The sequence below is a fragment of the Eptatretus burgeri genome, chromosome 15 (assembly GCF_056783735.1).
Source record: "Eptatretus burgeri isolate ZD-2024b chromosome 15, Ebu_testis_v1, whole genome shotgun sequence".
Lineage (NCBI taxonomy): Eukaryota > Metazoa > Chordata > Myxini > Myxiniformes > Myxinidae > Eptatretus > Eptatretus burgeri.
This window is the reverse complement of record NC_140975.1, coordinates 55,371,068-55,443,156: the sequence shown is the minus strand read 5'-3', so window position 1 is coordinate 55,443,156 and position 72,089 is coordinate 55,371,068. Positions and strand designations below refer to the sequence as shown.

The following is a 72,089-nucleotide window of genomic DNA, read 5'->3' as shown; positions in this document are numbered from 1 at the left end:
TGGAATTCAAGAGGCTCAAAATCGAGTAAACTATTCATATTTATAAAGTAAAACTTTACCTAAACTGAAATTCATCTTCGATATCATCTTCGATACTTTCAGAATCATCTATACTTTCATAACTATCATTTGAATGCAAACTCTCGGTATCATAATCACTCTCATAATCTTCAAAATCTTCAGTTGAATATTGGCTCATTTAATTAGTAGAAAAAACATTACCATCGATATCGATATACATTTTTTCATTAACAGATTCAACTGCTACATTTTTTATATTAAAGGTAATTTTAAAATGATCCTTAACTACAATTGAACGAAATGTCATTTCACCTGATATATTAACATCCTTTATTTCATCAGGATTTATATCTTTAGGGTTGTTGAAAAAAATACAAATTTCTCCTTGCATATTACAGATGGTCTTATCTTTTCTTTCTAAAGCTTCATCCATAAGGTTTTTATTTTTTGATACCTTTTCTTGTTTCATTGCTTTTTCTAGTTTTGAATATATTGCCAGAAGGAGAGGAGAAACTTTTGTTAGAGATACCTTAATTGATGTTCTTCCAGGTATACGAAAAGCCCTTCCACTGAAGTAAATTGAAGAACTCATCATATCCACCATAATTGTTTTTATCCAATAGTTGTTATATTTATCTTTGTTCAATTTTACATCCTTGACATATTTCTCAGCATCTTTAACAAATGAAGAGATTGATTGAAACTTGTCTTTTGTGTCTTGAAACATTGTATTTATTAAGTGAAAAAGTTGGAGGATAAAATGGTTTTAAGCACAGATTCACCTGTAAAATAAACGAAATTTTCATCAAGAAAATTTTAGTTTAAGCACAGATTCACCTGTAAAATAAACGAAATTTTCATCAAGAAAATTTTAGTTTAAGCACAGATTCACCTGTAAAATAAACGAAATTTTCACCAAGAAAATTTTAGTTTAAGCACAGATTCACCTGTAAAATAAACGAAATTTTCATCAAGAAAATTTTAGTTTAAGCAGAGATTCACCTGTAAAATAAACGAAATTTTCATCAAGAAAATTTTAGTTTTAGCAAAGTTTTATTATATAAATATGGTGAATACAACATACTGCGATGTTTGTAATCATGAATATAAACATTATAGAAAACACCTCCGAACCAACAAACACACATTCAATCTATTTCACAAAATATCCCCTCTTGAGTTGGAAAGAAAACATTGTGATACCTGCTCAAAGGATGTTTTGAAGAGTAGTTATAATAGGCATCTTCAATCACAAAAACACAAGAAAAATGAGTTTAAAGTAAAGGGAGACTATTATATTGAAAACACTGATGGGGCATTTAAAGGGCATATAAAAATAAGGATTTTTCAATTTGGAGAACCCGGTCCATCATCAATAGTTGAATCAATTGAAATAGTGAAACCTGATGTTGAAAAATTTATTAAAAAGACATTAAAAGAAATGAAAACTTTAAAGTTTTATATGGGAGTGAAAATGAATATGAAAAGACAAGATGAAGAACAAACTCCTTATATGAGGACAGATCTTCATTTTATAACATCATTTCAAGATTTTTTGAATAGTGGGGTTTATGAAGAACTATCAAGACAAGAGGAGGATGTTGATAATACAGTGGTAGGAAGTGGATTCAATATTAAAAAAATCATCTTTTTAGATATACACATTCTAAAATCAAACCCTCTTAAAGCTTCTTCTTATATTGAATTACCAAAAGAAATAAAACGAAAGAAGGCAGTTGTTAATATTAAGAATAATGATAATAAATGTTTTCTCTGGTCTGTTCTTGCTCACTTACATCCACCAAAATGTAATTCAGAAAGAGTAAAACAATATATGAAATATGAGAATACCTTGGACATTAAAGATTTTAATTTCCCAATGCCACTAACAGATATTCCTAAATTTGAGAAAAAGAATAATCTTTCTATTAATGTATATGGATTAACGGATACAAACAAAGTTCAAATATTAAAAATTTCAAACAACTATAAAAATGAAGAAACACACATTGATCTTTTATATTTTAGTGTTGGAAAGAATTCACATTACACATACATCAATAATTTATCAAGATTAATCTCTTCTCAGGTATTCAGAACAGCAAACAAAATATATCCTTGTAAGCGATGTCTTAATTCATTTCATACAAAAGAACGATTAGAACAACATTCAAAATATTGTAGTAATCATAAATCAGCTGTAATTACAATGCCTAAACCTGGTGAAAAGATTTCTTTTGAAGATTATAATAAATCTATCATGCACCCATTTGTGATATACGCTGATTTTGAATGTATCCTTAAAAAGATAAATACTGCTTCTCCTAATCCAAAAGAACCATATACAAATAAATATCAAAAACATATTCCTTGTGGTTTCTGTTATTACCGGTATATCAAATCATCTGTTGGAGAAAAGTATAATAAACTTGAACAGTATAGTGGAAAAAATGCTTCACAAGAGTTTGTAAAACGATTAGAAAAGGATTGTATAAGACTAACTAAATTAATGAAAGAAACAAATGAACCGATGAAATTAACCATAGAAGAAAAATTAGAATTTAGAAAGAACAATATCTGTCATATTTGTGAGGAGGAAATTGAGGAGTCTAAAGTTAGGGATCATTGTCATCTTACTGGTAAATATAGAGGTCCCGCTCATTCCTGTTGTAATCTTAATTATAAATTACCTTCTTTTATTCCAGTCTTTCTTCACAACAGCGCCAACTATGATACACATCTATTTATAAATGAACTTTCAAAAACACCAGGGAATATTTCTGCCATAACAAACACAAGTCAAAAGTATATTTCATTTACAAAAATGATATTCACAAAACCTATAACTCGTATAAGGTTTCTTGATTCTTACAAGTTTATGGGAACGCCACTAGCCAACCTCGCATCAAATCTAAGCTCCACTGGCTCTTTTCCAAATCTTAATTCATTCTTTCCAAAAGAGGAAATTCTAACTAAAGAGGAAATTCAGATTAAAGAGAGAATTCAAAGTAAAGAGGAAATTCTAATTAATGAGGAAATGAATGAAGAAATTCTTACTGAAGATGAAATTCTAATTATACAGAAAATTCGAACAAAGAATGAAATTCTAACTAAAGAGGAAATTCTGATTATAGATAAAATTCTGATTAAAGCGGGAATTCTAACTAGAGAGGAAATTGGAACAAGGAATGAAATTCAAAGTAAAGAGAAAATTCTTACAAGTAAGGGAATTTATCCTTATGGTTATATGGATTCATTTATGAGATTTAAAGAAACACAACTTCCTTCAAAAGAAAGTTTCTATAATAACCTTTATGAAGAAGAGATAAGTGATAAGGAATATAAACACGCACAAGAAATTTGGAAAATATTTAAGATAAAGAACCTTGGAGAATATCATGATTTGTATCTAAAAACAGATGTTTTATTGTTAGCTGATGTGTTTGAAGCTTTTAGATCACTCTGTCATAATAAAAATTGTTATGGATTAGATCCTGCCCACTATTTCACAGCTCCTGGTTTAGCTTGGAGTGCAATGTTGAAAATGACAAAACAAGATATAGATTTTATCAGTGATGTAGATATGCTTTTGATGATTGAGAAGTCTAAGAGAGGTGGAATATCACAAGTATGTTCAAAAAGATATGCTAAAGCAAATAATAAATATCTTCCAAATTATGAGAGTGAAAAAGATAGTAATTATTTGATGTACTTTGATGCTAATAATTTGTATGGATGGGCAATGTCTCAATCTCTGCCTTATGGTAAATTAGAGTGGGTGGAAGAAAAGGATTATGAAAAGGCTTTGATGATTATTGTTATTTCTTCTCAAGAGAAATTGAATGACAAAGAAGAAGGTTATTATTTTGAAGTTGATTTGAAGTACCCGAGTGATCTTCATAATAAGCATAAAGACCTTCCTTTTGCATGTGAGAAAGAAACCCCAAAGAAAGAATGGTTCAGTGATTATCATAAAAGTTTTAATATTAAAGGCAAATCAACAGAAAAGTTATTACCAACATTCTATGATAAAGAGGGATATGTTTTGCATCAAAGGAACTTGAGACAATATTTATCTGCTGGGTTGAGAGTAGCTAAAATTCATAGAGTTTTAAAATTTAAACAAAGTCCTTGGATGAAAAAGTATATTAAATTCAATACAGATATGAGAACAAATACAAAAGTTAAATTTGAAGGGGAATTCTATAAATTGATGAATAATGCTGTCTTTGGAAAGACAATGGAGAATGTTAGAAACAGGCAAAACATTAGATTTGCAACATCTTGGAAAGAAGCTTCTAGATTGATAAATAAACCAAGTTTTGAGAGAGAAGAGGTTTTTTCAGAGAACTTTTCTGCTATTCATATGAAAAAGGAAAGTATTGTCATGGATAAACCAATTTATATTGGAACAGCAGTTCTTGATTTATCAAAGATATTGATGTATGATTATTTGTATAATGATTTAAAGAAAGAGTATGGTGAAAATGTTTCATTGTTGTATATGGACACTGATAGTTTTATTCTAGATATAAAAACTGATGATGTTTATAAAGATATGAAGAAAAACATTGGAGTATATGATACAAGTAATTTTAGTAAGAAGAGTGAGTTATTTTCAAAAAGAATGAAAAGGTTATTGGTAAGTTTAAGGATGAGTTGGGTGGAAAAGTAATGAGTGAGTTTATTGGATTGAGAGCAAAGGCATATGCTTATAAGTATGGTGATCAGATTGATAAAAGGTTAAAGGGAATAAAGAAATATGTAATAAAGAAATCAATAACTTTTAGAAATTATTATAATTGTTTGATGAATAAGAAAGAAGAATATAGGAAAATGAATACAATAAGAAGTTATAAACATAAGATATATAGTGAAGAAGTAAATAAAAAGGCATTAGGGGCCTTTGATGATAAGAGATTTATTTTAGATAATGGAATAGATTGTGTTCCATATGGATATTGTATGATAGAGTGTATAAAATAGATTGTGTTCCATATGGGTATTGTATGATAGAGTGAATAGAATAGATTGTGTTCCATATGGACACAAGTTTTAACGATGGGAAGATGGGTTAGGGTTTTTAAGGGCTACCGCCGCGTTTTTCACAATATATAAATGGCCGAACCAAGTATTAGTCAAACTAAAGAGTGGAGAAAATCTCAGTCTTGGTATATAAATGGAAAACATAATGAATGTGAAAAATATCAAATAAGTCTTATTGAAAAATATCTAAAACAAAGGTAAATAAAACAAATATGCGAATCAATTTAAAAACCAATAAGTTAGAGGATGTAAAGAAAATAATAAATATGTTTGAATGGACTGAAAAATTTGATGGTTATCAATTGAACAATGGAAAAATAATTTACTACAATATCAAAATGATATGCAACTCAGGAGGTGGCCAGATGAGATCATTAAGAGACGTTTATCATTTCGTAATGGCACAAAAGGGGTATCTTAAAAAAATATAAAGATTCAAATGTTTTGTTTTTCAATATTTTAGATGGGGATTATTGTGCAAAGAAAATTAAACTATTGAAGGAATTTGAGAATGAACAAATGTTTATAGGTTCAATGAGTGAGCTAAACAATATGCATTGGTTATTTGATAAAGAGTGCCCCGAGGCTTAGACGTTTCAGATATTTCTCTAGAATCACCTTTAACAAATCTTTATCTTGTTGTATGGGTTATTTGATAAAGAGTGTCCCGGGGCTTAGACATTTCAGATATTTCTTTAGAATCACCTTTAACAAATCTTTATCTTGTTGTATGGGTTATTTGAATAAAGAGTGTCCCGGGGCTTAGGTGTTTCAGATATTTCTTTAGAATCACCTTTAACAAATCTTTATCTTGTTGTATGGGCTATTTGAATAGAGAGCCCCTAGGTTAAAAGGGGAAATTAAAAAAATGACCGTTTTTACAGCCATTTTTCCCTGCTGTGCAGGGGTTTGGCTTTTTCTTGAGGCAATGTTTTATGGCCGGATGCACTTCCTGACGCCAACCCTGGTCGCCTCTTATGACACACAGGGATATGGTACACCTATTCTAACCGGGGCATACACCGGGACCAGTACACTGGCACTCATTTCGCCGACCTCGGAAGGATGGCAGGCTGAGTCAACCCCCTGGTGTTAATTCAGCAGCCAACGGGGCTTGAACTCAGGACCCTGGGATCCCAAGCCGCCACCCTAACCACTAAGCCAACACCAGGCTCCAGGTTAAAAGGGGAGACAAATAAATATACCTTGGGCTAAAAAGGGGATTTATTTTTTTAGGGGAAAAAAAAGAAAAATTTCATGGCTGAAAATCCCCCATTCATTTACATGGGGAAAAGTGAGCCAGAACCAGTATTCTTACCCTACTCACCATTGATGTGTTTCAGCCTAAGTTCATATCTATCTATCGATCTATATATATATATATATATATATATATATATATATATATATATATATATATATATATATATATATATATATATATATATATATATATATATATATATCTGTATCTGTTTATCTATCTATTTATCTTTCTATCTATCTATCTATCAGTCTATCTATCTGTATTTCTATATATCTGTATACCTATCTATCTATCTATCTGTATATACAGTATATATATATATATATCTATATATATATCTATATATATATATATATATCTGTATCTGTTTATCTATCTATTTATCTTTCTATCTATCTATCTATCTATCAGTCTATCTATCTGTATTTCTATATATCTGTATATCTATCTATCTATCTGTATATATATATATATATATATATATATATATATATATATATATATATATATATATATATATATATATATATATATATATATATATATATATATATATATATATATATATATTGTGTTGCGGTTGAGGAAATTCGCAAACCACCATTCAGGTCCTGTAGGTGAGATATCTCTGTAAGTACATGTGTAGTTATCCCCAAACCCGTTGTTTCGAGGGAATAAATGTGATTCATTCGGGCTGCGACCCTTTGAGATAGCCGTTTTTCTGTTCTATCTTTATTTTGAACCAATCACGTCTCAACCGCCATCACACAACAACCACCAACCACAACGCCGCTTTACAACAACAACAACGCCAACAGCCACAATATTTACCTTCACAACTCGCTCCGGCAAACATCGCATCACCGCCATTCCAAACGGCACCATGGCCATAAACCACCACCATAAACCCTCCACCACCTTCACCTCTCTCCTTCTGCGGCCATTCCCGCACCACCTGGGAGCACCGAGCGTCAGGCTGTCCTGGGCTCGTACGGGACGCGCGCCGAGCTGCGAGTGCAAAATGCGGCCTTTCCGAGGAGAATTCGGATCAGGAATGCTACACGCCCACTTCTGATCCGTCCAATCAGCAAGCGTGGGGCGGTTTGGCCCCGCCTCCAGGCGCATCGGTGTAGAATCGAGATATGCAAATTCGAGGATCAGGGGAGACTCACGCCCCTTTTTCTCCGTCCAATGGGCGAGCGTGGCTCCACCCCCGAGCTCGTTCTGATCCAGAAATTTGCATATGGGTTCTCCTGCCGGCCTATAAAGCGCCGAGCGCGGGGCGAATTTGAGTCGAGTCAGTTTTGGAGAGCAGAGTGTGGCAGCGGCAGCGGCAGCGTGTGGCAGCGGCAGCGGCAGAGTGTGGCAGCGGCAGCGGCAGCGGCAGAGTCGGTCTCGGTCGAGTCGGTTTGGGTCGAGTCGGCCTCGGCAGAGTCGGTTTGGGCAGAGTCGGCCTCAGAAGAGGGGAGAGTGTTTTGGGCAGAGTCGGGTTGGAGCGCGGAGTGGAGTCTGGAGGCGAGGGCTTACAGGTGGTTTGCTGCAGTCGGCTGAAGAGAATTGGGGAAGAGTCCGAGTAGCTCGGGTCCGAGGCAAGGAAGACGGCGGTCGGCGACGAGGTCGCGGTGGAATCGCTCGTCACGGGACCCAAGCAAGCCAGCTATACTCTTTCCCCAGAGCATCAACAATTCCCCCCCTTTTTTCCCCCCGCGCTGAGATAGTGCGAAAAGGGGGCCCCGTTCCCACCTCACTCCAAGCAGTGCCAACGAAACCCGCGAAGGAGCACGAAGTCGGGGCACCGCCGCGCTGCCACATTTGAGGCTCATCACAAAGACACGGGTAGGATCCACCCGGTCTCGCGGACCTGACCGCTCTTTCAGGTCCCGCGCAAATATTGGCCCACAGGCCCCGTCTGCCCCTTTGTCTTTGAGGGTGGCCCTTTTCTATTGTTTCTGTGTAAACGTGTGTGTGTGGCGCCAGTCTGGTGAAGTAAAACTGTGTAAGTGTTGCCGTGTGTACGCGTAGTCGGTTGTAGATCTGCATTGTTGTGTTTCTTTTGTTGCAATTGCTTTATGTGCATTCTGTTTAATTGTATATGTGTGCTCTCCGTGTGCCGCGGAATAAATGTGCAACATGTTGAACTGTTTTCCCGTTTCACTTCGTTTTTTCTTTAATTGAATCTCCATCTTGCTTCACGTAAAGGGTTGGTCGTGGGCTTAATACGCCCGATAATTAATCGGAACCGTCAAGGCCGACGATAACACCGCTCGGTTATCCCGATAGTACGGAACGGATCGCTTAAGTGGCCCGTGTCCGGAGTCGACCTGCGGCGAGGTGCGATTGCCCGGCCTACTCTCCGCGTGGGTACTTTGGTAGGTCGAGTTTGGCGAACAACCCTATCCCACGCGGGGGGCCGATTGGCTCGATCGTGGTGAGGCGGAAAGGCCCACCCGTGACTAGCTCCCGGCGTTGGTCCGAGAGGGTCACGACAGAATTGTCCGTCCGGTGGGCGACATGCCGCGATTCGAATTTCGTGGCCGTTCGCACGCTGGCGGGCGCGAATTCGCAACAATATATATATATATATATATATATATATATATATATATATATATATATATATATATATATATATATATATATATATATATATATACATATATATATATACATATACATATATATATATATACATATATACATATATATATACATATACATATATATATATATATATATATATATATATATATATACATATACACATATATACATATACACATATATACATATTGTTGTGGTTACCAGATTCGCAAACCACCATTCAGGTCCCTTAGGTGAGGTCTCTCGGTAAGTGCATGTGTAGTTAGGCCCAAACCCGTTGTCTCGTGGGAATACATGTCATTTATACGTGCTGCGACTCTTCAGGATAGCCGTTTTTCTTTTACTATCTTTATTTTGGACCAACCGCCATGATTACCACCACAACCACAACATCAACCACCAACCACAACACCGCTTCACCACAACCGCCACAACCTTCACGTCACACCTCGCAACCGTAGCATCGCCACCGTTCTTGCCCCGCTGTGGGTACCGGTGTTGGACTCGTGCAGGGCGCACGTTGAACAGCGTGTACAAAATCACGGATTTTGTGCTTCAAAAACGGATCAAAAACGACACACGCCCACTTTTTGCCGTCCAATCGGTGAGCGAGGGGCGATTTGGCCCCGCCTCCAGAACGATCGATATATGCAAATTTGTGGATCAAAAAGCCTTCACGCCCACTTTTTCTCAGGCCAATGGGGAGCGAGGTGAAAGGTCAAAGGGAGGGGGTGCGATCGCCCGGTCTACCCTCCGCGTGGGTTCTTAGGTAGGTCGAATTTGGCGAGCAACCCTATCCCACGCGGGGGCTGATTGGCTCGATCGCGGTGAGACCGAAAGGTCCACCCGTGACTGGTTCCCGGCGTTAGTCCGAGAGGGTCACGACTGGATTGTCCGTCCGGTGGGCGACGTGCCGCGATTCGAGTTACGTGGCCGTCAGCACGCCGGCGGGCGCGAAGACCGCAACACTGGTGTCAGGTCGTGCGATACAAATTCATCGCCCTCCTCGCGGCTCTGGTATCGGAGAACAGGAAAACAGGCTCTCCTGTCTCCGGCTAAATTCACGGGAATCGGTCCAGGGGTGAGAGAAGCGACCCCCGATTCCCTCCAAATTACGAGCGAGCAAATTAACCCTTCACGAGAAGCAAGATGGCGTCTCAAGGCGAGCGGGAGCCGGGGGTATTAGAAATGTATATGTGTAGTAATGTAGAGTCCATGGTCCAGGATGGAATCCCCGTGCAGGAAATGTTGATTGTGCAGGAACACGGACTCGCCCAACTGAACCCAGAACCTGAAATGGGTGCGGCAGCGGCCGCAGTGTATGACACCTCCCCCCCCCCTCTCCACCAAAACCCGCCGACCCTTGCCGAAACGGCTCACCCAAGCGCATCCGACATGGCCCAGCTATGCGCCATGCTGGCGGCAATGAACGAAAAGATGAATGCGAAAATGATCGAAAAAATGGATGCGAATATGAATGAAGTGAAAACGACGATGGATGCGAATACACAGCAAATGAATGAAGTGAAAACGACGATGGATGCGAATACACAGCAAATGAGGGAAGAGATGAAAAAGCTGCGGGGTGAGACGCGGAACATGGGCCGAAGCCTGCAGGCGGGCATGAAGGCCGTGACAACGGAAATAATAATAGTGGAGACAAGGGAGGTAAAGGGTGAAGAGTTGGCAGTGACGGTAGCCGGGAAGGGAACGATAGAGGAGAGACTACACGAGAAAGACGGGGTAAGTGACGCACACACACACACAGAGGTAGTGGAGGATAATGGGGGTGAGCTGGCGGACTGGGTAGAGACCCGGTGCGAGCAGCTGGATAGCCTCCTCCAGGAACGAGGGGAGAGAGTATTCCCCCTTGAGGCGAGTCACGACCAGGTGAGTTCGGTCGTGCTTTGCGAGGTCGAGGGGAGGAGTGCTGTGGACAGGTGCACGGAGAGCTTGGGGGGTATAGAGGCCCCGGAGACCCTTGTGGGGACACAAATCCCCGGTGTGGTTGTCCCTGTGTGTGTGGTGCAAGGTGTGAGTGCGTCCCCGTGTGTGGAAGCGACCCCGTGTGTGAGTGGTGTGGTGGCGATGGTGCCAGAGTGCGTGCTTCCCAGCACGCCGGGTGTGGATGGGGCACCGTGTGTGAGTGAGGCCGTGTGTGTGAGTGAAACGGCCAGTGTGAGTGGTGTGGTGGCGATGGTGCCGGAGTACGTGCTTCCCAGCACGCCGTGTGTGGATGAGGCACGGAGTGTGAGTGAGGCACCGCGGGTTAGTGCCCCCGCGTGTGTGGGTGAGGCACCGTGTGTGGAAGAGACCGCGTGTGTGAGTGTCGCCGTGTGTATGAGTGAGGCACCGCGGGTGTGTGCCCCCGTATGTGTGAGTGAGGCACGGAGTATGGATGAGACACCGCGGTTGAGTGCCCCCGCGTGTGTGGATGAGGCACCGTGTATGAGTGGCGCCGTGTGTGTGAGTGAGGCACCGCGTGTGAGTGCCCCCGCACGCGTGAGTGAACGGCCGTATGCAAGGGAGACCGTGTGTGTGAGAGAGCGGTATGTGAGGGAGATGTCGGTTGGCATGCGGGAGCACGCAGCCGCATCTCCCGGTGTGAATATAATGGAGTGGACTGTGTGCGTCGTAACACACAGATGTGCGTGGGTTGAATGGCGACGACGACGGCGACATGGGAGAAAAGAAAGCCGAGAAGCGGCTGTGGTCGTTTCGGGGACCGTGCCGGGTTCACCCAGCAGTGAGCACGAGGTTCGTGCTGTGCAACGCACGAGACCACCACGTGCTCGCTTTCGAGAGTGAAGTCCCGGTCCGGAAACGCACGCGGTGGATTTGCCGATCCCGCGGACGGACAAAGTTTAGGCAGGTAAATGGATTTGGACCGGACGGGTTCTCCACGCGATCGTGTGTGTTAAGCTCCAACGGGCAAAGCACATGTGTTCGCGTGGGGAACCCCTCGAGACGTGGGGCTTGTGTTTTTTTTTGCGCACGGTGACGTCATGGCTGCACGTGTGGTTGGAATCCGGCAGGAGGGGTATCCCGGCCGGATGGTACCGTCCAAGGAGGGACGAGGTACACGTGCAGCTGCATGACGTCACGGGCAGGTGCAAAGTGCGCGAGCTCTGAGTTGCCGCGCAGGTGCTGCGCATGAAAAAAAAAAAAAAAAAGCAAGCCTCACTTTCGGGTGTACAGGATTCCTGGGCAAGGGGTGAAAGACCCCCTTGACCTGGGCACAGGATGGAAACTAGTTAGGGGGAAGGGTTAGCTTAGTTAGACCGACTTCATGGGGCAGGGGTAAGTCCTCATGGAGTCCGTGGAATGGATTAGTTAGAGGGATTGTAGTCAGATTTAGGTTGGGAAATAAAATGATTTATTTGAGACAGCGACAGACTTTGAATGTATAGAGGGGACGTAGCTTAGCTACGTAGTGTTAAAAGGAACGTGCTGTAGTATAAGGGACGACGTGGGAGCACGAGTTAGTTAGGGGATGTAGTTAGAAGGATGGCAGAGTTCAGCGGTGAGTGTGTTGAAGAGTTGTTGGTGAGTTGTGAGGTGAGTACTTGGTGAGTGAGTGAGGCCAGCGGGTCTGTGTGTATGGAGCGAATGGGGAATGCATGGTGCGATGAGTGATTGGGGGGAGGAGTGACTCCCGCCCAAGGGACCCCGGGGTCAGAGTAAAGTGAGTTAGCTGGGTTAGTCAAATTGAAAAATGGAGGTCGTTTTGTTGTTGGTGGGAGTGTAGGCTCGAAACCCATTTGGAGGGGTGCAGGAGCCCTGTTGACGGGCTTGGGAGCGTGGCTGCGAAAGGTGAGTATCGCTGAGTGGGTACCCCGGGCACTAGGCTAGTCGGCCGCGGTAGGCCATGGGCCCATGGGGGGCCGGGATAGAGTAGTGGGCACGGGTGCGCCTGCTTGGTGCGGGGGCCCGGGGCGCCATTAGCCGCGTGGGCAGTGTTGTGGGCACGGGTGACCCTCGGAAAGGGGCCCGGGAGGCCGGCCTGCCACGTGTGCGTTTCAGGGGAGGTGCCATGGGGGCACTCCCGGGGTTAGGGAGCTGGTAGGCTCGGAGGCAGTCTAGTGCCCGGGGGTGCCATAGCGGGAGATTCGGCAGAGGGTCGTGCCTGCCAAAGGGAGCCACGTGTCCCAGCCAGGAGACCGTGTGAGGGCACGGAGAGAAAATTGGGGGGCGAGGCCCGAAATTGTGAGGACACCAACACAGGCGACGGGAATCTGGGTTGTTAGAACCAATAGTTTAAGCGAGAGGCGCTTGTTGAAAGCCCCGGGGTAGTTTAACAGTTAAATGGTTAGGGTAGATTAGGAGATGTACCCCTCCGCACCATCCATCCCCTCGCTGTCGTTGTGGGCCGCTGGACCCACTTTGGTTAAAGATCGCCGAACTCTGGGGAGGCCATTCTGAGGCTTCGTTGGGCCTTGACACAGGACGTTAGCTCTCCCTTGTTCCCCTCTGGGAAGGGAACGTAGGGGTTGGGAGTAGGCTAGGTGACAGGATAGGTTAGCCGAACAAGGACGATAAAGGGGGTTAGGGGACGATTTATAGTGGGGAAGTAAAAATAAAAACAACAAAAAAAATAAGTGGGGGCTAAATTGGTTTTTCACAAATTAAGGGAGTGGGTATGTACAGTGACAGGCAAAGGCGATAGGTTGGGAGGGAGACAGGTAGGTAGGTCCGAGCCCGCCTTCCAAGTGGCCAGCACCACCGCACTCCCTCCACCAACTTCCACTGACGGCAAAAGCTGGCCAGCTTCATCTGCTGGCTGTGTGCTGCAAGGCCTGTGCCGGCCGGATCATCTGCAGCTGTGGTACTTCAAGGCCTGTGCCGGCCAGTTCATCTGCCGGCTGTGTTTGCCTGCAGCGGCCTTCTTCTGCGGGCTGTGTTTGCCTGATCACCTTTGCCATGCCATGCCCACTGCCCACGTTCACCAGCCCCGTTCAATTTTGCTTTGCCCCCCCCTGTTCATTTCCATGTGCGCCAGGATCAAGGCAACAGTTTGCAAGCTGCGAGAACTGCCCTGTTGGCAGCTACAACACGGGCCTGCAGTGGCAGCCCGTGCACCGTGTTTTGCGTCCATCCATTCATCCATTCATTCGTTGTGCTCATTGCGTGTGCCACTTGAGCTGGCACGGAGACTGCGTTTGTGCAGCCCAAGCACCGTTGTGGTTCACTGCGTTCAGTTCAAAAGGGAAGGCCTTGGACTGCGTGTGAGCAGCCAGCCACGTTCCCTGTCACCTGCATTGATTGAGCCAGAGACTGCATGCGGGCAGCCTGGCTCCCTGCTAACTGCTTTTCTTTTGCAGAGTTCAGTGATCCTGGGCCATGGTTTAGTGTAAAATTTGTAAGTTAAGGTTAAGATGTACTGTAAATATGAGTGTGCCCCCGGCATGTATGTCTTAGCGCCGGCAATTTTATTTAAGTCGTCCGTGTGAGTGAGTTTGTTTAGATAGTTACGCAGCCCTCAGGTTATTTATTTTGGGACACGAATACCATGAATGTCGCACTCAGGGATCCGTAGGTAAAATGTACTAGGGGAAAACTACACATGATGGCACACGAAAATTTGACGACTCGGGACGAGTCTGTAAAAAGGGGAGGGGGTAGTGTTGTGGTTACCAGATTCGCAAACCACCATTCAGGTCCCTTAGGTGAGGTATCTCGGTAAGTGCATGTGTGGTTAGGCCCAAACCCGTTGTCTAGTGGGAATACATGTCATTTATACGTGCTGCGACTCTTCAGGATAGCCGTTTTTCTTTTACTATCTTTATTTTGGACCAACCGCCATGATTACCACCACAACCACAACATCAACCACCAACCACAACACCGCTTCACCACAACCGCCACGACCTTCACGTCACACCTCGCAACCGTAGCATCGCCACCGTTCTTGCCCCGCTGTGGGTACCGGTGTTGGACTCGTGCAGGGCGCACGTTGAACAGCGTGTACAAAATCACGGATTTTGTGCTTCAAAAACGGATCAAAAACGACACACGCCCACTTTTTGCCGTCCAATCGGTGAGCGAGGGCGATTTGGCCCCGCCTCCAGAACGATCGATATATGCAAATTTGTGGATCAAAAGCCTTCACGCCCACTTTTTCTCGGGCCAATGGGGAGCGAGGTGAAAGGTCAAAGGGAGGGGTCAAAGGCGAAGCTACGGGGGGATAAAAGGACGGTGTTCGTCAGTCAGCGGAACGAGAAGGAGTCGGAGGGTGGAGAGTCGGAGTGTGGAAGTCTGGAGCCCGAAGCCTGCAGTAGCTGGAGAAGCTGAAGAGAGTCGAACGAGGAGAGCCCAAAGAAGAGTCCAGGGTGGAGAGTCCAGAGGCGGAGAGGCGGCAGCGGCGAAGGCAGACGAGGGGGTGCTCGCGACGGTGCCGGGAGCTGCACGCCCGAGGAAGGCCGGCAGCGCAACCTGGCCGAGGTGGAGACGCACACCAGGGATAATAAAGATCCTCTATACCCCGAGCATCAGCAACCCCCTCCTGTTTCCCCCCGCGCTGAGATAGTGCGACCAAGGGGGCCCCTTTTCCCACCCCCTGCCTGACACTGTCCGCGAGGCCCGCGGAGTGAGGCGCCATCGCCGCTCCGCGTCTCATCACCAGAAGGGTAGGCGCGACCCGGTCTCGGCCTCAGGCCCGCCTCATCCTTGAGGGTGTTTCTTTTCCTTGGTTTTGGGTATGTGTTGTCGGCGCCGTCTGTGAAGTAGAATTGTATAAGTGTTGCCGTGTGCTCGGTAGTCGGTATTAGCTCTGCACTGTGTTTTCACTTTTATATTTGCTTTTTGTGTAAATGGAAGTGTTTTCTTTTTTTTGTGTGCTTTTGGTGGAATTGTATTTGTGTGCTTCCCGTGTGCCGCGAATAAATGTGCTTTATTGTTGAACTGTTCTCCCGCTTCGCTTCGTCTTTTCCCCCATTGAACCCTCATCTTGCTTCACGTAAAGGGTTGGTAGTGGGCTGAGTACGCCCGATAATTAATCGAACCGTCGAGGTCGACGATAACACCGCTCGGTTATTCTGATAGTACGGAACGGGTCGCTTAAGTGGCCCGTGTCCGAAGTCGACCTGCGGCGAGGTGCGATCGCCCGGTCTACCCTCCGCGTGGGTACTTAGGTAGGTCGAATTTGGCGAGCAACCCTATCCCACGCGGGGGCTGATTGGCTCGATCGCGGTGAGACCGAAAGGTCCACCCGTGACTGGTTCCCGGCGTTAGTCCGAGAGGGTCACGACTGGATTGTCCGTCCGGTGGGCGACGTGCCGCGATTCGAGTTACGTGGCCGTCAGCACGCCGGCGGGCGCGAAGACCGCAACAATATATATTATCTGAATATCTATCTATCTGAATATCTATCTGTATATCTGTATATATATATATATATATATATATATATATATATATATATATATATATATATATATATATATATATATATATATATATATATAATGTCGAGATCAGGGTTTGCAATCAAGCAATGACTACACCAATCGTCGTAGAGAAGAGCGTTTAATGCGCATCAAAAGTGTACATGAGAGTAGAAAGGCACAGAATACCTACAGTACACCAGCTCAGTCAAACTCTGGCCCGCAAGCAGTTTTGTTTACTTTATATATACTTTTCCTGCTCATCTGGTTTCTTTGAAAGTAACAACACCCCAGCAAATATTCTCTCCTGGCCTGACAAAGCATTTATCTTTTCACAAGCAAGAAGATCTGTTATTGATCAGGCAGATCTTTATCACAATATATATTATCGTCTCATTCTGCTACAAGATGTTCCCTTTTGAACTATACCAAAACAGTGCTGATTTATGATTGGGCTTCTCTGAGCCCAAGGCTCAAAGAATGTTGTTACAAGGGCCAACAAGAAAGCCAGATGTTCAGCTGCACGACAAAGAGACAGAGACAGAGACAGAGACAGAGACAGAGACAGAGACAGAGACAGAGACAGAGACAGAGACAGAGACAGAGAGAGAGAGAGAGAGAGAGAGAGAGAGAGAGAGAGAGAGAGAGAGAGAGAGACAGAGACAGAGACAGAGAGACAGAGAGACAGAGAGACAGAGAGACAGAGAGACAGAGACAGAGACAGAGACAGAGACACAGACACACAGAGACACAGAGACACAGAGAGACAGAGAGACAGAGAGAGATATAGCCGACTTGCTTTGATTACCAACAGTCAAAAATGGTAGCTTACTGAGAGCATCTTAAATGCTTTGGCTTCCTCAATTAAATGCTACATTCAATTTTAAGAAAAGGTAATCCTATTAAAATGGCTGCTTTCATCTTGGGAGCTGTTCAACAGCTCCACATTTGCCCCTCTGTTACTTAGAAACATAGTGGAAAAGGAACACCACAATTATAATATTTTTTAGAGATGGGATCTTGATGGAGCGGCAAGGTGGTAAAAGGGAGTCTCGTCCAGAAGTGGCCCACTCTTATGAGTAGCTCCAAGTGGGTCATTACGTCACGAAAGCTCCGCCTGCACTTTCTTGCTTCATAGAAAAGCCCCCCTCCACCATTCCGACCAGCCCACCAATACCCCACCCCTCTATAGAATAGTGGATACATTTCAACAATTATAACTTGAATATAGGTCATGAGGAAGTAAAAAATTACCTTTCAAAAACAACTCACACAAAAATTATTTCACACACACAAAAAGATACATATATTTTCAACTAACTATGGTTCTTTATGAACAAGAATATAATTTTTTATAAACAATTAAGAATCAGCAGACAAGAATATAATTTTTATAAACAACCAGTAAGAATATATTTTTTTGCTCTTTATCGTGTTCTTTATGAACCAACAAAAAGAATATCAGCAAACAAGAATATAATTTTTATAAACAACAAGTAAGAATCTATATATCGTGTTCTTTATGAACTAACAAAAAGAATATCAGCAAACAAGAATATAATTTTTATAAACAACAAGTAAGAATCTATATATTGTGTTCTTTATGAACCAACAAAAAGAATATAATTTTATAAACTGCAGGCCAGAGTGAAAGAAAATTTTAAAGAAAAGTCCCAACATTTTCCAACAAGGCAATGTTTAGATAACATTTCTTTCCATCTTCGTCATGGGTACAAGAAATTCGAGACACTCATCCAATTTGAGTGTAAGCAGAGTGTTTACTCCCGAAAGCACTTGTGTCTGTACTTTCATATTTCCCAAAAAAAATAATACCACCATCACGGTGTCTCGACTAATTTTAAACTAGGTTCTTCATTTTCTGCGTTTTCTGGGTTTTCAGAGATGGTTGGTCCAGGGGAACTTCATGCACCACCATTGTGTCACTGTGGTAAATTTTCTCACACACACACACACACACACACACACACACACACACACACACACACACACACACACACACACACACACACACACACACACACACACACCATTACTTTTATGCCATGATGACAATAACACTGAATATCATAAGGCCAACGATCAATATGTGGAATATCCATGTTCCCCCTTCACCAAACACTTCCATTACCCATGATCTGAACCCTTCTTCCTTAAAATAGTCATGGTACTCTGCAGTTACCTTCCTTAGGTGTTCCGCTAGGTCACAGAAATATACGATTAATGATTTCTGGGATTCTGCAAGATTATTTATTCGTATTCTTATCTCTATCCTTGTCCCAGTTATCCCTTCATGTAACAATATGCCTTGTTCCAGGCGTACAATGCCTTTTGTCCCCTTCATCCCGTGGCACACGAGATGCATAATTGTATATCAGGGCCTGATAAGTGTTTTCCCATTTACGCCTTCCGAATGCAATTGATCCCAATGTTTGCCTTTTTTCTTCCCTGTGCACCCTGTCACAACCCATTCCTTGTTTCCCCTAACATTGACCTACCAAACATTCTGATCTCTATGACATTCCCAAAATGTCACGATCTGTTATTGTCCATATTATCACGATTATACACATGCTAATCAAACACTGCCACATCTGTCATAAACCTCCAGTAACATTTCTTTCTCTTTTCGATTTCCTGTATCCTTTTGCAATGAGATGCGTGAAACAATGATTGGCTTACCTTTTCTTGACAGCTCCATGGGTAACCAATAATACCTGAAAAAGTCCAGTCCACTGCATCTTTAGGACGTTCCTCCATTCGAACACCCTGTTGTCAAACTCTTTCACAATATTTATTCGCATCACAAGAGTTAATATTCATTTATACATGTCCATATATTTTACAGACATTCTACCAATAATTATATGTACTGTTTGGCCGTGCCCTTAAATTGGTGACCAGGATCCCAGAGCCCTGAGCTAAACTTTCATTTACCACTAAACGAACCCCAGAGGGCTAACTCAGCCTGTCACTCCTTTAAGACTGGCAAAAAAAAAAAATGAACATCAGTACACTGGTAATAGGGACACCGCATCAGCAGCACAGTCATGCTCCAACCAGTGATGCAACCAACAGCCCAAAGGCAGCACACACCACAAACATTTGATAACACATAGCTGCTTCCAAAACTTTCGATTTTACAAATTTTCGATTTTCTCCCACCTCTGCAAGTTCTTAAATGTACCATATTCTCAGCACCTCCTTCTACATCATCCCCCTTTTGTTTGTGCAGCTCATTTTTATGAGCCAAAACGAGCAAAACACCTTTTGGGTAACCACTTTGTTGTGGGGGCTGGGTATCAGCAGCAAGCACGACCGCTAGAGGGAGCAGTAGAGTCAGTTCCACCAACTGCACCCTTCTTTCCCATTCATAAGTTGGTCGTCATCAGAGAGCGTACATAGCCCCACTGTCTACCATTATGACAATACAATGCACAGAGAACCTTCCCAGGTACGGTGGCAGCTATGATATGAAAAACGCGTTTTTAAAATACCAACCGATGCTGACGTCAGAAGACAACAAATTCAGATCTCAACGTAAACAAAGATGTTGTGAATTCTGCCTGCCCGAACCGACCCATGGGTTCACACCACTACCTTCACCACACATGCATGTGCTCACCTGCACCCACCACTTGCTCACCCACTGACCCAGACGATCCTGATGGTGTAATTATCCCAATCGCCCCTTGGCGTCCTGGTGTTGCAGACTCCCCTTGCAGACCCCTGTCTCCAGCATTGCCCTGAGGGCCAATCATGCCATCATGACCACTCGGGCCTGGAGGTCCGATAGGACCTGAACCACCAACAGTTCCACTGCCTCCCGCTTCTCCAGGCGGTCCAGACAACCCAGTGGCTCCCTGGGCACCATCATGAAGCCCATAAGGAGCACATAAGGGCAGAGTCATTAGACTATAAAATAAATGGAAATTTATACACAAGCACCCATACAGGTGCTGCTTAAGGACTGGCCCCCACCAGACACACACCCCCCCCCAAAAAGGGACCCCGTTGGGTCTTCATTGATACTCCCCCCTCGGAGGGAAGGTGAGCTGGAGGTGAGAAGCTTCCTTGGACCTTCCTGCCTCGTGCAATCCTTGACAATCCGGCTCGATGGTACTCGCACCTGCAACTCGATACCGCTGCAAGCACCAGGTAGTTAGGTAGCGTTGATTGCCAAATAACTCCCCCACAGGCGCTCGGCACGTATGCTCATCGAAAAGGCCGATGGTGGAAGGTAGCCAGGGAGGATGTCGTTGTTGTAGTTTTTTTTCTTCTTCATATGTGCTCAATATATTATTATTGATTTAACTATTCTTGACTAGCACACTTTGCGACATTAAATATCCTCTTATTTCCACAGTTCCCCTACATTGTATCATCTGTACAGTATACACATATCAGGAATATGCTTTCACCCTCGGCTAGATTGCATACCGCAATTAGCACAGAATCACTTTCCAAGATGTTATTCTCAGTGTACACTCCATACCCTGACAGTTATGTCCAGTATAGGACATCTTTCGATTACCACATTTTACTCTAGCAGTGAGTCAACCAACACTGCCTAATCAGATATCATCCATTCATCCATTTGGACCACACTTCTGCAAAGCATTCGGTTCTGCCCAAAATAAAATAAAATAAAATATTTTCCTCTGTTCCCGGCTGAGTTGTGTATGTTATTATGTCCACAGCCACAGTTGCGATTTTAACTCATTCTTCATTCAAACATGTCATGGTAATTGTTTTTAAAATCTGCGAAATTCTCAATTATCTTTTACATGAGCCTAAAGTAAATCCCAACACACACTCCGCACCTCACTTGGACGATTCGCATTTCCTCTTTCAAACCGTCAGAGCACACTGTCTATTGTTTGTGGCTCTTGGCGACTCCTGACTCTCAGTATCCCTGGTTCCTGAGGTTGACTCAGCCTGTCATTCCACCCAGGTCGGTGAGATTATTTATTCCAATGTGTGTATTAGTGGAGGGACACTGCATCATTTGCACGAACACGTCCTTGTGACAATTGATACTAATCTGTCGCCACGTGCTGCACACAACTGACGACTCGAGTCCCGACCCATGCCCATCCTGACAGCAGCTGTGCCCCTGTACGTTCGAGCAGCAGTTTTGTAGCTTAATGTTCAGAGTGCCTGCAATAACTTGCCAACTCTTCGCAAAAAGCATCGTGGGATCTTTAATGTCCACGAACCGATGTTAGCAAACTTTGCAGTGCATGTGAAACACCAGGATGGCAGTTTAGAGCTGCGTTGAGATTTGAACCGAGGCTGCACAGCTCAAAGGGCAGCGTCCATACCTCCACTCTTCGGAGGTGCAGGTGGCTGTAGGGGGTTGGCACATTGTGGAATTTACTCAGGGTCCAGCACACAATGGTCTTGTCCATTTGCACATGTGTACTTGCAAACTTACAAGGCCAGGATGAACTGCTTCGAAAATTTACACAGCACCCTCGGCACGGCCGATTTCAATGCGGCCCAGATGTTGACCACACTCGTGCTTCGTACTCCATCTCGCACACCGGACAGCCCTCCCTCCTTCGAGGGCTCCACACACGGCTTACTTTGTACATTCAACCACAGATGCCAACCACAATTGATTGTAAAACTGAGCTCCTCACAATAATGATGCAACCAACCGTGTTGATAATTTTCCGTGCCTCACTCGGTTAAAAAAATATATTTCTTTTCCAAAGCTTCTCCCCGTATTCAGGCAAACTTCACGTAGCCCGACTCTCCCAAGCAAAAATCGCGCACAGCCCGCACTTCACAGCAGGGCACCAACACATTTAGCACGATAACCGCTTTTATGGTCAATTTTAATCCAAATAATTTATCCTGACAGATAGAGGCTCATATAAGGACAACAAACATGCTCCTCTGTCCACTTTCATACAAAAAAACTTGATCGCGCCAGGCAGAGGATTAATGCTCCGTGACAAGGTCCGCAATGGCCGCGTGTCAAAGACCACGAGTCATCTCCCCCAAAAAGCATTTCTGCAGCTTGCCTAATGTCTTTGTCCTGGTTCTTGGATGTCATTGTTTCATTCACCGACGAGTGAAGACACAGCACGCCTCTGGGCACAGCATGTGCACTTCGACACAGCTCGCCCCCACCTTTTATCCTACCCCTCCTTCCTTCGCACCTTGGTCCCGCGTCTCTCCCCATCTCCACATCCACAACAAACTGTGTACATACGTTCGACCCACACATCAAAACGTATACAAATCAATTTAAACATATTTCAGAACTATTTGACTCTATATTAAATTACCTTTTATTTATTTCCAACCGCGATTAAATAATTCCCAATTTAATTCGTGTTGTATGGACTCCTGGACTTGGAGATCACAATCAAGGCTTTATTCGGCACATCTGCCACAAATTTTCCCGTTGACTCGTTTTGGAGTCGTTAAAAAACTCTCAAAGAGGAACACGACCCCCACCTTTACCCTTCAGGCAATGCGCACACATTCCTCCACTTCACCATGGGGCATCCTTCCCTATGTGGGTTATCATTCCCTCCCACCTTCCATTTCCACACATCGTTTTCACGAGCAGCCGAGCTTCGTCTGCTGTTCTTTCAGCACCTCGCTTTAAATTTCCAATTATTATCACATCAGAACTAATCTCAATTCCTGTTCTTTTAATGGATATTTTACCGATTTTGAGTTTGCTGCACTGTAACCTTCCCTTCCGCCTGCGTTTTCCCGCCACCTCCTCACCGGGAAGGCAAAAGTCGTGGCCAGCGACCTCGTACCTTCCAGGTTTGGACACAACCTCGACGGATTAAGGTAACCATCAGATGGGTTACCTGGTATTCTCTCTTGATTTCCCCGCTCTGTGCACTGCAGTTGCACGGGTGGGGCAAGGTGTTTTCTCAACTTATTCTTTTAATCTTAACACTTACAACTTTTCTTTTTTCTTTTTCCAACATTATTTGTTTGTCATGCTTCTTCCCTACACATCTTACAAGCTTCAAGTTTGGTTCGGGCTTATTCACATATGCATATCTTAACGAATCTTATTCTCGGAATGCATATGGGTACTTTTATATTCATTCATAACATTATTCTAATTGATCACAATACCTTGGTCCATAATTTCTGTTACAGCTTTATTTTCCCACTTTCCCTGAATCATTTCTAGAGTATTCTTGGACTGGTCAGTGTTTTGCCTGGGGTGGTCTCGGGTTGGGTTGAGTGTCTTTCACACCTTTCCACGAACCCTCACACTCCCTTGCACACCTTCCACGTCCTCAATCTCCCACAGAAATACCTTGTCTCTTGGAGATTTCTCAGATTACCCTCCCAGGGTTTGTACCTTGCAATCTCCCCTTTAGACATTGTTCTCCAGGGATTTCTTAGATGAGCCTGTAAGCATCACCTGCAACCCCCCCTGCGAACACTTAACCCCCCCGGGGGTATCCTTTTTGATGCGCACAAAGCTCCCTCTTTTCTCGTTCTTTTAAGATAAGTACAGATCACAAAGAGCAGCGAACCTGTATGTCCCGGTGCGAGAAAAAGAGGCAGTTCTTACCTTATCTTTAAGCCGGCCGGCTGCTGTCCTCTTTTTGTCTCACCAAGCAAGAAGTTCCCCTCTTCTGCTCTGTTTTTACCCCCTTGCCAACTACGCCAAAATGACGAGATCAGGGTCTGCAATCAAGCAATGACTACACCAATCGTCGTAGAGAAGAGCGTTTAATGCGCATCAAAAGTCTACACGAGAGTAGAAAGGCACAGAATACCTTCAGTATACCAGCTCAGTCAAACTCTGGCCCGCAAGCAGTTTGGTTTACTTTATATATACTTTTCCTGCTCATCTGGTTTCTTTGAAAGTAACAACACCCCAGCAAATATTCTCTCCTGGCCTGACAAAGCATTTATCTTTTCACAAGCAAGAAGATCTGTAATTGATCAGGCAGATCTTTATCACAATATATATTATCGTCTCATTCTGCTACAAGATGTTCCCTTTTGAACTATACCAAAACAGTGCTGATTTATGATTGGGCTTCTCTGAGCCCAAGGCTCAAAGAATGTTGTTACAAGGGCCAACAAGAAAGCCAGATGTTCAGCTGCATGACAAAGAGACAGGAGACAGGGAGACAGGGAGACAGAGAGACAGAGAGACAGAGAGACAGAGAGACAGAGAGACAGAGAGACAGAGAGACAGAGAGACAGAGAGACAGAGAGACAGAGAGACAGAGAGACAGAGAGACAGAGAGACAGAGAGAGAGAGAGAGAGAGAGAGAGAGAGAGAGAGAGAGAGAGAGAGAGAGAGAGAGAGAGAGAGAGAGAGAGAGAGAGAGAGAGAGAGAGAGAGAGAGAGAGAGAGAGAGAGAGCGAGCCGACTTGCTTTGATTACCAACAGTCAAAAATGGTAGCTTACTGAGAGCATCTTAAATGCTTTGGCTTCCTCAATTAAATGCTACATTCAATTTTAAGAAAAGGTAATCCTATTAAAATGGCTGCTTTCATCTTGGTAGCTGTTCAACAGCTCCATATATATATATATATATATATATATATATATATATATATATATATATATATATATATATATATATATATATATATATATATATATATATATATATATATATATATATATATATATATATATGTCTGTCTGTCTGTCTTCGAGTTGCCACGTATTTTCGCTGCTCCTCGAGTTGTTTCGACTATTCTTCATAATAGTCAAACTACTCCAGTTCTATTAATATTTTTGTTTTATTTTGGTTATCTGAACCGAGTTGGTTCATTTGTTTATTTTATTTTTGTGTTTTGATTGTTTAATTAGACCTTATGTGTTGAGGCCTAGCTGTACGGCCTAGCCCGTGTAGGGCTAGTTTTCCACGCTCGACCTGTGGCGTTATTGATAAAACATCGTTTTGAATTCCTTTTGTTTATTGCTTAATGACCCTTTACTGTACTAAATATCACAAGATTGTGAATGAGCTGAGTAGTGTTTGCTTCAACGGAGTTTCTTAAAAAACCGCGTTTTTTAAACGTTTGGTTTGCTTTCTTAAAATCGTGTTCTTTTTTTCAACGTTTGTTTTCCTTCAGGTTAATTACACAGTCCTTTATTTCGTGAGCAGTTTTGTTTACAAAAGATATATCAAAGTACTGTAAACATGCCTATGAATCGTGAATGGGCTGGAGTTGCTGCGACTTTAAAATCGAACCACGACATTGCGAGCTCCCTCAGCCACCACCCGCATACAACATGGGTTGGCCCCATGGCACAGCTGAAATGTCATTCTGTGGGATATCGAGGAAGAACATAGTGTTATATACCTGCTGGTCATGCACTCGCTCCACTACATGGCTCTAGAAACCCGACAGGATACTCCCTGGCATGAGATTCTTCCACTTACTTTTCAAAGTCATCCACGTTGGGGTTCACTCTATCTTCACCCAATGGCGGACTTGATTTGGAGATTGCTGCATGGTGCCTTAAGCTCTGGAGCCATGATGTGGCATTTCACAAACGTTCCAGAGGAATGCTGCTTTTGTGGTGAAAGAGAAACGGTATTTCACATGTCCCTACAATGTCACCATCTTCAGCCAATTTACTTACTGATGATAAACTTACTTTTGTGCTTCTGGCTTCACTTCTCACCAACACTCTTAATCATCAGACACCCGGTTAAGAAGCAGAGCAAGTCATGAGATCTCCTTGTCAACTTTATTTTAACTTGTGCAAAGATGGCAATATATAAAACGAGGAAGGCAAAAATTGAAAGGAATGTGGTGGAACACAGTGCTGTGAGCCTGAAAGGCTTGATAAGCTCACGCATCGTCTCAGAATATAAGGCGGCAGAATATGGTAACACTTCAAAATTTTAAGGAAACTTGGGCCACAAATGAAGCACTTTGTCATTTCTCTCTACAAGGCACTTTGTTCTTATTCATATAAATGTGTTATTTTGGTAATTTGTTCTTTCTCCCCCCCCCCCTCTCTCTCTTGGTGCTGCTTTCTCTTAAAATGATCCACCTTACCTCCTGCAGTCCTGACCTGACTCGCAGGGGTGAGGAGAGCAAGCAACATTAAAGAGAATTGTGGCAATTATAACAAAAGCACGACTACAACTACTCGTACTACTACTACTGTCTCAATTATTCCCATCTTCATGTGGGATCAGCCAACATTTTTATGAACAACTCGACTGGCTTGGCCTGACAATCGATTGAGGGTGTGAATAATTTTGAATTTGTTCAGCGTGCCAGTGGTAACTCGCCCACTCAACGAAAGACAGTGGGAACTTTAACATCCACCAACAATTTCTGTTATATGGGTCCTCCGGATTAATGTCCTTCCTAAGAAAAGCACACACATTGATGTATTGCCCTGCAGGCAAAACACCAGGGTGACAGTTTAATTAGCTCGATCAAGATTCAAACCCAGACGAGACTGCCTAAAAGCAAGTGTGTACACCTTGAGACTATGCTGCATTGTGAATGCATATACATACACACATGAGGGAATCAAAATTCTGATCATCACTAAACACATTTCAACATCCGTTGAATGAAATTTTACAGGTAACATCATCATTTTAAACATATACAATATATTGACTTACGATGTACACAATGCTTTCACCAGGAAGATATCAGGTATGACTGTGTGGTATATATAAAATTATCATCATCAATAATATTTACCCAAAGTAATCTCCCCCAAATAATCATGTGCATGGCTTATATTGTACATCCTGAATGGAGAATATTTCAAATGATCACTTCCACCTCGATCCCACAAAGGATCATATGGTCAACCCGGTTCGGAATTTTAAGTTTTATATAGCGGTTCAAAATGTGTTTTTTACAATTGAAGGTGCTGTTTTTTCCAGGTGGTATAAAGATGGTTTTACTGCACCTAAGGAGAAATGAGGAAGAAGTGGAAAATAAATGTAATAAATAATGAAATTGTTGAGTAATTTATTGTGAAGCAAGTAAATAATTGTTGAGAAAGTTTGATTTTGATCTCAAGCTTTTTTCAAAGGTTCACATGAAGTTTTTTATTTTTTATTTTTTATTTTTTAACTATGTGGAATAGCAAAGCAAATAAGAAGATGGCATTTGGAGAGAGATCAAGCAATCTTTATCATTACTTCCACTTACTATATACTTTTCCATTTCCTAAATTGCGATTCAACATTGTCTTATTACAGTGTATAAGGGTAGTTTGGTATAAGACTGCTTCAGTCGCTCTAAACTTCCGGATTTTTTTAAAAGCTCTTTAAAATCATTATTTTATTGAAATTGAAGTGCAGGAGGGCCATGCCATTTGTGGGTTTTCCCTTCGTAGATATGCTCCATCACAATGAATGTACTGAGGCAGTGGTTGTGGTCAATGCACACAAATAATTATGTGTTGGTGAAGTATTTTCCACATTTATTTGCCTAATTAAAATGGGCCATCAACACAATAACCCCCTCAAAACCTTCCACCATCATCATTTCCACCATCTTCATCAACTCATCTTTATCATAACCATTATCAACATCATTATTGCATTATTGGATGAAGTTTATCATCATTATTAATAAAGGTAAGTTTTATGATCTTAGTAATGCCAAGAAAATAAACTTTATTTTAGGTTCTGAATACAGGAAAATAATACTCTATTTCATGTTCTTAATTACTCTTTTATTCATGAAAATAAATAGCACAAAAACAATGCATAAACACGTTAATTGAGGGTACAGTTTGGACAAATTTTAAGCTGAAGTCCCTAACCCTATTTCCCCATTATCCCTTAAATTCGTGGATTTGCAGTTCACAGGGATTTTCAAGAATGTAACCCTCACAAACAGCAAGGCCCTCCTGTATATACTTGAACACAGTGAGGGGTATTGTGTTCTATTACGTCTCGAGTTTGTTTGTGAGTTTTACAGTTGCACTATAGTAAACACGTACTCCAAGTCCTTCTTCCTTTTCCTCCCACCCATAAGGACGATCTCTTTGCTAGTACTGCATGATAAACATAAAACAATTATGAAAAAAAATTACAGGAAAAGTCAGGAATGAAGTATGTATAGAGTAATTCAGTCATTGTGATACCCACATCGAGCCTTCGTGGATATCGTAAAATGGACTGACGAACAGATTCACATTAAAGAATCGCATTCCTTGAAGACCATTGTTGTTCTGCAGAAGGACCTTGGATATCTGCTCACAAGTGATAATGAGAGGTATCAGTCATTCTCTCAAAATAATTATTGTTCATTTATTCATTTTAATATTTCTGCTTCTTCCTCGTTTCTTTTTCTCATTCCCTTCCATACATAAGGATTTATTTTCACACTTACGGCTTTATTAAACTTGAGCTCGTTTTAAATAACTAGGGGAAAAGCTTGTCAAAATGATGGGTGCATAAAACTCAACACAACACAGAGGATCACATTACACACAAAGTTATGGATTATGTCCGATTAATTATTTGCAATAAGGGAATGGGTAACGGGAACATGTCGAAACGGGATACTAAACATGAGCGGGTCAAAACGTTAGGTGGGATATCTTTGATGTGATTCAGGCGTTAATACAACATGGGGTTGACAAGTTACGAACCGAGTAACATGAAGTATTCAATCTATTTATAACGTGCACAAGTTGACCATTTTTCCTGGGAACATCGTCGGTATCAATTGAATTTGTATTTAAATAACCTGAACATGAATTAATAAATGTCCGCACCATGGGTTCACAGAGTAATCTGGAACTCCCCGAGTCATACGAAGCCAACACATCTCTCTGTGATGAGGAATTGATGGCGTTATGGACCAAGTAACACACCACATTCAATCGATTTATTACATACGCAGTTAACCCTTTTTCCTGAATACATAGTCGGTATCAATTGAATTGGTGTTTAAATAACCTGAACACGAAGTAATAAATGTTGACACCATGGGTCCACAGGGTAAACCGGGACTCCCCCGAGTCTAACGAGGCTCCACATGTCTCTCTACAACACGGGATTGACAAGTTGTCGACCTGGTAACGGGCCATGTTCCATCTATTTATTACGTTCAGTATGCAGTTGACTTTTTCCTGGGGCCTTTGTCAGTTTCAATTGAATTACTGTGTATCTACCCTTAAACCCATACAGGTGCAGCCAAGTGAGCCTTATTCAAAAAAAAAAGCTCTCACATTCAAACAATTAAATAATTCTGGCTGTCAGACCATGCGGCCAATGGGGTTGAAATGGCACTCCCAATTTCTACAAGATCATAATTGGGAAGTTTCACATTGATTGACGCAGTGGTTCCAGAGAAAATATTATTTAATATTTTCCTTCAATCCAATATGGCTGCCAAACCATATGACCTATGTCAAAAAAGGGATGGATATTTTTGTTCATCAAAGATAGGCAGTCATACCTGTAAAGTTTTGCCTCAACCTGGTAAGCTATTCTGGAGGAGCAGATTTTTAAGGGTATTTAAATTTTCAATCCAATAAGGCTGCCAAACCACATGACCTCTGACATCATAAGTTTATATTCCATCTCTATTTGGGTAGTCGATCACGCTTGTGAAGTTTCGTCTTAATCGGATAAGGTGTGTTTTTCTATCCAAGATGGCTGCCAAACCAAATGACTTATGATGTCATAATTTTTACCCTATATGCAGCAATTGTGTTAGATGATACTTTTGCAGTTTCGCTTCAATAGGATGTGGTTCCAGAGAAAACATTTAATATTTTCCTTCAATCCAATATGGCTGCCCAACCATGTGACGTTAATTACTTGTGAACACACTGGTATCCACAAGTCTTGGGAACCATGAGTGTAAAGTTTCACCTCGATCTGTCAAGCCATTCTGGAGATTTAAAAATCAAGGTTTTAGGGTAAATGCAATATGGCTGCCAAACCATGCGACCTACGTCAAAAAGGGGGTAGATATTTTTTATTTATCATGGATAGGCAGTCACAGGTGTAACATTTCACCTCGATCTGGTCAGCCATTCTGGAAGAGAATGTTTTTAAACTTTTTAATTTTCAATCCAATATGGCTGCTGAATCATATGATAGATGACATCATAAGTTTATATTCTCCCTCAAATTGGGTAGGGGATTATGCTTTTGAAGTTTCGTGTTTATCGGATAGGTGCGTTTTCTATCCCAGGTGGCCACCAAACCATGTGACATATGATGTCACCATTTTCACCCTATAATGCAGCAATGGTGTTCGATGATACTTGTGAAGTTTCATGTCAATTGATGAGGTGGTTCAAGAGAAATAATTTTTGAAAGATTTTTGCTCAATCCAATATGGCTGCCAGACCATGTGACATCAATTATTCGTGAATACCCTGGTATCCCCAAGGCTTGAGGAACATTTGTGTGAAGTTTCCCCTCGATCTGTCTTGTCATTCTAGAGATTTTTGAGTAAATCCAATATGGCTGACAAACCATGTGACCGATGACGTCATATGTGTAAACATTTTGTTCCTCATGGATAGGCGGTCATACCTGTAAAGTTTTGCCTCAATATGTTCAGCCGTTTCAGAGAAGATTTTTGAAGGTTTAAAAAAACAAACAATATGGCTGCCGAACCATGTGACCGATGATGTCATCAATGTTTTTTTTCTGTGGTTCAATTTATCCCTAGATGACCCTCAAAAATTATCATACTGAACGGATATAGCGTTCTACGAGTATGTATGCAATTATGACGTCATAACGAAAGCACCTACGACATCATTAAAAAATCACACTTATTCCCCATGAGGAGTCCATGTCAGGTGCCAAGTTTCAATTTTTTTCCTTGGTGCGGTTTTGGAGATACAGAGGTCCATAGTTTTTCTTTTTTCCAACATGGCTGCCACACCATGTGACCTATGATGTCATAATTATCATTAGAACATTCTACATTAGTAGTTGCTCCGAAGGTGAAAATTTGTCTCAATCGTACAAGCGGTTGCAGAGAAAAATAATAAAGTTGTGTGCGGACAAACAAACAAACAAATAAACAGACAGACAAACAGACCTCTCCTCTGGTGAGGGTAACTGAGTCACTATAACCTGATTAGCAAAATAAGTAGTTACGACATGCCCACAAATAGGTGAGTGATCCTAGCTTGCTCCTTTTTTTCTTTTGTATACATAGTGGAAGGGCAACTTTTCAAGGCTTGTGGAAGGGCCATTACGAGTACACTGAATGGATCAGGACACAACAGGCCAAAAGGAACAGCAGGAGAACGTTGGGGGGGGGGGCACCAACAGGAGAGGCAGTCAAACAATGGGTGTGTGGAGGAATGGGGGTAGGAGCGGATGCATGGAGTGGACAAAATGGATACAGAAGGGAACTCTCAGGAGGGAAAACTGGAAATTTGGAAGGAGGGGGGATTGGGGTGGGGTGGGGTTAACGAGGATAGAAAAGATCATGGTGATTGGGGACAATCTGACATGGTGGTGAACAGCTGTCTTGAAGACCCGGAGGGAAGAATGAGATTGAAGATGATGTGGAAGTTTGTTCCACGGGTAGGAAAAAAGAGATACAGTACAAATGAGTGGAGGTGAGCAGTGATCCAGGATTTAGGTAGTTTCACCTATAAGGGGTTTGATGGTGGACCGTGTGAGTCCTGCAGAAAACAGGGGTGGACAAAGCACGGAAAGAGAAGAGTGTGGAAGACCAGAAAGGAGTCGGTGGAAGACAGAACGACCGCCGACTTGTCTGTGATGGTGAAGTGATAGGCCCATAGACTCAGCTTCATCGCGGAAGATTCCAATAACCTTAAAGGCCTTGGTTTCCATGGTATCAAGCTTAGCAATATGAGAGGCAGGGGAGCCAGCTCAGAGCCAGTCTTCTTGGACAGATACAGTGCATCATCACATTGAAGGGTAAGAAATTGATTGAAAATAAGTCAAAGATCAGGTCATACGTAGGTCGGTGTGACCTCGTTTGCAAGGGCTTTGAGGACAACCAGACGGTGGGTGCATTTTCAGCTATATATGAACACAAACCTTTGTCAAAACAAAAACTTATGTGGCAGTAATCCCTAATTATGAAAAAGCTTATTCAGGGAACACAACCTGACCCATGGTCTTCCACAAAATGGGTTAACAAGAAAAAGGGTCAATTAAAAGTCAAGGTCAAAATGCATACCCTGGTGTTCAACTTTGGATATCTGAGGCCTAAGCTATTTAGGTGATATTATAACAACAAAAATAATAATGATGGCCAGAAAAATAACTAAAGGTCTTCCAATATCCATTACAATAAAAGGCTTGTGACTATGTTGTAAATATTACGTTCGTTCAAAATGCATTGATAAATCATTGCAATTTGGTTTTCAAAGGAACCTGTTGGGGGTAGTACAGGTCCAAAATCCACCAGGGCTCCCACTCTCTTCCTGTGATGGAGCAGAATGCTGGGCAGGATAGGTCAATGTTCTTTTTGAAAGCTTCTTCTGGACCTGTGTTCTCTCTCAGTGTACTGGACTGAGAAGCCTTTCCATACACCACATTGTCTGATGGGGCATTGTGGAGGAAATGTACAAAATGGTGGAAAGTTTTATCAAATATCAAACAAAGGGCGCTTTGCACCTCACATATGATGAGGATAACAATCTCAGTATCACGAGAAACAAAAAAACTTTTATTAGTTTGGTTATATTGGAAGAAATAGTTGCTGATGCAAGATGACAAAACCAAACAGGTCAAAGCAACGAGGATGCCATGACTGAAATAAAACAATGAGCATCATATACTTACACAAACATATTTACCATACGGCATTCGCTTTAGCTGCAAACACTTTCTAAAACGGCACTCGGTGGTGGATGTTAAAGATCCCCATGATGTCCTTCGCAAAAAGTAGGTAGAGAGAGGGAGGGAGAGGAGGAGCTGTAGAGAGAGTGAGAGGAGAGGGAGAGGAGGGAGGGGAGAGAGGGAGGGGAGAGAGGGAGAGGAGAGAGGGAGAGGAGAGAGGGAGAGGAGGGAGGGGAGAGAGGGAGAGGAGGGAGGGGAGAGAGGGAGAAGAGGGAGCGGGGCAGAGAGAGAGGAGGGGGTGAGAGGGGAGGGGAGAGAGAGGAGGGGGGGGAGAGAAGGGGGAGATTGAGGGGAGTGGCAGAAAGATGGGTTGAAAAGGGGGGGGGGAATAAGGGGTGGTAAGAAGTTTCCTTCTGTATCCATCTTGTAGACCCCATTCCTCCCCACACCCATTATTTGTTCAAGTCTCCCTCTATTTTGTCTTTCCACTCTGCTGTTGGTGTTTCCCCCTCTCTCTGTTGTTCCTTTTGTCATGTTGCATCCTAATTTGTTCAGTGTTCTAGCTCTTCCATCAACCGAACCTTGACTCTGGACACAAAAAACTGTCATAGGTTGACAACCATTGTGCAGCATTGATTGGCTGAATGGTCACTTTCTGAATTGAAGTTCCTTGGAAGGGAAGTCATCTATTATATATTGTGAACAGTGGTGTCTGTCCATGCATTTGGCTGTCTCCTGTTTATGACGGCCGCTTCCCACACTATTTGAAACAACTCAACATTCTATTTTAAAATGACAGGAGAACAGGCATGAACTAGAACAGCACTCGGTAGAGCACATACCACCGCCAGGCTGAACAGCTTATGCTTTGTGTCCCACTGACAGGCCGCATCTGGATCAAGATGTTAAAAATATAATCAGATTGTTCTTGTCACCAACCCAACTCATCCATCAAGTTTTGTCATAAAAGGTCCACAACCTTTTGAAATATCGTGGTATACAATATAGTTTTGGCCAAATCTCTCAAAGGTGAAGAATCACTGAAATTTTTTTTTATCAGATCCAGGTCCGGATCTTCACCAAAATCGAACCAATTCGTCCTTGTCACACACCCAACCTGTCCACCAAAGTTTCATCCGAATCCGTACATAAGTTTTTGAGATATAATTTTACATATCGTTTTTAGCCCTATCATTCAATGGTGAAGAACATTTTTTAAAACTCTTGTATCCGGATCCAGATCTTCACCAAAATCTAATAAGTTCATCCTCATCATGCACCCAAACTCTCCACCAAATTTCGTTCGATTCCGTCCACAACGTTTTGAAAATTCCTGCTCACGGACGGACAGACAGACAGACCAGGGTGAAAACATAACCTTTGTCCACCTTTGGTGGTGGAGATAATAATGTTGATGTCAAATTTTATTTCGTAAGCAGGATATTTAGTCCACATTTTAGACAAATTGAACTTCCACCACCCAATGTTGCACCAACATTCCACAGTGGGTGGTACAAGTATCTCAGAGCTTTATCTTTGAGTGAAGCCAAGAATGCATCACAGTTAACCTTTTTAAAGTAAATTAAATAATTTAAATTGATAGATTAACTTAAACTTTTCCTGTGAGTGAGGATGGGTAATTTTCCTACTGGTAGATAATACAAACCATTCAATCTCAATTGTTGTGGAATTGTTCAGCTTACATTCGGAGTTAGAGAGAGGTAAGCTGGATGCTTTCACTGTGCACACCGACATCCATTGTCTGCCCACCAAGGTGATGTATCGGGCACGGAAACCTTCACAATCATATGTTTTAACATGACTCTTCTGTTGATCATTAAAATGCGTGCAGCTGGTTGGAAGACAAAAAAAAATCACACCAACATGTTTGACGATGCGAAAAGTTTCGAAAGGTTTCTTACGTGTGAGATGTGAAACAATGAGGAACAACATGTGTACGTACAGTTCCTATAGAACGTCCACACCCCCTTGAAAAATTTTCACCTTTTGTTACCTTTTAGCCTGGAATTAAATTGCATGAAATCAGACTTTTCCCACCTTTATTTACACATCATAACCCACAACTTCCAAGTGAAAAACAAATTCCACAAATTTCAGAAAATTAATTTGAAATACAAAACTGAAATATCTTGATTGGATAAGTGTCCACTCTGCTATATAATAGCAATTGTAAACAAGAAAAGTAGCAATCAGAGATTGCAGACCCTCACCAGGACTTGTTTTGTGTGACGTTTGTGGACCGGTGTGTTACGTAAGTAATAAGACACATAATTAGACCTGCCACTTTATAACTGCAAGCATTGATGACTGGGTACCACATGTCCCGCTATAATGCAACCCAGCTTTGATTGGACACCTGACACTGACCCATGCCGTTTTTCATTATTATTCAATAGAATTATTATTTTTTTTTTGGAAACATTGGTGAGGCTCGTATGAGAGCTAACACACAACACACAACAAGGGGGGCAGGAAACAAGAGGGGTGGGAGAGGGAAGGACAAAACAGTGGGGAACAGACACATTAGGAGATCTGTGGACGGGAGAGGGATGGAGTGGGGAACAAGATGGTGGGGAATACAAGATGGACATTACAAGAACATTCAGGAAGAAAAGCAGGGAATTTGAAGGAGGTGGGTTTGGGGTGGATTAACGGGGGTAGAAAAGATTGTGGTTTTGGATGGGAGAAGATAAGAGGTGGTGGAGAACAGTTGTTTTGAAGGCCGAGAGGGAAGAATGGGATTGAAGAGAGTATGGGAGTTTATTCCAAAGGCGGGAGAAAAAGAGGAATGAAAGAGTGAAGGTGAGCAGTGATTCGTGATTTTGGTAGTTTTACCAGAAGGGGGTTGCTGGCGGACCTTGAGTGCCCTACGGAAATATTGGGGGGGGGTCATGTCGTTGACAGAGCAAGGGGCGGGGGGAGGAGGCGATAGCAGAGAGGAGATGGTGGAAGACAGAAAGAGCACTGACCTGCCTGCAGTGAGAGAGTGAGAGGTCCAAAGACTCAGCCTCATTGTGGGAGATACCAATGATCCGAAAAGCCTTGATTTCCACAGCGTGAAGCCGAGAAAGGTGAGAGGCAGGAGCACCAGCCCAGAGGCGAGAACAGTACTCCATCAGGCTGTGGACAAAAGCTTTGTACGTGGTCAGGAGCTCAGGTGGGCCGAGAAAGGACTTTACACAATGGAGGATTCCCAGTTGGTGACTGGCTTTGGAGGCCAGGTTGGAAATGTGGCTTTCCCAAGAAAGATCCTGGCAGATAGTTAGACACAGAAGCTTGAATGAAAGGACTTCTTCCAGAGGATTGTTGAGAAAGTAGATTGGGGGGGGGGGGATTCCAGATGGTCGTTTCGGAGAGACATCATGAGAGTGTGAGATTTTTCAGGATTGAAAGACATGTTCCACTTGTTGGACAAATTTGTGATTTTATCCAGATATGTAGAGAGCGAAGAAGCTGCTGCTTGCCGGTCTGAGGGATGGCAGATGGTACGGCAGAGGGTGCAGTCCTGTAATGAAAATTTCGTCTCAATCTGAATTTAGAACAATTTTTTTTTGAAATTGTTTTATACCCTTCCCCAGATCTATGCCTCCTCACAATTCTATCTCGGAGTTCTACTGACAGTTCCCTGGACTTCATGGTCGAGTTTCTGCTCTGACATGCACTGTCAACTGTGGGACCTTATATAGAAAGGTGTGTTTCTTTCTAATTCATGACCAATCAATGGAATTCACCACAGGTGGACTCCAATCAAGTTGTAGAGAGATCTCAAGGATGGTCACAGAAAAATGGATGCACCTGAGCTCAATTTGGAGTGTCTTAGCAAAGGGGTTGAATACTTATTAATGCCAGACATTTCACCTTTTGATTTGCAATTAATTTGTAAAGAGTTCTAAAAAAAATTAAAAAATCCACTTTGACATTAAAGGGTATTTTGTGTAGATCGGTGACAAAAAAATTCCATCTAACCAATTTAAAATTCAAACAGCAACACAACAAAGTGTGAAAGTCAAGGGATGCGAATACTTTCTGAAGGCACAGACATTTGTTCTCCTGCATAGGTACTGACAGTGCCACACCCCATAATCCAGTGAATGCATTACTCTGCAGGCCTGACCCAGAGGTCTAGCAACCTCTGGCACAGAACTTATGGAGATATAAACAGCATTGCAAAGGTAAGTGAATCTCTCTGTGACCTCAACATCCTCACCACAAACAGGAACAGACAAGATTACAGTATCCAATATGTCTTTGAAAGCCTGAATCTTAGTTTTGACCCAAGATCCGTAAACCCAGTGTCTCCAACTCCTCATTCAGTGTCTGGCAGGCCCCCATCAGGATATCCAGAGTCTCCGCAAAGATAACTGCATCAACTGCAAAATCAAGGTCAGTGACTGACATTCCTAAACGATGCTCTGCAGCAATGTATGGATGCCAGTACACACTCCTTACGAACTCCAGTAAAAACTGGAAATAAGTCAGAGATGAAATCTCCACACCTCACAGCACTCTCAGTACCAGAGTATAGTTCAGAAATCAGATTGATCAACTTTGGTGGCACCCCACCAAGACCGAAAATCCTCCAGAGGGCATCCTGATTCAACGAATCATATGCTTTACTGACATAAACCTAGGCTGTGAGCAGACCCTGCTGAAACTCTCATCTGCTTTCAGTGAGGAACCAAAGACCAAGGATACGGTCAGTCATTGACCTTTTTGGTGTAAAGCCTGACTGCTATGTGTGCTGATGCTCAAACAGATGGTGGTGAACCCTATGAATAATTATCCAAGCAAAGACGTTGGCTGGTACTGAGAGCAGTGTCACCAGTCAGTAGTTGTTGCAGTCCTGGCAATCACCCTTCTCTTTCCCGATAGGCACAACAAGGCCCCTCTTCCAGTCAGTTGGGATGATGCCTGTGCTCCAAACAGAGCACAGAATTGCATGTGAGGACACAAGTGCAGCATTTCCACCAGCCTTGAGAAGTTCAGCATTGATGCCACATATCCCTGGAGCTTTACCCCCTTTTAACTTGTTCACCGCAGCCTGTGTTTCCAGAAACAAAGTGGTTCACAGTTGATTGGAGGGTCAACAATATGGATAGGAACATTCCTCACATCCAACTCAAGAGCTGGTGGGTCAGCCTGGTACAGCCACTCAAAGTAACCAGCCCGGCCGGCTTTCACTTCAGACTCCTCTCAAGAGCTCACCACCCTCTGCTCAAACTTAAGCAAACTGATGGACAGGCTTGGAGGAACGCAATGCACAAATTCCTCTGTAAGCAGGGTGATAATCACTTGACCACAGGTGATGCTCTACCCCTTCACAGATTCCTCGCACATAGGCCTCCTTGCCTGCCTTCAGTGAACGTACAGTTTTATGCCTCAACTCCCTTAACAGCACAGTTCTGCCATGAAGCCTGGCCCTGCAACTCTGGTCAATGGTATCCAGTGTCCCTTTGGAGACAATGTTCCTCTTCGTCTGGTGGTGGGTTCCAAAACAACCACCAGCAACATCAACGATGGTAGTCTTGGAGGCACTCCACAACTTTTCAAGATCCCCTGAAACACCAAGACCCCCCGATCCCCACTCAACTTGTTCACAAACTCCTCAGCTACTCTCTCATTCTTGAGCTTACCAAGATCCAGCCTCGGCTGGGATGGTACCATTCTCCTGGATTTGAGATGCAACTTCAGAGTTGCTACAACAAGCCTGTGGCACTCTGGTAGATCCTGCAATCCTGGAGCATCCTCCATCGACCATGAGTACATGGTCAATCTACTTTGCTTTGCCACAACACCAGTTCCACCCCCATGGGGACCAACTCATGCCTCATAACCATCCTTATCAGTGCCAGTCGATGCATTGAAATCCCCTAAGACGAGAAGAGTATCTTGCATAGAAAGTTTCCTTCACAATGAGATCACTCCCCTCAGTTGGAGCATATACAGAGACCAGGAAAATGATACCCAGAGAGTGACGAATCCTCAAGTCTCATTATATGCTCATTGACCGGTATTACGTCAATTATCAGCTTCTTGGATTGAAAGACATATTCCAAGTGTTTGACCATCTTGTTCATCAAAGGATCAGCAAAGACTCTGTCTTACATGTCAAGAGATTTAAAGCTAAATTTGGAATATTTTGAGTCAATTTATTGTCCACATTAAAATACAAATACTGTATAACAAATATACAAGCCGGTAGGAGGACATGGGTAGTCGAACAAGTCGAATTTAGTCGTTTTTCAGCCGTTACTAGCCAACAAAAGCGTCCATAGCAACGGTTCTTTCTCACACATAACTAAGACATACCATGAACCTACCATACCAGTTTCATGTATATCTGACTCATCGTCTCTGAGATATAACGAACTTCGTTTTATTTATTGTTTTCGACCAGGGTTCATTCAAAGTCTATCTTCTCCGACAGTTTTCATAGGACCCGGCTGGAAATTTTTGACAATATGGCTGAATGTACTGCCCACAGTCGCTCGTGGCCCGATTTTTGATTCTCAAAAAAATTAATTTTTGAGATTTTTTTGACAATTTCAAAGGTCCGTTGCTAGGCAACGGATGGGTCCATAGCAACGGTTCTCATTTGCACACAACTAGGTCATGGTATGAACCTACCAACCAAGTTTCATCGAAATCGCCATTGTATTAACTGAAATCGCCATTTTAAATACTGATAAGGGTAGAACAAATCTCTTTTTTTTTCGACTAGATAGACTACCCAACAAACAAGCCGGTAGGCGGATATGGGTAGTCGCCGACCCAACAGACAGACAAAAATTTCAAAGTCTCGTTGCTAGGCAACGGTGGTGTCCATAGCAACAGTTCTCATTTACACACAACTAGGTCATGGTATGAACCTACCAACCAAGTTTCATCGAAATCGCCATTGTATTAACTGAAATCGCCATTTTAAATACTGATAATAAGGGTAGAACAAGTCAAAAAAAAAATTTGGCAATTTTTTTTTTTCTGACGAGATCGATTACCCAACAAATATATCGACGGAAATACTGATAATAAGGGTAGATAGATCGACTACCCAACAATTATTACCCTCACTGAAGGAGAGAGTATTGCATTTGTGTCCGTTTGTTTGTTTGTTTATTTGTCTGCATTGAACTTTAGTTTTTCTCCACAACCGCTTTTTGGATTGAGACAAAATTGTCACCATCGGAGCGACGACTCATGCAGAATATTTTATTGATTATCATGACGTCATAGGTTATGTGGTGTGGCAACCATGTTGGAAAAACGGAAAAATTTTGGACCTCTATCTCTGAAACCGCCCAAGGAACAAATTGAAACTTGGCACATGGCAAGTACTCCTCATGGGTCATAAGTGTGATTTTTTTTTATTACATCATGCTGCTTTTGCTCTCCCAACAATGGATGGAGGTCCTCAATGCCAGACATGAAATCCGAGCCGTATCCCTGGAAATATCACGTGCTTTTGACACGGTCTGGCACCCTGCCCTGCTCAAACTCTCTTCCCATGGTATCCAAGGCCATCTCCACTCATGGTTCGCAGACTTCCTCTCCTGTCGAAGTAAACGTGTGGCCCTAAATGGAGTTCTTTCATCTCCTCTTCCTGTCCAGGCTGGAGTTCCTCAAGGCAGCATTCTGGGCCCTGTTCTTTTTCTGGTATTCATCAATGATCTCTCTCTGGAAAATCCTCCATATCTCTTTGCTGATGACTCCACCCTCTGCCGTACCATCGGTCATCCCTCGGACCGGCAAGCAGCAGCTTCTTCGCTCACTGCAGATCTGGGTAAAATCACAAACTGGTCCAACACGTGGAACATTTCTTTCAATCCGGACAAATCTCACACCCTCACTATGTCTCTCCGAAAGGACCGTTTAGAACCCCCCCCCCCCCATCCACTTTCTCAACAATCCTCTGGAAGAAGTCCTTTCTTTCAAGCTTCTGGGTCTCACTATCCGCCATGATATTTCCTGGGAAAGCCACATTTCAAACCTGGCCTCTAAAGCCAGTCGCCGACTGGGAATCCTCCGTTGTGCAAAGTCCTTCCTCGGCCCACCTGAGCTCCTGACCACTTACAAAGCTTTCGTCCACAGCCTGATGGAGTACTGCTCTCCCCTCTGGGGTGGTGCTCCTACCTCCCACCTTTCTCGGCTTCACGCTGTGGAAACCAAGGCGTTTTGGATCATTGGCATCTCCCGCAATGATGCTGAGTCTTTGGGCCTCTCACTCTCTCACCACAGGCTGGTCGGTGGTCTTTCTGTCTTCTACCGTCTCCTCTCCAGCCTCGCCCCACCCTGCTCTCTCTGCGATTTGTCCCCACCACATTTCCGCAGGGTGCTCAAGGTCAGCCAACAACCCCCTTCTGGTAAAACTACCAAAATCATGAATCACTGCTCACCTTCACTCTTTCATTCCTCTTTTTCCCCTCCTTTGGAATAAACTCCCTTACTCTGTTCAATCCCACTCTTCTCTCCAGGCCTTCAAAACAGCTGTTCACCACCACCTTTTATCATCCCCAATCCAAATCCTGGATCTTTTCTACCCCTGATAATCCACCCAAACCCACCTCCTTCAAATTCCCTGCTTTCCTTCCTGAAAGTCCCTGTAATGTCCATCTTGTATTCCCCCATGTTCCCCGTCCCATACCTCTCCCTTCCACAGATCTAATGTCTCTGTTCGTCACCGTTTTGTCCTTCCCACTCCCGCCCCTCGGCTCTTGTCTCATGCCCCCCCCCCCCTTGCTGTGCGTTGTGTGTTAGCTCTCACACAAGCCTCGATTAGGTATACAAAAAAATGCCTTCGTTATGACGTCATAATTGCATATGTATAACGCTACATCTGATCAGTATGAAAATGTTTGAGGGTCATCTCGGGATAAAATGGTCCACACAAATAAATTGATGTCATCAGTCACGTGATTCGGCAGCCACATTCCTTAAATAAATTCCATTCCTCCCGGAGGGAGGGAGCGGGATATTGTTTTGTCTGTTTGTTTGTTTGTCTGTCTGTTAGCAACTTTACGGCAAAACGGCTTTAGCAAACACTCTCAAATTTAATCCACAGGTGGGCAATGAACCTTGGACGACCCCATTAACTTTTGGGTCCAATTGGATCAAAGGTCAAGGTCAAGGTCACGAAAAGATCAAAATCGTTTTTCGCTCATAACTTCATCAAAAATGATCTGATTTACTTCAAACTAAGCTTATAGTGAACCTTATTCTATTTGTCACTTATGATTCTACCCATTCCTATAGTGAAAAATGCATATTTGTGAAGATCGGTAGGGTCTGAAGACTTTATGCCTTAAATGGGTGGGATTTGTTGTGCCTGGAACCACTTGTTAAGTCTGTCTCTGGAGTATGCTCCCCTTCCATCTCTTCAAATGGCAGCACAGCTGACTCCACTTGTGAGAAGACCGAATGCCTCAATTCTGTGATTGCTTACAAATCTTGTCTCCAACCCCTCACTTTCGGTGCCCATCATTCCCTGTCATACCAAACTGCTCCTGGACTGTCTTTTCACCTGAGAATGTGGAGACAGTTCTTTCAACCCTCTACTCTGACTCTGCTACTGGACCAGAGGGCATCAGCTCACTGTCCTAAAAACTTGCTCTGCTGGTCTTACACATCCCCTCTCTGCCCTTTTCACCCTGTCATTTGTGCTAGATCACCTTCCATCTACTTTGAAATCTGCCAACATCACTACACTACATCAAAAAGGTGCAACAACTGATTCCCTCAACTACAGACCTGTCAGCTTACTTCTAATCATCAGTAAGGTCATGGAATCCATCATCACAATTAATATGAGAACCTTCATTTTCTCCAACAACCTTATCTCAGATCACCTATTTGGATTCAGACCAGGTCACTCTACAATGTACATGCTGCTTCTACTTACCCAACAATGGATGAAGGCCCTCATTGTCAGACATGAGTTCAGGGCCATCTCTCTGGACATATCTCGAGCTTTCGATACAGTCTGACATGATGCCTTACTCTACAAACTCTCTACCTATGGCAATCAAGGCCAATTTCACACATGGCTAACTGACGAACGGACTTCCTCTACTATCATACCCAACATGTGGCTCTCAATGGCATCCTTTCATTTCCTCTCCCTGTGAAGGCTGAATTGCCCCAAGGCAGTGTTCTGGGCTCAGTCCTATTCCTGATCTTCATTCATGATCTCTCTGACTCTCTGGAAAATCCTCTTTATTTGTTGCTTCTGATTCCTCCACCCTCTTGGCTTGATGCCATGAAAAGCAAGTCCTTCAATATCATTGGAATCTCCTGCGATGAAGCTGAGTCAATAAAATAATCACCGCCATTGCAGATAGGTTGGTCTCTCTGTCTTCTACTGCCTCCTTCCTGGTCTTGCACCCTCTGCTCTTTCCATCCTCCCCCCCCTCCAGGTTTCTGCATGGCTTACATGGTCGACCTTCAACCCTCTTCAGGTAAAACTACCGAAATCCAGGATTTCACTCATTTGTTCCTCTTTTTTTCTCACTTTCACTCATTTGTTACTCTTTTTCCCAACTATGGAATAAACTTCCAAATGCTCTTCAATCTCATTCTTCCCTCCTCGTCTTCAAGACATCCTCCCGGCCTTCACCACCTTATCAGATCATCCCCAATACAAAACGATGATCTTCTCTACCCTCGTCAACCCCACTCAATCCCTCCTAATTTTCCAGTTTTTCTTCCTTGAAGTTTCCTTCTCCATGCATGTGTGTTTTGCATCCTGTTTTTGTCTGTTACTTCCTGATCCATTCAGTGTACTAGAGGTCTTCCATGAGCCTCGACAATGTATACAAAACAAAACATACAAAGAATATGGAATCACTACAGACAGAAAAGCCAGTTTAATTCCCCTCTGGAGATATTTGGTACTTTGTAATGCAAAATGTTCATTTATATGAGCAATTGAGTTTTGCTACAACTCTAATGATAAATGTCTTTCATTACCTGGTCATGCTTTCATTCCCTGTACTATGAGCTGGTTGTATAAAGACTTGGAAGTTGAAATAATGAGCTTTCACTGTTACAGAATGCAGGATGAATTCTTTTTGTAGATCCACCTGAAATGATTTTACATTCTGATTAGTATGGTTTGCAATTAAAATTGCACTTAAGTCCTGCACATTGAGATCCCAAAGAATTTTTAAAAAAACAATACATTGATTGAAAACTTTTAAGTGAAACTCAGAATGACATATATGCTCTGTACTGGTTAATAATATTGTTAAGACCTGTCGAATGGAATACATTTTTACATTAATTTGAACTATATTTTACAAAGCATATCATGTGACATGACAAAACATGTGATGTTTATAATGCTGTTACAAAAAAGAAAATTTTAAGAAAAAAATTTATGACTATATCCATGCGCACATATGCCAATTGTACCTCCTGGCTGTAATGGTGAGCATCAGCTGCAGATTATGTCTCACTGTAAAATCGAATAATCCATAAAGAACAAAAGCCTGTCTGTCACTCAGAAGATTGTTCACACTAATGCAAACCAAGAAACCAAAAGGCAAGTGCAATCAGGTGGAGATATAAATCAAAATGTGTGGAGTGTGATGAGCACTCCCACCCGCTCTCCAAAGGACTCAAGTCCTGATGCTCACCATTACAGCCAGGAGGTACTGTTGGCATTGAAACGATGACTGTGATTATCATTTGTTGGATATTTATATGGTATGCTGGCTTGGTGATAATTTGGGGTGACATGCTGTTGAAGTCATGGGGACCCACTTCTATGGAAGAAGGGGTCCACCATCCAATTGTATGACTATGCATTCTGGCCTATTGGGGTTAGCATGTGTGTGTTTGACCATGTGCTTCAGCTTTTGGGTTGAGGGCATGTATATGCTAATGGGATAGTCTTGTTAGACTGTGTATTTTGGCTGTGGGGTTAAGGTGCATGTCCCAAGTTGTTTAAATGTTTGGTTTTTCTTTTTGTTTTTTTTTTCCTACCTTTTTTTAAACAAAAAACGGCACCTTCAAAAGAGGCAAAGAAGACTGAAATCCAGATAGGTGGCTATGTTTAATATACAGTATAACTGATGGTGACCATAAAATCTCTGTCTTTTGACATGAGTGGCTGGGCTGAAGCCTCTGGATTGGAGGAAATGCTTTGGTGTGGGAATTTTGTCTGTTGGAGATTAGGTAGGAGTGCTTTGCCATGACGCGCGCACACACACACGTACCACCCGTCACTTCACTGTTTCGGAAAGGGGTAGAGCAGGGAGGGAGAGAGGGAGAGAGGGAGAGAGGGGGAGAGGGAGGGAGAGGGGGGAGAGGGGGGGAGAGGGGGAGAGGGGGGAGAGGGGGGAGAGGGGGGCGAGGGGGTAGAGGGGGGTAGAGCGGGAGAGGGGGAGAGAGGGAGATATATATATATATATATATATATGACTGAGGTTGATGGGGAAGGCAGCATTAGGGAAGGAGAAGGAAAGGCAGCATGAGGGGAGGGAAAGGACAGGCAGCATGACAGGAAGAGGAGAGACAGCATGATGGGAGGGAAAGGGAAGGCAGTGTGAGGGGAGGGAAAGGAGAAGCAGCGTGACAGGAGGAGAAGGAAAGGCAGCATGATGGGAGGGAAAGGAGAGGCAGCATGAGGGGAAGGGAAGGCAGCATGATAGGAGGGGTAGGGAAGGAAGCATGAGGGGAGGGGAAGGGAAGGCAGCATAAGGGTAGGGGAAAGCAACGCATCATGAGGGGAGGGGAAGGGAAGGCAGCATGAGTGGATTGGAAGGGAAGGCAGCATAAGGGGAAGGGAAGGCAGCATGAGTGGATTGGAAGGGAAGGCAGCATGAGGGGAAGGGAAGGAAGCATGATAGGAGGGGTAGGAAGGCAGCATGAGGGGAGGGGAAGGCAGCATGAGGGGAGGGGAAGGGAAGGCAGCATGAGGGGAGGGGAAGGGAAGACAGTGTCCTGGGCTGTTACCGGGGAAAAAATGCTTTCAATTGTAAATTGTGAAAGTGAACTTGTTGCTGTTGCAGACCTTGGTTTCTTTGAATCCACATTCTCAACTGTCACTAATGGGTATGCTCTCTGGTGTTTGGTTTGCAAATATTTTAGCATATTGGACATATTATTGTGATGAGCAATGTCTATTGAACAAAGTGACCATTAAACTTTTGGACTGTCTTCTTTAACCTTCCTGAAATAATTCCAAACTGCTGTTCTGGACTTTTTGAATGACATGTTGTCAAAACTTTGTCAGTCAATATTTTGCCTACCTCTCCATCAGCAAAGCAATACCGGCCAACTCAAAATGCCGTGATATTCATTTAAAAGGAACACGTCCTTGGGGTGTGTTTAGTTTGCAAGTGACTTACTTTTGCTGCTATATTGCAAAAATTGCTGCCCCAGGGATGTGTTTCTTTTCAATTAATACATTACCAGGCCATGTGTAATCAGAACATTGCTCAAACAAAATGCTTCTTTCCATGCAGTCGGAATTACTCGGAATCGACGTCGATTCCTGTTCACGACTCAATTCCTTTCGATTCCATGGTTAGAAATGAGTGCTTTGGAATCAATTCCACCCACCACTCTTAAGCACTCTTGCAAGCACTACAACCAAACAGTTGATAAGGAATGGCGGGCTTGGTCATGTGAAACACCATCCGGAGACGACTGGAGTATCAAACAATGTACGAATTTGATAAATGAAAACTTTTTTTAGCAGTCTGAACTGCTGCTAACTTCAATTCCACAGTTTAAAATTTGAAATTTGGTTCAGGTTAATAGATTCTCAAGGTTACCGCATTTAAAGTGCAATGCTTATAAACATCCAGAGAGTTTTTATGGGAATAGAGGGGGGAGGGGGTTTGGGAGGGGGTAAGAGTGAGGTGAGGGGAAGGCAGACATGCAGTGGAGTATTAATTACGATTCATACTGTCTCATCTAAATAATTCTGCAGAGAATAACAGTGGAGATGGAAACAAAATAATGTCTGAAATACATTTTTGACTGGTCATTCTATAAACACTGTCTGGACCCGTTTGGAGAGAAGTACCGCCCAGACACGTCTGGAGACAAACTCCTGTCCAAACATAAACAACACCCTGACACATCCGGAGACAAACACTGCCCAGGGACAAACACGAACACATCCAGACACAAACATCACCCGGACATAAACACTGCCTGGACACATCCGGAGACAAACACCACCCAGATATAAATACCGCTCGGATACAAACACCATCTAGACACGTCTGGAAGCAAACACTGTCCGGACATAATCTCCGCCAGGACACGTCCAGAGACAGAGAGAGCGAGATGTGTGGGAGGATCCTGCACTGCATTAGGAGGGGGGCGGAGCGAGGATGGGACAGACAGAGACAGACCGAGACCGAGACCGAGACCGAGACCGAGACCGAGACCGAGACCGAGACCGAGACCGAGAGAGAGAGAGAGAGAGAGAGAGAGAGAGAGAGAGAGAGAGAGAGAGAGAGAGAGAGAGAAGTTAGCAGAGAAAATGTTATGCTTTATGAACAACACACACACACACACACACACACACACACACACACACACACACACACACACACACACACACACACACACACACACACACACACACACACACACACACACACACACACACGTGCTTGGCTGATATCGGAAATTTTTTGGGAATCGGCAGATTGGAGTCAGTGTGATTATCGACTTCAGCATGTCCTGTATACAACCCCAACAACCCCAAAACCTTGAGTAGCTTTCACCCTTGTTTTGGGGGAATTTCAGTGAACAAATTTTGAAAACAATGCTGCAATATCGACAATTTAAGATGTGCATAAACATTAATCTGCATAAATATGCGTGTGACGGGTGTAAAAAAATTTGGCTCGGTAATTTAGAAAACATGTTCATATGGCAAAATGCTTGGAAAGCAGGTGTTGTCAAATATATTTTGCTTTGAAACTTACAAAAAGAAACCATATAACATTTCTGAAGCACACCCGGTTCATGTGAAATAACCAAATGCTTTCGAAACAGTCCTGAAGCCAAATGAAAATGTGATTGCTTGTACGCTGCTGAGGTTATAAGTTAAAACCTTCACCAATCATCATCATAAGATACGAGATGAAACTTTGCCAACATGGTGCTTGTAATCAAGCATGTAGGCATGTACCCACACACGTCCCTTTACAGATCCAAGTCTACCCGTATGTACATCTACCTTGTAGCAACTACCAACTGTCCATCCCGATCAGGACATGAATTGTACCGCTATCGACTGCAGAGTGCTCAGCAAGTGGCTTAAGCAATCAAGCAAGCACTCCAATTAAATGGTTGAAAAGGAACGGCTGGCTTGGCAAGCGAAAGCAAGCTTATTGGTAATGGCAAAAAAACTAAACTATGCCAATTTCTTAACATTTTCTGATTTCACTCCAGATTTAAAGTTATTTAGTCCATGTGATCCAATTCTCCAAACTCAAATCTTATTTCTATTATATACTTGAATTAGTCTGTGAGAGTAGATCATGGAAAATCGCATCATATAATGCATGAAATCGCTCCAAGCTCCTAATTTGAAAACTATAGCACTTACAAAAGCGATGTATGCAGCGATTCATAGATATGAAGGTCAGGCATTTGACGATATCAGCGAGGAAAGTGAAAAAATACATTTTGAGCATATTATCGTTAATAATCTGTTGTGGCCTGTTCCAACTCAAGGCATTGCTGAGCAGGCTGAACAAAATGGTGAATTAAGACCCCAGAAAGGTAACCGGAGGGTGCCCTTAAGACCCCATCAAGAACAAGGTGTCCAAGCATGCATCTCATAAAGGATATAATTAAATAAGGCTGTTAATTATCTTCAAAAGGGGTGTTTTAATGAATCCAAACACCCAATTTTCACTCATGCATTCCCTTGGAGTTCCCTTAATATGCATGCAAAGTTTCAGGCTGCTAGGTTTCCCGGTTTTGGAGTTATGGATGACACACACACACACACACACACACACACACACACACACACACACACACACACACACACACACACACACACACACACACACACACACACACACACACACACAGACTGACTGACACTCACAAATTTTATTATTGATAAGATATATATTTATATATAGATACACTAGTGGGGTTTGCTTACACATTGTGTATGCATATGAACTGTGTTTCCCCATCGTCTTGGGTTGCTCACCTGCATTTGATCTTTCATTTCTTTATTTTCATTTTTTTTACATTTTTGTATTTGAATGTTGTACGATGATTCTGCGATTTTTACCAGTGTATCAGCTTCGATGTCCAACACAAAATTACCACTCTTCCCCATTGTCTCGTGTCGTTCACCTGAATTTTTTTTTTTAAGTTTTAAAATTTATTTTCATCTATTTATATTTTCATTTATGAATGTTGTACGACAATTCTGTGATCTTTTCTGGTGTACTGGCTTCGATTTCCATTAGCACAAAACATTTCAGCTTTCTACTTCACCTGGACGGTCCTGATCTTTAACATCAGTCAGTCACTCAATTAGTGGTTAGAAAGAGCTTTATATTGTAATGTTTGTGTGGTAGATGGAGGAATTTCAGAGGAAAGTTAGAATTGTATAGTGTAGCATTGTCCGTGGATATGTAGGAAACATCTCAATGCAGGTTAAGTAGGGAAATTGAGGTTTCGTTACTTGTCACCACGGCGGGCGGGGGGGGGGGGGGGTGGTGCTGTGTTAAATTAGGTAGGGTTTAAGGACAAGTTCTCCTAGTATGTGATATCCCCTGTGACCTTTTCCTATATTTTTTGCATTTCAAGACCGACAATAAAAAGGGATCACGTCCTTAAAACAATGACAACTGGGGTGCATGTCAAAGCAGGCAGAAAGCCCGCCACCAGGGGTGACGGCTGGCGAAACCATGCCCCGGGAGTGGATGATTAACAGGATAAGTGCCAGAATAAAGTCAGAGAGCCGGTGGAAGGAAAGTGAGGTTCAGAGTGGGAGAACAGAGGACACAGTTGTGGGAGGACACGATCAAGTAAGGGGGTCTCGCTGGCTGGCAACATCTGGACACGACAAAATACAGCAACACAATTTTCATGTCACGCTGTGAATTTGCCCACATGATGAAGCAAGACGCGAGTCATTGACTGTTGAGCTGTGAGGCTTCCCTCGAAGTCTCGTGTTGTGCCATTCTGGGCGAGCGATCCTGGCATTCTGCAGAGGAGCGGCGTCAACCACTCCAATCGTGAGGAGGAACTTTCATTACAGCTTGTGTGCTCTCTTGACGAAGGGACCGTCCACATAAATGACCTCCCTTATGCTTACCACAACGAGAGTGGCTTGGTGCCATTTTGGGCGCGATTTCCCGCCACGCAGGACAACGTGGCTCAACCCCAAAGCTCAAAAAAGATCACTTCTGGACCTGAAGATAAGTGCCAGAATAAAGTCAAGATTTTTATTTTGCTTAATCTCTCCCCCTTGTCCGTTTTTGTGTCTGAGTGCGGAGGCGCCTCAAATAGGAATTTAGATTTAGTTTACCTCACGTATTGATTTATTGCCATGATAACGGTTTGATTTTCTGTTTATTAAATCATTATTTATTTAATTTGCTGGTGTCCATGTATCTGTTGTGGGTTCAAGATAAATCCCCTTGCACTGTGCTTCCATCTGCTCTGTCCTTGTAGCTGTTCTTTCCCGTGAGCACGCACCATAATATCTGAGAATCTCGGCTGTAAGCCTCCAAGGGAAATCGTTTGGCCATCCATCCAGGTAAGGGCTAAACCTATTGAACACGACAATATATTAGATACCGGCAAATACGACCCGTCGCTTCGCTGACGGTAATACTAAAAGGGGGAGGGAGAAAAAGAGGAAGGAAGAGGGAGAGCGGGGTGGGGGAGAGAGAGCGGGGAGAGGGAGCAAAGAGGGGTGGGGGAAGGGAAAACAGTGCGAGGTGAGAGGAAGGGAAGGCAGACGTGTGGTGGAATATTAATTATGATTCATACTGTCTCATCAAAATGATTCTGCAGAGTATAACAATGAAGATGGAAACAAATAATGTCTGAAATCCATTTTCTACCAGTCATACTCTAAACACGGCCCAGAGACAAACTCCTATCAAGACAATTGCGGATACAATCTCCTGTCCAGACATAAATACCACCCGGATGCGTCTAGAACCAAGCTGTCTGGAGATGAACACCGCCCGGATGCGTTCGGAGATGAACACCGCCCGGAAGCGTCCAAAGACGAACACTGCTCAGACGGATCCGGAGACAAACACCACCCAGAGGCATCCGGAGACAAACACTGCCTTGATGCACCCAGAGGCAAGCACCACCCATACCCTCCGGAGACAAGCATCGCCTGGATACGTCCGGAATCAAACACCACCCAGACACATCCAGAGACAAACACCGTCAAACATAACCACTGTCCGGATATGGAGAGAGAGAGAGAGAGAGAGAGAGAGAGAGAGAGAGAGACAGAGAGAGAGAGAGAGAGAGAGAGAGAGAGAGAGAGAGAGAGAGAGAGAGAGAGAGAGAGAGAGAGAGAGAGAGAGAGAGACCCACTCACTCACTCAAGGTGATGAAGCATGGACCACTCGCTCAGGGCGATGGAGCACGAACCACTCACTCAGGGTGATGGAACACGAAGCACTCCCTCAGGGTGACGGAGCATAAACCACTCACTCAGGGTGATGGAGCACGAACCACTCACTCAGGGTGATGGAGCACGAACCACTCACTCGGGGAGACGGAGCACAAACCACTAGATAAGGGTGATGGAGCACGAAGCACTCGCTCACGGTGACAGAGCATGAGCCACTCTATTACGGTGAACGAGCATGTACCGCTCGCTCAAGGTGATGGAGCACAAACCACTCCCTCAGGGTGATGGAGCACAAACCACTCACTTAGGGTGATGGAGCACGGACCACCCTCCCAGGGTGATGGAGCATGAACCACTCGCTCAGGGTGACGGAGCAACACCACTTGATCATGGTAATGGAGCACGAACCATTCATTCAGTGTGACGGAGCACGGACCACTCACACAAGGTGACAGAGCACGAACCACTCGTACAGGGTGACGGAGCACGAACTACTCGCTCTGAATGATGTGGCACGGCTAAAGGGTCTGCAGAGAGAGAACGATTCGCTCAGAATGACGTAGCGTGGTACTGCTATCGACAATGGGCACTCGGCAAGTGGCTTAATTACTCATGCAAGCTCTCCAATTAAATGGTTGATTAGGAACGGTTGGCCAGGCTGTCACTCCATACCATAAAGGACCCTTTGACTTTAAATCCCGTCTTCACCACATACACAGCAGTTAATGAAATTAAATTAATAAATGGAATAAAATGACCATCCACAAAAGAGTCGCAGCTTAACGCAGAACAATCCTGGACATATCGCAGAGTTCAATCGCCTGTGAAATAAAAATTGAAGAAAATCTGCCATTTTGCATGCTCGTCTGTGCACGTGTCACGTGGTGCATCGGTTCAGGGTCCACGCAAATGTTATAACTTTATTTTAAAGCGTCAGTTTTTTCCAGATTTGCTTTGTCTTTCTGCAGAGCACCTCAAGAAACCTCCCAAAATATAGACACAGATCTGGCAGACGCTATGGAAAGGCAGTACTTCTGGGGGACAGGGCGTGAGGTGTTAAATCATAAATGTTAAATCATGTTAAATCAGTGAATGCATTAAATCATACAGCTCAATGAAGCTGGTTCTGTGAAATACACATTGCAGAAAATCTGCCATTTTGCCTACTCGTCTGTGCTCGTGTCATGTGCTGCATCGGTTCGGGTCATGCGCAAACGTTATAACTTTTTTTAATGTCCGTTTTTTACCAGATTTGCTTCGATTCCCTGTAGAGCACCTCACGAAACTTCCAAAAATATAGACACAGATTTGGCACATGCTATGGATAGGCAGTCCCTCTGGGGGACATAACAGGGCATGAGGTCTTGCAGTGAATGGATGAAATCATACACCTCAATGAAGCTGGTTAATTTTGGTATGTTCCTAAATTTTTTGTTCACTCAATATAATTCTACAAACAGTAGAAAAAGACAAGTTTGATGCTTTGGAAATGTCACATTTTCTTGTGTATGCATGGTGGAGGGAACATAGCCTTGCTTGCTTAAAGTAAATAGGTATATCGGCTTAGTTATGACTTGTTATTTCTTTATATTAACAGATTTCACAACAGATTTTGACACTTATTTAGTCTGGACGATATCTGATCCGCAAAAGGAAAATCATATTTCGATGACATCCTTTAATTAGTTCCGTGAGAGTACATCGCGGAAAATAGTATCATATAATGCATGAAATCGCTCCAAATTCCTAATTTGAAAACTTATATTACTTCAAAAAGCGATGTATACAACGATTCGGAGCTATGATGAACAGGCATTCGATATGAGTGAAGAAAGTGAAAAAAACAAGCTCGAATGAGCGAAGATCCTCGTCCTCTTAATGATGACGTCATAAAAACGAATACGACATCATTGTGATGTATCAGGTTTGCGATAAATTATCTGTGCTAATGCCCGGCTTGATTCCCGCAAACAAAATTCAAATAGCTTGCCTAGTTTTGGAGATAATGGTATAGGCGATTTCCATTAGCGGCGATATTATGATGTCAACTTTTTTTCTAGGAAGAATTTCCAAAATCGGAGATGGTTACTGCCTGCGCGTGGGCTTTCTGCATATACATGGCAAGTTTCACGAAGATCCGATGAAAACTCTGGGTTGTGAAACAAAAAATAGGAATGACGCCATAAAAATTGATATGACGTCATAGTGATGTATCATATGTGCGGTAATTCATCTCTCCTAATGCCCTGTTTGATTCCCGCAAACAGAATATTAAAAAGCTTGCCAAGTTTCGAAGATAATTTTTTAGGCGATTTCCATTAGCGGAGATATTTTGACGTCATAACTTTTTTCTTGGAGGAATTTTCAAAATCGGAGATGGTTACTGTCTGCGCGGGGTATTTTTACATATATATGCCAAGTTTCAGGAAGTTTCGATGAAAACTGTAGGCTGTGAAACAAACTAGTTTTGGAGATAATGGTGGAGGCGATTTCCATTAGCGGCGATATGACGTAAACTTTTTTTCTTGGAAGAATTTCCAAAATCGGAGATGGTTACTGCCTGCGCGTGGGCTTTCTGCATATACGTGGCAAGTTTCACGAAGATCCGATGAAAACTTTGGGTTGTGAAACAAAAAATGTCAAAAAATAGGAATGACATCATAAAATTGATGTGACGTCATAGTGATACATCATATGTGCGGTAATTCATCTCTGCTAATGCCCCGTTCGATTCCCGCAAACTGAATTCAAAAAGCTTGCCGAGTTTGATATCATTTTTTAGGCGATTTCCATTAGCGGTGATATTTTGACGTCATAACTTTTTTCGAGGAGGAATTTTCAAAATCGGAGATGGTTACTGTCTGCTGAGGGTATTTTTACATATACGTGCCAAGTTTCAGGAAGTTTCGATAAAAACTGTAGGCTATGAAACAAAAAAAGTCCACAAGAACAAGAACATGAGTAAGACTTGGAGATCCTCCACGAGGATCTAAAAAAGTCCACAAGAAGATGAAGAACAACAACGTGAGTAAGACTTGGAGATCCTCCACGAGGATCTAAATACAATTTTTCACTCCAAAACATGCTCGCCATCAATTTAGGTTTGGGTGGAGCTCCCTTCTCCCCCCCCCTCCCCCGTAGGATTCAGGTCCACTCCTGGCACCAAATGTGATGGGACCACTGTTTGGTAAGTTCTAAGAACTCACGTGTCGGGCACAAGCAGGTCAGGATTCGGACCCCTTCCATGGAATTTGGAAAACCCAATTTGTGGCTTTCAAACAGTGAAATCCCTCTCGAAGCACAAGTAATTTATCCCAGTGAGTGTTAATTTACCTGACAGAGTGGGCTTATGGCCCAAGCAGTTTCCTATTATGCTAAGAGGAATCCTCATCAGTTCCAAGCGACTGACACGTTCATTTAAAAGCAATGTGGTTTTATTACACAGAGGTAAGCAGTTGAGGCTTCACAAACAAGGCATCACAGGTAAGGAGAGAGATGTAGGAAGCAATAAATAACCCTCTGATTGACATAGGTATACAGACATGAGAAGCAAAAACAATTATAATTAGAGTGACCGCATTATCTATCTCTATGCCTTGATCTCACTAATTCAGAACATTGGATGGTGAGATGGATGACACACACTGTAATGTCAGTCATGACATTTGTCAGTAGTCAAGATTTACAACACCATTAATGTTCTGAGCAGATGTTCTGGGTGGACCTTGGAGCGAAGGTTCTGGACGCAGCTCAGAACGAATGCAGATGCATTCTGGGAAGCCAAAAGCTTAGGCTCTCTGCGAAGCTTACAGCTGATGCAAGCTTATTTCACTCTGTGACGCTTACATCGTGTTTTGGAGCTTATACTGCGTTGCGAGGTTCATATCGAGCCACAAGGCCATCGGTGTTACCAGGCCCATTCTACGTTCTATGTACATACAAGCACTACTCGTTAAGAAGGCTTAAAGTGGTCAGTATATCTGTCTATGTAGCTCACTGTAAGACTTCATGTAGCAAAAAAGATTGGAATGCATTTTGTACACGTTTACATATAAACGCATTGCACGTCACGTACATTCGTGCCATTTACATTACGTATTTCGACGTCATTTGAAGTGTTTCCTGTTTATTTGATTTAAAGTGGAACTGTAATACATTTCTGAAGTATTGTTGTCACAAAACAACATTATTCCTTTCCAGTTTCATGGAGCTCTTTAGAGCTTTTTGGAGCTTTCACGGAGCTTTTTTTTTGCCTTTTGGGAGCTCTTCGGAGCTTTCAAGGAGCTCTTCGGAGCTTTTGGGGGAATTAATAAACGGACAAAGGCTTCTGTATGAACACTACTCCATGTGTCTATATCTGCTTTTGACATCCACAAATCTGCAATACGATGATTACGAAACCCCAAACGGCAGATAAGCGCTTGCTGTGGCTTGCTTGCTGCTGTTATACATACAGTTCCAAGTCTTGTAATGGGGTGATTCGGGGTCACTGCCACAAGTCGCTTGACAATCAGCACTGCCTCACCATTGCTTTCCAAGTAGGTGAAGCCTGATGTGCCCAGTGTTGCTCTGGTATAGAGGATTGTTGGCAGGTAACCATCACAGTAGAAAAAGGAGGAGACAAATGACAGAACAATTCAAACAGGATCAGCAGGCAGCATCTCTCTTTATATCCTCCCCCAAACTTGACGTGCTCATGCACCACTTTCATTGATTGGCCCTTACCCAGGAAGAGATGTTCCGACTCCTAATTCAGCACCTCGATGGCCCCCAAAAGGATATGCAGAGTCTCTGCAAAGATGATTGCATCATCTGAGAAATCAAGGACAGAGATCTTGACATCCTCCCCAGAATCCAGTCCATACAAGCGCTGAAAAGTGTGGGGGCCATTACACATCCCTGACAAACTCCAGTAACAACTGGAAATAAGTCGAAGATGGTATCACCACATCTCGAAGCACTCTCAGCACCAGAGTGTAGTTCAGACATCAGATTGATCAGTTTTGATGGCACCCACGAATATGAAGAATCTTCCAGAGAGCATCCTGATTCACTGAATCAAACATTTTGCAGAGATAAACAATGGCTGCAAGCAGCCCCTGCCAAAACTCTCGCCTGCATTTGGTGAGGACCCGAAGGGCAAGGATACGGTCAATCGTTGACCTCTTTGGTGTAAAGACTGACTGCTCTGGGTGCTGGTGCTCAAGAAGATAGTGGTGAACCATATAAAGAACCTGGCGATCACTCTTTCCTTTCCAGAGAGGGAGAAGAAGGTGCTTCCTCCAGTTCTTCCTTCTTCCAAATGACACCTAAGGAGTGATGAATCCTTCGTCTCATAATATGCTCATTGACCAGTGTTACCTCAATTATCATTGGAATCAGCTTATAGGACACAGCTACAGCAACTCCTTTGGCCTGGTAACCATCAGAGCGACCAGACCAATAGTAGGTGTAACCACACATCATTATCTCGCCACTATCCGGTCTCTGAACATCAGAGAGTGCTGCAATACTGATGTTCAAATGCTTGAGCTCAGAAGACAACAGAGATAGGTGATCATCCTCTCTTGGTGATATAGGGCATTCCAGGCACCCACTCAAAGGGACCGCTTCAGGTTAACCCATGGAGACCGCCGTCTGGTGGATGACACCTCAGGACCAGCCAGACACACACTACTGCAATCTGACCCTGGAAGGTTACCCCATGGTTTTCCTCCTATCATCAGAGTGGGGGTTCCGAAGGCTTTGCCCCAATCCCATCATCCAGTGTGCTGCCTGCAGAGGGCAGCTGCACAGGAGGTACTCCCACGGAGTGCATTCTCAATTTTCTTTGCGTTTTTGTGTTTTGCGGAGTGAAGGGTTTTACGGTATTACGGTGCAAATCCTGCCACCAATGTCCTAAAAAAAAAGTAACAACTGCAGGAGGACATGAGCAGACACAGTTGGGCACTAGATTTGGATGGCCATTGGCTCACAAGGAGCTCCTCTGCCCTTTGACAGGTTTTGTTTTTAATCCTGCTGGGTGTCCATATCGTGCACACTCCTCACCAGGAAACCTGGTGAGGGAGACAGTTTAGTCGCCGACAACCCAACCATGAAACAGGTTAGTACAGGTTTACATGGGTCCTGTAGAAAGTCACAAATTTCATCTGGCCTTCCTGACATTAATCCAGCTCCACATCTGAAATGAGATCCTCCTCCATCTATCTATCTATTACTAAAACACTCATCTTGTATGTATGTATGCATGTTCCCAGAATACAGCCAAAACAGTACACGATAGCGCAAAGATTTTAGGGCTACCTCACAATTCTCCTGCGGTGTGCAGTATCAAGTTTTGTTCAAATCGGGCAACAAAAAAAAATTATTAAAAAATCAATTCCCGATTCAGTCAAGTACGCTTCGGGAGAATTTGATCAATGCAAACAACCTCAGCGGTATAGTTCGCTGGAGCTATCTTTTTTTTTTTTAATGATTTTTTTATTAACCGCTGTCACAACGGGAACCCAACGGGTTCATGGGTCGTCTAGTATATTACTAAAACTCTCATATTGTATGTATGTATGCATGTATGTTCCAAAAATACAGCCAAAACGGTACACGATAGCGCAAAAAATTTTAGGGCCACCTTACTCACCATTCGACTGTGGTGTGCAGTATCAAGTTTCCTTCAAACCGGGCAACAAAAAAATTAAAAACAAGATTTAAAAAATCAATTCCCGATTCAGTAAAGTACTCTTCAGGAGAATTTGATCAATGCAAACAACCTCAGTGGTATAGTTCGCTGGAGCTGTGTTTTTTTCTTGAAATGATTTATTTTAAATTCTCAAACATTTAGTAAAGACAAAGAATGATTTATTTTTAAGCATAAAATATACATCGCTTCGGAAGTATTTGATCAATGCAAACAACCTCAGCGGTATAGTTCGCTGGAGCTATCTTTTTTTTTGGTAAATGATTTTTTTACCAACCACTGTCACAACAGGAACCCAACGGGTTCACGGGTTGTCTAATATTCAATTAAATATTGCTTATTAAGCTTGTGGTACTTGCAGTAATTGAACTTAAACAGCTTGGTTATAACAATCACCATTATCAACTGGAACGGCACTTGGTGGTGTGCATACCTCCACTCGGCTGAATAGTTTTCGTTGTATAGCCCACTGAGAGGCCGAATCTGCATCCGAATCATTAAACAAAATGTAATCAGCTTTTTCTTGTGACTTGCCCTCTCGTCCACTCAGTTTTGTTATAATCCATCCGCAATTTTTTGAGATATCACACAACATATCTTTTTTTGCCCAATCTCTCAATGGTGAAGAATCACTTTAAAATTAAAAAAAAATTTTGTGTCCAGATCTGCAACCGAATCCTCACGAAATTGAATCTGTTGGTCCTTGTCACACATCCAACCTGTCCACCAAGTTTTGTCAGAATCCGTCCATAACTTTTTCAGATGTGGTGCTATGTATCGTTTTTGGACCAATCTCTCAATGGTGAAGAATCACTTTAAAAACTTCTCGGATCCAGATCCGAATCTTCACCAAAATATAATCAATTCCACCTCGTCACACACTCAACCTGCCCACCAAGTTTCATCTGAATACGTCCATAACTCTTTGAGATATCCTGCTAAAAGACAAACAAACAGCAGACAAATAGGGATGAAAAACATCTTCGGTGATGGAGGTAATAAGTTGTTCCTTAACTCAGTGCTGAAAGTATTATCATTTTTAAGTGCCTGTAATCATAGAACACACACAAAAAAAAAATAAAGAGATGGACATTTGAAGGTCTGTTCTTTTCCTTCGCTCTTGACATCCCTTCCGCAAGGATAGCTAACATTAAGGGTCGATCAGAAATTGTGTGGCCTCGCATAGAAGCTGAACAAAAAAAGCTTTTTTATTCAGCTCAGAATATTGAATCTAGTCCTCTAGTTCCGTCAAGTCGTGTCTGACTTTTGGTGATATTCATGATCAGATTTCTCCAAACATCCTTATCCTGCACTGCTTTCCGTAGCTCTTGCCGAGACAGCTTGATTGGAGCCTTTACCCCATCCATCCAGTGCCTGTAAGATCTGCTTCTTCCTCTTGTTCGCACAACCATACGCAGCATGATTGATTTCTCCAAACTTTCGTTTTCTGCATGCATAATGTGTCCAAAGTATTATAGTTTCTGTTTCAGCACGAGTGGTTCAAATGTACCGTACATGTTGGTCTAATTGCTTCTTGCACTGATGTGTTTGTTCTTCTTGCAGTTCATTGAATTTTAACTGGAACACCACATTTCAAAACTGTCAATCTTCTATCAAGATTTAAATGTTCTGTTAAAACTACAACGAAAAATCCAGTTATATCATGCAATGTGAGAAGAAGACTAATAACACCAATACCAGTTTCATTAACGTGATCCATTAACGAGATCATCTATCTCCCAACATACCGATTACCTCTCGTTAATGGTAGAGTTAGATGATATTCTCTCTCGAAAATGCATATTTCTTTCTATTGAAATGCTGCTACGGTCGTTGTAGAGTAGAGTTAGATGAAATGGAAATTAGCACAATTCAGCCATTATGGGAGGGATAAATCGAGAACTGTTCATGAACCCGTGGTGTTTTTACCTTCCACCAATAATTGAGTACATAAAGAGTGATGCATTTTGTTGGATTTAAAACTGTTGTCAATGTAGTCTTGTTTTGTAGTGTGCAATTCACAACCGCATTCTCTGCCACATTCTGCCCTGCAACGGTAGATCCACCAACAAAACGTTCTCATTTTTAATGTTCAAGTTTCCATGGAAGATTTCTACATTTCAATGGTATTCTTTGTTTTCAACAACAAAACTTCCGTAGACATGAAGAATACTTACGAATTGGTGCAAGACCGTTTCCCTGGAAAAAGGCAATCGTCAGCACTAGCCCAAAGATCTGCATCTGTATCACTGCAACACAAAATAATAATAATAATAATAATAATGTAAAATGACCACATAACACACACATACTGTCCTCCTCTACCTATATGACAATTGTGAATATCACTGCTGGTGCATACCTGTTTTATGAGTATTTTGATTTAGTAAACTATTACAATCGCATATCAGACAAATATGTTGACGAAATGATAGTTATAATGAAAAGCAAAGACACCGAGAATGGTTTGGTTGATCAACGTACGTGAAAAGGACATTTTTCTTTCCATAGAAATTGATCACCTCAAGTGTCCAGCAGATCAAAAAGACTTGACGGACCACCTGGATCTTGTTCTTTATAACTTTATGTGATGCTACTCTGGTGTTTACCGTCATAGAGTTTGAATTACATGCTGAAAGGGTGAACGTAATTTAACACCTTTCACACATACTGTTTACATGTCATGCCATATGGAGTGATTATAAACTAAAATAATAATACAGGTACTTTGTATATGCCTGGTGTTGGCTTAATTGTTAGGGTGGTGGGCTTGGGATCCAAGGATCCTGACTTCAAATCCCACTTGGCTGTTGAATTCATACCAGGTGGGGTTGACTCTGCCTGTCATCTTTCTGCAGTTGGCAAAATGAGTGCCAGCTTGCTGGTATCCTGTGTTGGAGTGGTGACCCATCCAGGATTGTGCCCAATAGCCAAGGAGACTGCTTTGGCAACACCAACGCTCTGCACAGAGTATGGTCCCAATGGATGGATGTACTTTGTATGGGTTCCAAGTAGATTTTCAAGCTCCACTTCCCACTCCTCCCCCCTTTCCCCATTTTTGTGTGCAGGAAACAAAAATCTGTGTATTAGAGCAATTAGCTACCATACCAATGTCCTGAATTGTCGTGGGTTTGATGGCCAAGGTTAAACCCGTGACCCAATTTGTGGTGACAGGTAGTTAACACCACCAGCTCTGGACGGCTGAACTTCTCCCTTGGTGGCCGACAGCTGAAACTGAGAAATTAATGCATACGCGTGGGAAAAGGGTGCAATGATGGAGGGACGGAGACACGGGGAAGCACAGCACAGGACGGCAACGCGTGGGAAAAGGGTGCAATGGTGGAGGGATGGAGGCACGGGGAAGCACATCACAAGACGGCACAAGAGGGGTTTATACTCGAACCCCACTACAAATACTAGAATACAGTTACTTAAAATGAACACATTTAATGAAAATAGACAAATATTTACAAAGGACAATAATCAAAAGGTAATGATAATAACGTGAAGTAAATAAAAGTCGAAGTCGAGGTGCCTCTCCACACGGACTTAAATACTGACAAAGGGAAACAAAATAAAAAGAAAATCCCTCCTTCACTCATGTACGTAGGTTGGTCCAGAGCTGGTCTTTATGGAACTTGGAATTGAGGTGCTTCTATTTGCATGTCAAGACACATGCAAAATGGTGCCAAGTCACTTCTCTCATAGCGTGACAAACGTATGCCAGGCAATACGTGAACGGTACTCAACACTGAGGCTCAGAGACCCAGTGCAGATGCTTCGTGCGCCGATCATCCTCATCGACCTGCTATTTGACATAAACAATGCTCGGGGTCCATTCCTCACAACCCAAACATGAGCCAAAGGCCAGTGTCTTGCTTCACTATGTGAGCCAAATCGCCTCAACATGAATACAAGAATCGTGCCGTCCTCTTCATGCATCAAAAAAAAACCTGCCGTAAAGCCCTGTTCTTACAGGCCATCTCCTAACTATGTTCTTTCTCAACCACGTGCATTCCTTCCCTCAACTCAACTCTGCCTCGTGCGTGCACTCAGTCTGAACTCCACTCTCTTACTGATATCATCCTGGACCACTGTTTTCTCCTCCGGGGAGTGGCTTGCTCACACGAAACCTGGTAAGGCGGGGCCACTTGGCTAGCTTCTGATGCCACACCCATCAATCATCAGCCTCGGGGGCATGACTTTGCCCGCCATCACTCTTGGAGGCATGGCTTCTGCCTGCTCGGCACGTTTGCTTGATTCTTATCATGGTTTGGGTTATAAAAGCATAGGGAAAAGTCACGGGGCCAATTACATACTGGGGGAACTTATTCTTAATCCCTAGCGAATTAACACTACTCCCTAGCTACCCCGTGTGGTGACACGTAACACTTAAGCGCACAGTTTCCCTACTTAACTACATTGAGATGATGCCTCCTACACGTCCACAGACGAAGCAACTCTATTCAATCATAAATTCCCTTTTAAATCCCTCCAACTACCCCCACAACCATAACACAGACCCCCTCCCCTCTCCAGAACCTCAGCTCATGCAAGGTTCAATGCAGGTGTTACCATTCCAGCCTTACATTTATTATTTTTTTAAATAAATTTTTTCCCCATGATCCTGAAATCAAAAAAAAAGTATTACGCTTTATTTAAAGCATATATGAAAGGTCATGCATAGAAAAAAAACTTCTAACAAAGTTATAGCAAAACAAAAAAAAATTATGTCCCCAAGGAAACAGAAAACATTAACACATTGTAGGAATAAGCTTTCCCTCGATCCTGAATGGAAAATAAACAAAACACACATGTATGAACATGCATTACCCTTTAATTTGAAGCACTTATGAAAGGTCTTGCATAAAAAGTTTTTATAACAAAGTTATAGGAGAACAAAAATCAGGCCATATCAATATGACACTTCTGCATTCGAGGGGGTATTAGATTTTTCAATATTTTTCCCCACGATCGTGAAAATAAATAAATAAATAAAACACACAGGAATATGTATTCCCCTTTATTTGAAGCATATATGAAATGTCATGAATAAAAATGTTTTGTGGTAGTGAAACAAACAATCATTCTTGGCCCGGGTCAACATGACCCACTTCTGCATTATGCAGGTATTTCACTTTAAATTAATTTCCCCACAATCCTGAAAAACAAAAAACGCAAAGGAACATGTATCACCCTTTATTTGAAACACTTATGAAAGGTCATGCATAAAAATGTTTTGATAACGAAGTTATAGAACAAAAATCAGACCAGGTCAATATGACCCACTTCTGCATCCTCAGGTGAGGTAGAATGATGCTTTATTTAGTTTTATTTGGTCCAACGTCATCCGAGAAATGTAACGGCCGGTCTGGTTGATAAATGTATGTTATCATGTAACTCTGTGACTATATTGAGATATGTTGATTTAAACATCTTTTGGACATGTTCAGGCTGAAATGTTGATGTCTTTTAACTGTCATGTTGGGGTGTAATTGCAGAAGTGAAGTAATAATATTGTGACGTTCACGGGACTTAAACAGTCCCGCTAACGTAAGATGAGCCGAACTGATGGAGGCGGTTTTGACCGCTCTATAGCAAACGGGACGAGGAAGGTGGCACGAGTCACTTTTTACTGAGTTAATAACGTTTATTTATACACCAGAGCGATAAGAAGGCTCGGCAAGAGGAGGGATCCGTGGGCGATTCGACGAAGGGTGGTGTGGATTCGGGTGTGGGGGAAAGCACAAACAATTTCAGTGGATATACAGCAACATGTAAAGAATCAACAAATCGGTACACGAATCTCAAACCCTCTAAGGCGCCAGGTACACACACACACACACACACACACACACACACACACACACAACGGAGCTCGTTCGTCAGGCTTGCCCGTGGTGTCGATGCAAAAGTCATTGGATTGGTGCCGAACGAGCTGGCGGCACGCCTGTCAGGGGCAGGAGACACTGTGGTGCAGATGTTCCGTGAAACCTTCCACGCAGAATTGTGGTTCTTGGCCTGTGAGCTCCAACCAGCCACCGTGATGTTGTTCTTGGTGGTGTCGACCTCCTGTGGTGTGGGCCCAAAACCGCTCACAGCTGCCAGGGAACCCAGTTCATGCGGGCAGGAGATGGAGGCAGGTCTGTCCACCATCCGGTCCCATACCCAGAGCCAGCGGAACACGAGAGCCAAACAAGGTGAGGCACGACAAATCAGGAGAGAGAGAGAGAGAGAGAGAGAGAGAGAGAGAGAGAGAGAGAGAGAGAGAGAGAGAGAGAGAGAGAGAGAGAGAGAGAGAGAGAGAGAGAGAGAGAGAGAGAGAGAGAGAGAGAGAGAGAGAGAGAGAGAGAGAGAGAGAGAGAGAGAGAGAGAGAGAGAGAGAGAGAGAGAGAGAGAGAGAGAGAGAGAGAGAGAGAGAGAGAGAGAGAGAGAGAGAGAGAGAGAGAGAGAGAGAGAGAGAGAGAGAGAGAGAGAGAGAGAGAGAGAGAGAGAGAGAGAGAGAGAGAGAGAGAGAGAGAGAGAGAGAGAGAGAGAGAGAGAGAGAGAGAGAGAGAGAGAGAGAGAGAGAGAGAGAGAGAGAGAGAGAGAGAGAGAGAGAGAGAGAGAGCCAGAAGGCTGAACAAACTCCCCCAACTATTTTTACAACTCTCCTTCTTCCAATCAGATCGCTTCATGCTCATCAGTTCTTGTAATTTCCAACGGAGCCCCTCATTGGTCCTCCGCCTGCTGCCTTCCGTCAATGGTCATCAAGGGGCGGAGCCATCCGCACGTATATGTCCTTTTCTCTCAATCCTCCAATCGGGCCGCCCCGTGTTCCAGGGTCTTTGTAACTTCCAACGGAGTGCCTCATTGGTCCTCCGTCTGCGGCTCTCCGCCATTGGTCATCAAGGGGGCGGAGCCATCCGCAGCACCGTTCTGTCACGTCACGGCAAGCCTACAGGAAATACTAAAAGGGAATACGCATCAACACTTACCGTAACCCGTCTCCCTATCTAATTACATGATAATTATCATTTCCCCCTTCAAGAAATGGACATTTACTGGACAATTTATCACCACTGAATCCCTACTTCATTACATCGAGATCCTGGTACAGCTCGAACAGCATGGCATACCAAATTAAACATCCTAATTACCCTTTAAATGCATACCCCCCCCCCCCCCAGACGTAACACTGCCCCCTCCTCTGGTACCGCAGCTCCTGCAAGGTATATCACAGGTGCTACCGTACCAGCCTTACCACTTACTGACTCACACCTATTTAACCCAACAAAATAAAGCAGGAGGGGCAATGGGCAGCGAGCTGCAACTAACTTACCTATCCTGCTTAACGTACTACCCCCTTATGGCCTTAACCTCACCTAACCAATCACTTCCATTTCTTTTTATTTTGTATTTAAGCACACGAGAGCACTGAGCGAAGTTGCACTCCACCCTTTGGATCATCGCTCCTGTCCAACACTCTTCCGGTGATGTGGGGAGGGGAAACAAAAGGTTCCACAAAAACACAACACTTATACTTTACATTCCTACCCTAAACCTTAACGACACTATTCACGGGATATTTACATGCGACTGCATCCCCCAGTGGATGCTAATAGACCCAGCGTTACCTGGGGAGCCAATTTTCAAATTTGCCTCACTCTAAAATTATGCGGACCCCATGCCCTTGCTGCACGTTTCAAGTTGTATGGGATCGAGTGGGACTCACACATCTTCACAACACTCACACCATGGTCATCATCACATTTCTAGGTCATGGTCCCCATTTCAAAGATTGCAGGCTGAATCCCGTCATGGCCGTGGGGTGGGTTACCACACGATGATGGGGGCATCTCAGGTGCAACCATGCCCACAGGTAAGCTTTAGTCCAACCCGGACGTTTCTCCGCCTCGCTCCCTTTGATTCCCACGCCCTGGTGGCCATCAGCTCTATCCCCGTACAACACACTGGAAGGGGTCTCACTGGCTCCTCTGGCCTTCCTATATAAATACGTACTTTTATTATTGAATTATACCCACCATTTAGAAATGTTTATTTATTTTTTCTGTGTTTTGCAGATGGCCGTACTTTGAGATGGGCCAGTCACCATTTTTCATTCCACATTAAACGAGTGAAAAATACATAAAATCGGCCATCTTTGATTAGATCGCAAAATAAAACAAGAAGCGAATACTTCGATATCGCGCGGCTGGGGGCAGTAAAAGGTTAAGAATGATAAAACAATTTTGCAGTTATAAAATTTAAATGAAGACACGGTGAATTAGCATGCATGATGGGAAGAGTTGTGACGTTGGACAAATTTCTATTTTTGCCCTCAGATCAAAGGGACATACGCGGCCATAAGTGTGACAGAAGATGTGACAGAAGACACAGGACAGAATAGCCAATTATATTACAGCGCGATGTCGCCGCGCTGTAATAACCACTTCTGTCACCAAAAAAAGAGGAAGAAATCACCTCCACAAGACGTTTTAAAACCACTTCTGGTGAAAACAATGAAGAACGAGAGTTACAACGCTGCGTGTCAACAACTAACGGAACAGGAAGATTATCACTTCCTGCTCAGAAAATCAACTTCCGGCGTCACACAGAAAACGATTCAGCACAAAAAACGTCGCTCTTCCGCATTAACCCCGTCCACAATTCACCCGGCAATCTCCGCCCACAATACACCCGGCAATCTCCGCCCAAAATCCACCCGGCAATCTCCGCCCACAATACACCCGGCAATCTCCGCCCACAATTCAGCCGGCAATCTCCTCCCACATCACACCCAACAATCAGTGTGACAGAAGACACAGGACAGAATAGCCAATTATATAACAGCACGATGTCGCCGTGCTGTAATGACGTGCACGTCTATGTCATCATGTACTGTGCTTGTATCAAGTTTGAATAAAATCGGACCATGCATTGCTGAGAAATGGTTGGGGACACACTTCAGTAACAAAATGGCCACCAGTCGGCCATCTTGGATCTGATGTGAAAAAAACAATGACCTGCATATGTAAGCCGTCATTATTTATCTGTGTGGAAAGTTTGAACAACATCGGTAAATGCATGTCTGAGTAATGGTTGAGGACGTGTTTGACGCCGGTGTTTTTTTACAACCAAAATGGCCGCCAATCAGCTATGTTTCATCGCATTGCAAAACAAAACGATGTGCTTATGTATACCATCATTTGTTGTCTTTGTGCCAAGTATGAATAAAATCAGTCCATACATGCCCGAGATATGGTTGCGGACGCACACGCATGGATATGAAAATCGAGACCAAATCCAGCAGCCCCAGTTTTGGACCAAGTCCAACGGGGGCTGATAAATACAAACACGTTTATGACCTGATTTATATGTCCTTTGGTACCCTTTGCCATCCGTTACACCTTGTGAATGTAACTTAAACTATTAGATTGAATGTGTTATAGATCATGGAGATGTAGTGCATGCTTGCAGGGCCGAATGGCCTGCGTCCAAGTTCCTTTGATATCCAATTGACCTTGTGTAAACCTATTTAATATATTATATGACTTTGAATGCACAGTGTACATCAATGTATAAAATATAAATTCAACCTATCAAATCATTCACACAATATCGAAAACCTGCAGCCTCTGTTGTTGTCTCTCTGTCGGCACCACATCAAGCCTGGTGTTGGCTTCGTGGTTAGGGTGGCGGCTTGGGATCCTAGGGTCCTGAGTTCAAGTCCCGTTGGCCGCTGAATTAAAATACACCAGGAGGTTGACTCAGCCTGTCATCCTTCCGAGGTCGGCAAAATGAGTACCAGTGTACTGGTAAGGGGGACACTGCATCAGCGGCATAGCCGCGTCCCAACCAATGACACAACCAGCAGCCACAGGCTGCACTCGACAGGGAGGGAGCACCACATCATCGACATGATCTACAACGCATTATTCAGTCTAACAGTTTGTCAACTCAAATGCACTGGGATTGGGGAGGGGGGTTGAGGAGTGGGGATGAGAACAGTGGGGCAAGCAGAGGTGTAATATATATTATATATATATATATATATATATATATATATATATATATATATATATATATAAATATATATATATATATATATATATATATATATATATATATATATATATATAATATTTTTGTTTTGAAATGTAAATTATTGCTTTCGCCAGAGGAGACGGAATTGGATTTCGGTCCATTTGTCTGTGTTTGTTTTTCACACTCCCCCCACCCCTTGCTCGTAATACAATACAATATATTTGCGGTAAGTGACAGCCTCCAGTGAAAATTTGTGAAAATATGACCGAAATCATGCAGTTGGAGATTCTTATATTGCAAAAAAAAAAAATCAATAAACGGCCATTTATCTTGCGTGTGTAGGTGTGTTTATATAGTTTCATGTTTGAAAACCAAGATCACCTGAAATGCCCAATCCTGAAAAAAAATCAACCCTTTTGTTTCACGAAACAAACAAAAAAAAAAAACCCTGCCCCCTGAAAAATCAAAGAAGCCAAGCACTGCATCGATAAATGTTTTTTTTTTACATTTGAGAATAGGTTTGTTCAATCCGCTAATGTAGTGTCAGCTGTTTCATTTTTAATTTTTTGTGTATACACTGTCAAGGCTCGTATGTAGAAGAACTAACACACAGAACCGCATAACAAGGGGCGGGAGAGGGAAGGAAAAAACAGTGGGGAACAGAGAGATGAGGATATCTGTGGAAGGGAGAGGGATGGGGCGGGCTACACAGGGTAAACAAGATGGACACGAGAGGAACTTTCAGGTCCTTATTACGACAGGGACTTTCAGGAAGGAAAGCAGGGAATTTGAAGGAGGTGGGTTTGGAATGGATTAGTGGGGGAAGAAAAGATCGATGTTTTGGATGGGGGAAGATAAGATATGTTGGTGAACAGCTGTTTTGAAGACCTGGAGGGAAGAGTGGGATTGAAGAGAGTGTGGGAGTTTGTTCCAAAGGCGGGGGAAAAAAGAGGAATGAAAGAGTGAAGGTGAGCAATGATTCTTGATTTTTGTGGTTTTCCCAGAAGGGGGTTGGTTGCTGGCAGACCTTGAGCGCCTGACGGAAATATGGGGAGGGACATATATCAGACATAGCAGGGGGGCAAGGCTACGAGAGAAAACGGTGGAAGACAGAAACACCACAGACGTGCCTGTGGTGAGAGAGTGAGAGACCCAAAGACAGCCTTACCGCGGGAGATACCATTGATCCGAAATGCCTTGGTTTCCACAGCATGAAGCAGTAAAATGTGAGAAGCGGAATCACCAGCACAGAGGGGAGAGCAGCACTCCATCAGGTTGCAGACGAAGGCTTTGTTGTGGTCTTGACCTCAGGTGTGCCAAGGAAGGACTCTGCACGATGGAGGATGCTCAGTCGGTGACTGGCTTTGGAGGCCAGGTTGGAAACGTGGCTTTCCCCAGAAAGATCAGGGCAGATAGTGAGACCCAGAAGCTTGAATGAAAGGACTTATTCAAGAGCATTGTTGAGAAAGTAGATGAGAGAAGGTTTCCAGGCAGTCCTTTTGGAGAGACATGGTGAGAGTGTGAGAGGTGTCAGGATTGAAAGACATGTTTCACGTGTTGGACCAACTTGTGATTTTATTCAGATCTGCAGAGAGCGAAGAAGCTGCTGCTTGCTGATCTGAGGAATGACATGGCATGGCAGAGGGTCGAGTCATCAGCACAGAGATAAAGAGGATTTTCCAGAGAGTCGGAGAGATCATTGATGAAAACCAGAAAAACAACAGGGCCCAGAACACTGCCTTGAGGAACTCAAGCCTGGACAGGAAGAATGGACGAGAGAACTCCATTAAGGGCCACACATTGGCTGCGACAGGAGAGGAACTCTCCGAGCCATGAGTGGAGATGTCCTTGGATACCACAGGAAGAGAGTTTGGTGAGCAGGGCAGGGTGCTCGACCATATCAAAGACAAGTGATATGCCTCGGGAGATGGCGCTGATTTCATGTCTGGCATTGAGGATCGCCATCCATTGTTGGGAAAGCAGAAGCAACATATCCAGTTTAGAGTGACCTGGTCTGAATCCAAATTAATGATCCAAAATCAAGCCATTGGAGAAGAGGAAGGATTTAATGTCTGAAGCGATGATAGATTCCATAACCTTGCTGATTATTGGGAGATGGCTGATTGGTCTGGAGTTGCAAGGATCTGTTTTTGCACCTTTTTTATCCATCCATCCATTGGGACCGTAGTCTGTGCAGAACGTTGTCGCTGCTTAAGCAGTCTTCTTGGCTATTGGGCACAAGGCCTGGACGGATCACCACTCCAACACAGTATACCAGCATGCTGGCACTCATTTTGCCGACCTCGGGATGACAGGCCAAGTTAACCCCACCTGGTATTAATTTAACAGCTGAGCGGGATTTGGACTCAGGACCTGAGGATCCAAAGCCCGCCAACCTAACAATTAACCCAACGCCAGGCATACCTTTTTTGTGCAGAGCGGTAACATTTGCCGATTTCCAAGGAGATGTCAGATGACCTTGAGCAAATGAATGGGTGAATAGAACAGAGAGAGGGTGAGCAAGAGCAGCAGAGCAGGTTTTTAGGACATGTGAGTTGATGCCGTCTGGACCAGTTGCAGAATCTGAGTTGAGGTTTTGACAGCAAACTCTCCACCTTAACAGGAGAAAAGGACACAGAGTCCAGGAACAGCTGGGTGTGACTGGGTAAGGTGGGTACCAAAAGCGATGGGTTTGGGACAAGATTGAGAAGGAAACACAGAGTTGAGGCATTCAGCCTTTTCACGTGCAATGTCAGCTGTGCGGCCATTTGAGGTAAGGGAGGGGATGGAGGGGGAACACATACCAGAAACAGACTTTACCAGACACCACCAGGATTTGGAGGAGGGAGAGAGGATTGAGAGTTCAGACTTGAGATGAGAAAGATGTTGTTTTCTGGCTCTCCTGAGTGTAGACACACTTGTTACGAGCTCTGTGGATGGAACTGAGATTGCCTTCAGTTGGATTAGCCTTCCATGAGGCAAAGGCAAGTTGTTTCAGGACAACTGCCTCACCACAAGCCTCAGTGTACCATGTGCTTGGAAGAAGGGTAGGACAACTGAAGACGAGATGGGATAAATCTGTGCATGAGGGAGAGCAAATTTCTATGAAAGAATTCCCAGGACGAGTTGATGTCGGAGGAAGTCAAGATGGGAGACCAGTCTAGAAGTTTGATGGCTGCTTGAAGACCCTGCCAATCAGCCTGAGTGAAATGCCTATTCGACGGCGCTGAGGTGGTTCTCTAATAACAGCCAGAGAGATGTCCACTTTGATAAGCACGTGGTCAGATGAACCCGTTGGAGCAGAGAAAGAACATCAGATATTTTCAGGGAAATTGGTCAAAATCAGATCCAGAAGAGATGGAGTACCATTGGTTGAGTTCCGGGTTGGGAAGTTTACAGATTGAGTCAGTCCCAATGAGTCACAGAAGTCTTTTGCTGAAGTGCCATGACAGGTGAGAGAGGTACCCACACCTAGCCAACTGGCATGATGACAGTTAAATTCCCAACATATGAGGAAGAAAGAGTTGGGATGAGAGGATAGAAGTTGGTCCATGTTTTCAGAGCGAGATGTAAATGGAGTCATCACTGTTTGATGGGAACGGTACAACCCACATATAAACATGAGGTGGGAGTGGAGGGAAGCCATAGCCAGAGGTATTACTGG

General features: G+C 43.3%; 1 protein-coding gene across 2 annotated transcripts; it reads right to left on the bottom strand.

The window, feature by feature from the left end:
• Nucleotides 1-26,031: 26,031 nt before the first annotated feature.
• LOC147012212 (uncharacterized) lies at nucleotides 26,032-62,871 on the bottom strand. 2 transcript variants are annotated; one of them, XM_085856049.1, is made up of 8 exons: nucleotides 60,884-62,864; nucleotides 60,577-60,648; nucleotides 60,329-60,447; nucleotides 44,070-44,182; nucleotides 34,790-34,938; nucleotides 32,679-32,845; nucleotides 28,437-28,540; nucleotides 26,032-27,244 (listed from the first exon to the last, which is right to left on the bottom strand). In XM_085856049.1, exons 1-8 carry the CDS (start codon nucleotides 60,906-60,908, stop codon nucleotides 27,097-27,099), a joined length of 897 nt encoding a protein of 298 aa, XP_085712175.1. In that variant the 5' UTR covers nucleotides 60,909-62,864; the 3' UTR covers nucleotides 26,032-27,096. The 2 variants fall into 2 exon arrangements, with proteins under 2 accessions (XP_085712175.1, XP_085712176.1); XM_085856050.1 differs by lacking the exon at nucleotides 26,032-27,244 and adding an exon at nucleotides 27,252-28,342 and having other exon boundaries at nucleotides 60,884-62,871.
• Between the last annotated feature and the right edge of the window lie 9,218 nt (nucleotides 62,872-72,089).

What these genes read in the sequence shown, in the direction of transcription:
- LOC147012212 (XM_085856049.1), bottom strand. Translation starts at nt 60,908, where the DNA reads ATGGAAAGAAAAATGTCCTTTTCAC. An exon ending in AAGAAAAATGTCCTTTTCAC is followed by an intron (nt 60,649 to 60,883) that starts GTACGTTGATCA and finishes TTTGTGTTGCAG; the next exon opens with TGATACAGATGCAGATCTTT. An exon ending in GATATCCACGAAGGCTCGAT is followed by an intron (nt 27,245 to 28,436) that starts GTGGGTATCACA and finishes ATTTCTCCTTAG; the next exon opens with GTGCAGTAAAACCATCTTTA.